The sequence below is a fragment of the Nerophis lumbriciformis genome, linkage group LG39 (assembly GCF_033978685.3).
Source record: "Nerophis lumbriciformis linkage group LG39, RoL_Nlum_v2.1, whole genome shotgun sequence".
NCBI classification, from domain to species: Eukaryota; Metazoa; Chordata; class Actinopteri; order Syngnathiformes; family Syngnathidae; genus Nerophis; species Nerophis lumbriciformis.
The window spans coordinates 8,317,386-8,389,474 of record NC_084586.2 but is presented as its reverse complement, the minus strand read 5'-3'; the positions used below and the strand labels follow the sequence as shown (position 1 = coordinate 8,389,474).

The 72,089-nt window shown below is 40.8% G+C and overlaps 2 protein-coding genes across 9 annotated transcripts in view; both read left to right on the top strand.

Annotated features, from left to right (window-relative positions):
• slc2a11l (solute carrier family 2 member 11, like) overlaps positions 1–3,682 on the top strand; it is a 28,733-nt gene extending 25,051 nt beyond the window's left edge. Inside the window, exons 8-13 of one of the 5 annotated variants that reach the window (XM_061931773.2) lie at positions 1,037–1,147; positions 1,246–1,347; positions 1,414–1,489; positions 1,812–1,939; positions 2,917–3,007; positions 3,460–3,682. In XM_061931773.2, coding sequence (XP_061787757.1) covers positions 1,037–1,147; positions 1,246–1,347; positions 1,414–1,489; positions 1,812–1,939; positions 2,917–3,007; positions 3,460–3,620 — 669 coding nt within the window. In that variant the 3' untranslated portion in view covers positions 3,621–3,682. Of the gene's footprint in view, positions 1–1,036; positions 1,148–1,245; positions 1,348–1,413; positions 1,490–1,811; positions 1,940–2,916; positions 3,008–3,459 lie in introns of those variants that run through there. The other 4 variants (XR_009811761.2, XR_009811762.2, XM_061931774.2 and 1 more) reach the window with 4 other exon arrangements.
• Positions 3,683–18,706: 15,024 nt separating this feature from the next.
• nt5c2l1 (5'-nucleotidase, cytosolic II, like 1) lies at positions 18,707–55,789 on the top strand. Of its 4 annotated transcripts, none has more exons than XR_012049427.1 (18): positions 18,707–18,813; positions 22,538–22,611; positions 26,038–26,155; positions 27,505–27,600; positions 29,600–29,691; positions 29,838–29,895; positions 30,094–30,187; positions 30,245–30,298; positions 32,918–33,001; positions 33,077–33,112; positions 33,195–33,302; positions 33,363–33,429; positions 33,489–33,659; positions 48,101–48,152; positions 50,065–50,125; positions 53,275–53,332; positions 53,404–53,480; positions 55,620–55,789. XR_012049427.1 is itself a non-coding variant. In XM_061931647.1 (18 exons), exons 1-17 carry the CDS (start codon positions 18,767–18,769, stop codon positions 53,464–53,466), a joined length of 1,452 nt encoding a protein of 483 aa, XP_061787631.1. In that variant the 5' UTR covers positions 18,707–18,766; the 3' UTR covers positions 53,467–53,480; positions 55,620–55,789. The 4 variants fall into 4 exon arrangements, 3 of the variants coding, with proteins under 3 accessions (XP_061787631.1, XP_072768830.1, XP_061787632.1); XM_061931647.1 differs by having other exon boundaries at positions 53,156–53,332; XM_061931648.1 differs by lacking the exon at positions 18,707–18,813 and adding an exon at positions 19,634–19,669 and having other exon boundaries at positions 53,156–53,332.
• Positions 55,790–72,089: the final 16,300 nt, after the last annotated feature.

Sequence of the window (72,089 nt, the reverse complement as noted above, 5' to 3'; positions counted from 1 at the left end):
GCTGGCTTAATCCGGCCAGGATCTTCAGCTCTCACTGGATCGGTGAAGCAACTGGGATGAGAATCAGCACCTTCAAGTCCGAGTCCATGGTTCTCACCCGGAAAAGGGTGGAGTGCCATCCCCGTTGGAGAGGAGATCTTGCCTCAAGTGGAGGAGTTCAAGTACCTCGGAGTCTTGTTCACGAGTGAGGGAAGAGTGGATCGTAAGATCGACAGGCGGATCGGTGCGGTGTCTTCAGTAATTCGGACGCTGTATCGATCCGTTGTGGTGAAGAAGGAGCTGAGCCGGAAGGCAAAGCTCTCAATTTACTGGTCGATCTACGTTCCATCTTCACCTCCTAACTCAAAGCTCATGACCGAAAGGACAAGATCAGGGGTACAAGTGGCCGAAATGAGGTTCCTCCGTCGGGTGACGGGGCACTCCCTTAGAGATAGGGTGAGAAGATCTGTCATCCGGGAAGAGCTCAGAGTAAAGCCGCTGCTCCTTCACATGGAGAGGAGCCAGATGAGGTCGTTCGCATCTGGTCAGGATGCCACCTTGATGCCTCCCTGGTGGGGTGTTTAGTGAAGTCAAGTCAAGTCAAGTCAACTTTATGTATATAACACGTTTACGACAACTTTTATATTGAACCAAAGTGCTTTACAGGTTAAAAAAGCAAAAAGCAAAAAATAAAAACAAAAAAAAAAAAAAACAACAAAGAACGTAAACAATGAATTTAGGGCACGTCCGATCAGTAGGAGGACACGAGGAAGACCCAGGACATGTTGGGGAGACTATGTCTCCCAGCTGGTCTGGGAACGCCTCACAATCCCCAGTTAGGAGCTGGACGAAGTGGCTGGGTAGAGGGAAGTCTGGGCTTCTCTCCTTAGGCTGCTGCCCCCGTGACCTGACCTCGGATAAGTGGAAGAAGATGGATGGATGGATGATAATAATATTAATAATAATAGTAATACTATTAATAACATTAATAATAATGATGATAATAAAATAATAATAATGATTAATATTGATGAATTTTCATAAACTTTGATTGCAGGTGTACTTCTACTCCTATGAGGTGTTTGCAGCAGCAGGAATCCAACAACAACAGTTAGCCTACGCTGCTTTGGGAACCGGGCTGTGTGAGATGATGGCCTCCTTGGCGTGCGTAGGTGTCCCCTCGAAATATTATTTTTCATATATTTGATGTGTTACATCACTATAGCGCCACATTGTGGTGCCTTCATCCTCTGCTTGATGCTGCAGTTTGTGATTATCGAGAGTGCCGGGAAGAAAGTCCTCCTCTCCAGAGGATGTCTGGCCATGGCTGCTGCACTCGCCCTCCTCACCGTCACTCTTCATCTCCAGGTGATGATGCCTGGGACGTATGACGCAATCACAGAATCCAACTCACACTTTGTTCTTGTTGCCTAGCAACACATCTACTGGATGTCCTACTGCAGCATGGTCCTCATTTTTACCTTCATTGCCCTTTTTTCCACTGGACCAGGTAGGTGGGCATCCATACAACCAAAACATCTCATGATCACCTCAACTTCTATGTCGGCCATGTTGGTGGCATACGTTGTTGCTTATAGCAAAGCATTTTTGTATACCAATTTGGCCATGTTGGTGGCTTCTGCTTGAGCGCATTTTTTACAGCGTCATGTCAGTGGCATACGTTGTTGCAGCAGGATTGGCCATGTTTGTAGAGTGTGCAGCAACAGGACCAGCAGGATCGGCCATGTTTGTTTTTTTGTGTCTGGCTTGGATGAATTATACCTGCAAGATATTAATATGGTCTGTCTAGTTTTATGTTTTTTTACCTTCAGGAGGAACAACCGCTCCTCTTCCGGGTGTAATTTTCACTCAGGCGTATAAATCGTCCGCATACTTGGTGGCCTGCACCATCAACTGGACGGGCATGTTCACTGTGGGGATGGTTTTTCCAATTTTAGTGGTTAGTATGCAAACATTAATGTTTTTACATCTTAGTGGTTAATATGCAAACATTAATGTTTTTACATCTTAGTGGTTAGTTTGCAAAAATTAATGTTTTTACATCATAGTGGTTAGTATGCAAACATTTATGTTTTTACATCTTAGTGGTTTGTATGCAAATAATAATGTGTGGTTAGTGTGTAAACATTTATGTTTTCCATCTAAGTGGTTAGTATGCAAACATTTATGTTTTACATCTTAGTGGTTAAAAACATAAATGTTTGCATACTAACCACTAAGACTTAGTGGTTAGTATGCAAACATTTATGTTTTACATCTTAGTGGTTAATATGCAAACATTTATGTTTTACATCTTAGTGGTTAGTATGCAAACATTTATGTTTTCCATCTTAGTGGTTAGTATGTAATCATTCATGTTTTCCATCTAAGTGGTTAGTATGCAAACATTAATGTTTTCCATCTTAGTGGTTAGTATGTAAACATGAATGTTTTGCATCTTAGTGGTTAGTATGCAAACATTTATTTTTTACATCTTAGTGGTTAGTGTGTAAACATTTATGTTTTACATCTAGTGATTAGTATGCAAACATTTATGTTTTACATCTTAGTGGTTAGTTGGCCCTGTGATGAGGTGGCGACTTGTCCAGTTTGTACCCCGCCTTCCGCCCGAATGCAGCTGAGATAGGCTCCAGCACCCCCCGCGACCCCAAAAGGGACAAGCGGTAGAAAATGGATGGATGGATGGATCTTAGTGGTTAGTATGTAAACATTAATGTTTTCCATCTTAGTGGTTACAATGCAAACATTTATATTTTCCATCTTAGTGGTTAGTATGCAAACATTTATGTTTTACATCTTACTGGTTAGTATGTAAACATTCATGTTTTCCATCTTAGGGGTTAGTGTGCAAACATTCATGTTTTCCATCTAAGTGGTTAGTCCATCCAGCCATTTTCTACCGCTTGTCCCATTCAGGGTCGCAGGGGTGCTGGAGCCTATCTCAGCTGCATTCGGGCGGAAGGCGAGGTACACCCTGGACAAGTCGCAACCTCATCGCAGCTTAGTGGTTAGTGTGCAAACATTTATGTTTTCCATCTTAGTGGTTAGTATGCAAACATTTATGTTTTACTTCTTAGTGGTTAGTCTGCAAACATTTATGTTTTCTATCTTAGTGGTGAGTAAGCAAACATTTATATTTTCCATCTTAGTGGTTAGTATGCAAACATTTAGGTTTTACATCTTAGTGGTTTGTATGCAAACATAAATATTTTACATCTTAGTGGTTAGTATGCAGACATTAATGTTTTCCATCTTAGTGGTTAGTATGCAAACATTTATGTTTTCCATCTTTGTGGTTAGTATGCGAACATGTTTTCCATCTTAGTGGTTAGTATGCAAACATTTATGATTTCCATCTTAGCGGTTGGTATGCAAACATTTATATTTTCCATCTTAGCGGTTAGTATGCAAACAATAATGATGAACATCATGAAACATGACAAGCTGCTTCTCTTCCAGGAGAATCTGGGCTCCCTATGCTTTATCCTGTTCCTGTTGATGTGTTTGTGTTGCGGTCTGTACGTGCTCTTCCATGTCCCCGAGATGAACAACAAGACACCTCTGGAGATCGCCACAGACTTTCAGCGGCTGCACAACAAGTCCCTTTTAAAGTCCCCTGATGTCGCCAAAACACAGCAGACCAAATTTTAGATTTATTAAAAATAAAAATAAGATAAACTTTTTTTTTTCTTTTTCTTAAAGCGAAAGACTACTAATTTTTGGAACCACCCTAAACAGATTGTGCCTGCGCATACGCACACACTTTGGGCCTGATCGACTCAAGGCTTGTGTGAATTAATTATAATGATAATAATAATAAATCTGAACCCGAGTGGTGTTTTGTTATTGGACTTTTGTGCTCGTCACAGATTGTCCATAACGAACACCATGTTCAAACATAAGGGTGTCCATATGTGCACTTGGCACCAGGACACCCTAGGACGCAGTTCCAGGATCGACTTTGTAGTTGTGTCATCGGATTTGCGGTCTCATGTTTTGGACACTCGGGTGAAGAGAGGCGCGTAGCTTTCTACCGATCACCACCTGGTGGTGAGTTGGCTGCGATGGTGGGGGAGGATGCCGGACAGACCTGGCAGGCCCAAACGCATTGTGAGGGTCTGCTGGGAACGCCTAGCAGAGTCTCATGTCAGAGAGCGTTTCAATTCCGGCCTCTGGAAGAACTTTGAACATGTCACGAGGGAGGTGCTGGACATTGAGTCCGAGTGGACGATGTTCCGTACCTCTATTGTCGAGGCGGCCGATTGGAGCTGTGGCCGCAAGGTCGTTGGTGCCTGTCGTGGCGGTAATCCTAGAGCAGTGGTTCTTAACCTTGTTGGAGGTACCGAACCCCACCAGTTTCATATGCGCATTCACCAAACCCTTCTTTAGGGAAAAATTAAATGTTTTTTTTTTCAAATTCAAGACAAAGTTATATGTTTTTGGTAAGACTTTAGTATGGGGAACATATTCTAAGTAACAAAGACTTAATTTAGAGTTATTTGGACACTAGGGGAACATATTCTAAGTAATAAAGACTTAATTTAGAGTTATTTGGTTAGGGTTAGGGTCAGGGTTAGAGGGTTAGGGTTATAATAAGGCCATGCCGAATAAGGCATTAATAAGTACTTAATAATGACTAGTTAAGAGCCATTATGTTACTAATTTGCATGTTAATAAGCAACTAATTAATGGTGAATATGTTCCCCATACTAAAGTGTTACCATGTTTTTTTTACTGGTGCATAAAATGAACCGTGCATGAACATCACCTCGTTCAAAGAACAAAACCAACACGGTGCATAAACTCACAACAAATTACACACCTGCAAACCAGTCAGCTGTTGCCGTATCCGTAATACGCCTGTAGGGAGAAGTTTGTATTTACACGATGAGTCGGGTGTGTTTTGACCTCCGCCGAACCCCTGAGGCCGACTCACCAAACCTCTAGGGTTTGATCGAACCCAGGTTAAGAACCACTGTCCTAGAGGGATGCCGTCAAACTGAAGAAAGAGTCCTATCGGGTTCTTTTGGCTCATAGGACTCCGGAGGCAGCAGACAGGTACCGACAGGCCAAGCGGTCTGCGGCTTCAGCGGTAGCAGAGGCAAAAACTCGGACATGGGAGGAGTTTAAGGAAGCCATGGAAAGCAACTTCCAGATGGCTTCGAAGCTATTCTGGATCACCATCCGCCGCCTCAGGAAAGGTAAGCAGTGCAATGTCAACACCGTGTATGGTGGGGATGGTGTTCTGCTGACCTCGACTGCGGATGTTGTGGATCGGTGGAGGGATTACTTCGAAGACCTCCTTAATCCTATCAACACGTCTTCCTATGAGGAAGCAGTGCCTGGGGAATCTGTGGTGGGCTCTCCTATTTCGGGGGCTGAGTTTGCCGATGTAGTTAAAAAGCTCCTCGGTGGCAAGGCCCCGGGGGTGGATGAGAGCCGCCCGGAGTTCCTTAAGGCTCTGGATGCTGTGGGGCTGTCTTGGTTGACAAGACTCTGCAACATTGTGTGGACATCGGGGGCGGTACCTCTGGATTGGCAGACTGGGGCGGTGGTTCCTCTCTTTAAGAAGGAGAACCGGAAGGTGTGTTCCAATTATCGTGGGATAACACTCCTCAGCCTTCCCGGTAAGGTCTATTCAGGTGTACTGGAGAGGAGACTACGTCGGATAGTCAAACCTCGGATTCAGGAGGAACAGTGTGGTTTTCGTCCTGGTCGTGGAACTGTGGACCAGCTATACTCTCGGCAGGGTCCTTGAGGGTGCATGGGAATTTTCCCAACCAGTCTACATGTGCTTTGTGGACTTGGAGAAGGCATTCAACCGTGTACCCCGGGAAGTCCTGTGGGGAGTGCTCAGAGAGTATGGGGTAACGGACTGTCTGGTTGTGGCGGTACGCTCCCTGTATGATCAGTGTCAGAGCTTGGTCCGCATTGCCGGCAGTAAATCGGACCCGTTTCCAGTGAGGGTTGGACTCCGCCAAGGCTGCCCTTTGTCACCGATTCTGTTCATAACTTTTATGGATAGAATTTCTAGGCACAGTCAGGGTGTTGAGGGTATCTGGTTTGGTGGCTGCAGGATTAGGTCTCTAATTTTTGCAGATGATGTGGTCCTGATGGCTTCATCTGGCCAAGATCTTCAGCTCTCACTGGATCGGTTCGAAGCCGAGTGTGAAGCGACTGGGATGAGAATCAGCACCTCCAAGTCCGAGTCCATGGTTCTCACCCGGAAAAGGGTGGAGTGCCATCTCCGGGTTGGGGAGGAGATCTTGCTCCAAGTGGAGGAGTTCAAGTACCTCAGAGTCTTGTTCACGAGTGAGGGAAGAGTGGATCGTGAGGTCGACAGGCGGATCGGTGCAGCGTCTTCAGTAATGCGGACGCTGTATCGATCCGTTGTGGTGAAGAATGAGCTGAGCCGGAAGGCAAAGCTCTCAATTTACTGGTCGATCTACGTCCCCATCCTCACCTATGGTCATGAGCTTTGGGTTATGACCGAAAGCACAAGATCACGGGTACAAGCGGCCGAAATGAGCTTCCTCCGCCGGGTAGTGGGAAACTCCTTTAGAGATAGGGTGAGAAGCTCTGTCACCCGGGAGGAGCTCAAACTAAAGCCGCTGCTCCTCCACATCGAGAGGAGCCAGATGAGGTGGTTTGGGCATCTGGTCAGGATGCCACCCGAACGCCTCCCTAGGGAGGTGTTTCAGGCACGTCCGACCGATAGGAGGCCACGGGTAAGACCCAGGACACGTTGGGAAGACTAAGTCTCCCGGCTGGCCTGGGAACGCCTCGGGACGAAGTGGCTGGGGAGAGGGAAGTCTGGGCTTCCCTGCTTAGGCTGCTGCCCCCGCGACCCGACCTCGGATAAGCGGAAGAAGATGGATGGATGGATGGATAATAATAAATTACTACTATAATAACAATTGATTAGAATTTATATATTGCTTTTTTGACACTCAAAGCGCTTTACAGTGAGAACTGTCACACATCATTCATTCACTCCACATTCACATATTGACGGGGGTAAGATACATATAATAATAATAATAATAATAATATAATAATAATTGTATTAATAATTATACTAATGTAAACACATTAATGATAGTAAGATAATGTATTAATAATAATAGGGGTTAACTTAGCTAATAATAGTAATATTACTAATAATAATTATAATTATAAAAATAAACACATTGATGGTGGTAAGATACATTTAATAATAATAATAATAATAATGAAAAATAATATTAATAATAATAAACATGGTAAGATACATTTAATAAAAGTAAAAATAATAATAAAAATAATAATAAACACGTTCTTAGTGGTAATCTAAATGTAATAACAATAATAATAATAATAAACACATTAATTATGGTAAGCTACATTTAGTTAGGGTAGACTGCCAGTTTGTACGTACAGCCTTTTTGACCACCATCAAACATTAATTTATATTCATACACCAAATATTCATTCATTCATACACCAAATATTCATTCATTTTCATACACCAAACATTCATTAATATTCATACTCCAAATATTCATTTATATTCATACAGCAAACATGCATTCATATTTATACACTAAACATTCATTCATATTCATATACTAAACATTCATATTCATATGACAAACATTAATTCATTCATACACAAAATATTATTTATATTTATACACCAAACATTAATATATTTTCATACCAAACATTAATTCATATTCATACACCAAACATTCATTCATTTATACAACAAACATTAATTCATATTCATACACCAAACATTAATTTAGTTCATACACCAAACATTCATTCATATTCATACGTCAAACATTCATTCATTCATACACCAAATATTATTCATATTCATACACCAAACATTCATATTCATACAGCAAACATTATTTATATTCAAACACCAAACATTCATTCATATTCTTACATCAAACATTATTTATATTCATACACCAAACATTCACTCATTCATACACCAAACATTCATTCATATTTATACACCAAACATTCATTCATATTCATACAACAAACATTAATTCATATACCAAACATTCATTCATATTCATACACCAAACGTGCATTAATTCATACACCAAACATTCATTCATATTCATACACCAAACATTCATTATCATACACTAAACATTCATTCATATTCATACACAAAACATTCATTCCTATTCATACATCAAACATTCATTCATATTCATACAGTAAACATTCATTGATTCATACACCAAACATTCATTCATATTTCTACACCAATCATTCATTCATATTCATACACCAAACATTCATTCATTCATACACCAAATATTCTTTAATTCATACACCAAACATATAGGTTTAGCGTCTTGCCGAAAAACACAATGGCAGTGACCAGGATGATGGAAGTTGGATTTGAACCAGGAACCCTCAAGTTTCTGGACGCTCTACCATCTGAGCCATGACGCCCACACGCGCACACACAGTTTATCTCCTAAGGATTGCGTGTCTTTGTGAGCAGAATAATTAGTGCAATCAAATTAGTGTGTCTGCCCTCATGAATATGTAAATTATATGCTAATAATCAGAACACCCACAATACTGGGAGGAGACGATGATGTGAAATAAAATGTCTCAAAAGTGGAAGATTTGGAGAATTGGGGATTTTAAGCTAGATTAATCATGACTAATCACAGGCGATTACTCGCTTGCATAATTAACATTAGCTTCAGAAAAGAAACTGGTATTTCTACACAAATGCAATTTTATTTTGTCATGGAGGGGTTTACGCTTGCTGCGGTTCGTTCTCTCAACGCAACAATGGACGGCTCCAGACGACAGCGTGAAGGTAGGTTTTGGTTTATTAAACATAAATAATCCAAACTACCAACAGGACAGGCAACACAACAAAAATAAAGGCAGGCATGCCTAAAATACGAGAGGCTAATCACTTAAACAGATGCTATAGCATGGAACTACAAAACTTACTTGGTACAGGCGTGATACAAACAATGAAGCTACACCGAGTGACCGGAAAAGGCAGAACTAAATAGAGTCTCTGATGAGCAACAGGTGCGCGAAAAGGCAGGTGAAAATCATAAGTAACCATGGTGACTAAACTCAGGAAGTGCATAACCAGGAACTAAAAGGAGTCCAAAACAAACCGATAACACAAAACATGATCCGACCACGGATCATGACAGAGCCTCCCCTTAAGGACAGATTCTAGATGTCCCAAAAACAAAACACAAGCAGGGTCAAAAGTCACGGGAGGGCGGAGGGAGGACTTGGCGATGGGTCGCCAGGCCAAGTGTCCCTGAATCCACCGAGGACAAGTCCAGTGGCGGCGGCAAATGGAACACAGCCGCTGTATCAGGCGAGGCGGGCGACCGTGGAATGGCCACATCCGTGGCCGACGGGGAGGTGGGCGCACTTGGCGAGGCGGACGACCAGGGAGCGGCCACATCCGTGGTCGACGGGGAGGTGGGTGCGTCGGCGTCGTCGTGGCAGGCTTGGAAGCAGACGATGAGTCAGGTGTGGGTTCGGCAGGCGGCGAAGCTTGGCGTGGTGCAGTTACAGGAGGCGAAGCTTGGCGTGGTGCAGGTACAGGAGGCGAAGCTTGGCGTGGTGCAGGTACAGGCGGCAAAGCTTGGCGTGTCAGCCGAGGTGCAGGAACTGGAGCTTGAGCCAGCCGAGGTGCAGGAACTGGAGCTTGAGTCAGCCGAGGTGCAGGAACTGGAGCTTGAGCCAGCCGAGGAGCAGGAACTGGAGCTTGAGCCAGCCAAGGAGCAGGAACTGGAGCTGATACTAGCCGAGGAGCAGGAACTGGAGCAGATGCTAGCCGAGGAGCAGGAACTGGAGCAGATGCTAGCCGAGGAGCAGGAACAGGAGCTGGTGCTAGCCAAGGAGCAGGAACAGGAGCTGGTGCTAGCCGAGGAGCAGGAACAGGAGCTGGTGCTAGCCGAGGAGCAGGAACAGAAGCTGGTGCTAGCCGAGGAGCAGGAACAGGAACTGGTGCTAGCCGAGGAGCAGGAACAGGAACTGGTGCTAGCCGAGGAGCAGGAACAGGAACTGGTGCTAGCCGAGGAGCAGGAACAGGAACTGGTGCTAGCCGAGGAGCAGGAACAGGAACTGGTGCTGAAGAGGATGGCGTCTGCAGGCCCACCGGAGGTGATGGTGGCGTCTGCAGGCCCACTCGGGCTGAGGTTAGCCATGAACTTGGCGGAAGTGGCCTAGCTCGCGGTTGCGGCTTGGCATGCCAAAAGACTGGTGGTGGTGGATGGGCCGGAGGTTGCTGCCTGGCTGGGCGCAGCTGTGTCACCCCACCAGCACAGATCCCGGCACCAGCCCCCCCACCTCAAAACGCGGATACCAGACGCGCTCATCGCGGTCTGGAACAGTCTTTAGGGGTGGGTGGCGGGAGGTCAGGTGGGGGGTTGGATCCTCCCCTTTAAATTGTCCAAAAAATCTTCTCCCACCCCCCACCAGAGGTTGTTTGGGAAAAGTCACTGACGTGGGCGGGGCTTGAGTCCTTAGGGGCGGAGTCCAAAAATCAGGTGACTGGGATTGACTCGACCTAAATTGCAAAAAAATGTCCTGGTATTTTATTTTAGGAATGAAGTCTTTTGGAGGCAGCTGACAGAAAGAGTTAGAAGAATTTAAAAAAAAATCTTCGTTTCTGACTTCATCCACAGTGGGCGGGGTGACGTCATCCGCGCGGGTCTCCAGCTGACTGACAGCCCAATCGGTGAATTGCTTAGCGAAATGTGTGATGGGATTACCAAACAATGGCGGCGAGGAAGACTGGGTTGCCTGTGGAGTCTTGCTGTCCGGAGGAGGAGTTTGGGGGATTTGACGCAATCTGATGGTGAAACGAAGCCTTTTTGGCTGGCTTCCGCTTTCGCCAGCGCATCTACATCTCCTCGTGACCAGGTGCGAGAGAACCGGATGGTAGCTTCATTATGTCATAGAGGGGTTTACGCTTGCTGCGGTTCGTTCTCTCAACGCAACAATGGACGGCTCCGGACGACAGCGTGAAGGTAGGCTTTGGTTTATTAAACATAAATAATCCAAACTACCAACAGGATAGGCAACACAACAAGAAGAAAGGCAGGCATGCCTAAAACACGAGAGGCTAATCACTTAAACAGATGCTATGGCATGGAACTACAAAACTTACTTGGTACAGGCGTGTTACAAACAATGAAGCTACACCGAGTGACCGGAAAAGGCAGAACTAAATAGAGTCTCTGATGAGCAACAGGTGCGCGAAAAGGCAGGTGAAAATCATAAGTAACCATGGTGACTAAACTCAGGAAGTGCATAACCAGATAACACAAAACATGATCCGACCACGGATCATGACATATTTACTGTCAAAATGTTATCCAGTAACATTTTTATACATTTTACTTGAATGCATGTCCTTAATTTGCACAAACTTGCTAGCACTTTTATCTAAAGTTTTTTCAGGTTGTATTTTAAGTATAATATTTAGTTTGATATAAAGTTATTTCACAATGAATTTTAAGTATAATATTTAGTGTTATCTAAAGTTATTTCAAGATGTATTTTGAATATAACATTTAATTTTATCTAAAGTTCTTTCAGGATGTATTTTAAATATAACATTTACTTTGATCGAAAGTTGTTTTAGGGTGTATTTTGACTATTGACTATTATTTAGTTTTATCAATAGGTCTTTCAAGATCCATCCATCCATCCATCTTCTTCCGCTTATCCGAGGTCGGGTCGCGGGGGCAGCAGCCTAAGCAGGGAAGCCCAGACTTCCCTCTCCCCAGCCACTTCGTCCAGCTCTTCCTGTGGGACCCCGAGGCGTTCCCAGGCCAGCCGGGAGACATAGTCTTCCCAACGTGTCCTGGGTCTTCCCCGCGGCCTCCTACCGGTCGGACGTGCCCTAAACACCTCCCTAGGGAGGCGTTCGGGTGGCATCCTGACCAGATGCCCGAACCACCTCATCTGGCTCCTCTCGATGTGGAGGAGCAGCGGCTTTACTTTGAGCTCCTCCCGGATGGCAGAGCTTCTCACCCTATCTCTAAGGGAGAGCCCCGCCACCCGGCGGAGGAAACTCATTTCGGCCGCTTGTACCCGTGATCTTGTCCTTTCGGTCATAACCCAAAGCTCATGACCATAGGTGAGGATGGGAACGTAGATCGACCGGTAAATTGAGAGCTTTGCCTTCCGGCTCAGCTCCTTCTTCACCACAACGGATCGATACAGCGTCCGCATTACTGAAGACGCCGCACCGATCCGCCTGTTGATCTCACGATCCACTCTTCCCTCACTCGTGAACAAGACTCCGAGGTACTTGAACTCCTCCACTTGGGGCAAGATCTCCTCCCCAATCCGGAGATGGCACTCCACCCTTTTCCGGGCGAGAACCATGGACTCGGACTTGGAGGTGCTGATTCTCATCCCAGTCGCTTCACACTCAGCTGCGAACCGATCCAGTGAGAGCTGAAGATCCTGGCCAGATGAAGCCATCAGGACCACATCATCTGCAAAAAGCAGAGACCTAATCCTGCAGCTACCAAACCAGATCCCCTCAACGCCTTGACTGCGCCTAGAAATTCTGTCCATAAAAGTTATGAACAGAATCGGTGACAAAGGGCAGCCTTAGCGGAGTCCAACCCTCACTGGAAACGTGTCCGACTTACTACCGGCAATGCGGACCAAGCTCTGGCACTGATCATAGAGGGAGCGGACTGCCACAATCAGACAGTCCGATACCCCGTACTCTCTGAGCACTCCCCACAGGACTTCCCGAGGGATACGGTCGAATGCCTTCTCCAAGTCCACAAAACACATGTAGACTGGTTGGGCAAACTCCCATGCACCCTCAAGGACCCTGCCGAGAGTATAGAGCTGGTCCACAGTTCCACGACCAGGACGAAAACCACACTGTTCCTCCTGAATCCGAGATTCGACTATCCGGCGTAGCCTCCTCTCCAGTACACCTGAATAGACCTTACCGGGAAGGCTGAGGAGTGTGATCCCACGATAGTTAGAACACAACCTCCGGTTCCCCTTCTTAAAGAAATAGGAACCACCACCCCGGTCTGCCAATCCAGTGGTACCGCCCCCGATGTCCACGCGATGCTGCAGAGTCTTGTCAACCAAGACAGCCCCACAGCATCCAGAGCCTTAAGGAACTCCGGGCAGATCTCATCTACCCCCGGGGCCTTGCCACCGAGGAGCTTTTTAACTACCTCAGCAACCTCAGCCCCAGAAATAGGAGAGCCCACCACAGACTTCCCAGGCACTGCTTCCTCATAGGAAGACGTGTTGGTGGGATTGAGGAGGTCTTCAAAGTATTCCCTCCACCGATCCACAACATCCGCAGTCGAGGTCAGCAGAACACCATCCCCGCCATACACGGTGTTGATAGTGCACTGCTTCTCCTTCCTGAGGCGGCGGATGGTGGTCCAGAATTGCTTCGAAGCCGTCCGGAAGTCGTTTTCCATGGCCTCACCGAACTCCTCCCATGTCCGAGTTTTTGCCTCTGCGACCGCTGAAGCCGCACACCGCTTGGCCTGTCGGTACTTGTCCGCTGCCTCAGGAGTCCTATGAGCCAAAAGAACCCGATAGGACTCTTTCTTCAGCTTGACAGCATCCCTCACCGCCGGTGTCCACCAACGGGTTCTAGGATTACCGCCACGACAAGCACCAACTACCTTGCGGCCACAGCTCCAATCAGCCGCCTCGACAATAGAGGCGCGGAACATGGTCCATTCGGACTCAATGTCCAGCACCTCCCTCGTGACATGTTCAAAGTTCTTCCGGAGGTGGGAATTGAAACTCTCTCTGACAGGAGACTCTGCCAGACGTTCCCAGCAAACCCTCACAATGCGTTTGGGCCTGCCAGGTCTGTCCGGCATTCTCCCCCACCATCGCAGCCAACTCACCACCAGGTGGTGATCGGTAGAAAGCTCCGCCCCTCTCTTCACCCGAGTGTCCAAAACATGAGGCCGCAAATCCGATGACACAACTACAAAGTCGATCATGGAACTGCGGCCTAGGGTGTCCTTGTGCCAAGTGCACATATGGACACCCTTATGTTTGAACATGGTGTTCGTTATGGACAATCTGTGACGGGCACAAAAGTCCAACAACATAACACCGCTCGGGTTCAGATCCGGGCAGCCATTCTTCCCAATCACGCCTCTCCAGGTTTCACTGTCGCTGCCACCATGAGCATTGAAGTCCCCCAGTAGAACGAGGGAATCACCCGGGGGAGCACTCTCAAGTACTCCCTCGAGTGAATCCAAAAAGGGTGGGTACTCTGAGCTGCGGTTTGGCGCGTAAGCGCAAACCACAGTCAGGACCCGTTCCCCCACCCGAAGGCGGAGGGAAGCTACCCTCTCGTCCACCGGGTTGAACTCCAACGTACAGGCTCTGAGCCGGGGGGAAACAAGAATTGCCACCCCAGCCCGTCGCCTCTCACTGCTGGCAACGCCAGAGTGGAAGAGAGTCCAGCCCCTCTCGGGAGAACTGGTTCCAGAGCCCTTGCTGTGCGTCGAAGTGAGTCCGACTATATCTAGCCGGAACTTCTCCACCTCGCGCACTAGCTCAGGCTCCTTCCCCCCCAGCGAGGTGACGTTCCACGTCCCAAGAGCTAGCTTCTGTAGCCGAGGATCGGACCGCCAAGTGCCCTGCCTTCGGCCGCCGCCCAGCTCACATCGCACCCGACCTCTATGACCCCTGCTATGGGTGGTGAGCCCATTGGAGGGGGGACCCACGTTGCCTCTTCGGGCTGTGTCTTTCAAGATGTATTTTAAATATAATATTTAGTTTTATCCAAAGTTATTTCAGGTTGTATTTTAAATATAATATTTTGTTTTATCTAAAGGTCTTTTAGGATGTATTTTAGATATAATATTTAGTTTTATCTAAAGTTATTTCAGGTTGTATTTTAAATATAATATTTAATTTTATCTAAAGGTCTTTTAGGATGTATTTTAGATATAATATTTAGTTTGATCTAAAGTTATTTCACAATGTATTTGAAGTATAATATTTAGTTTGATCTAAAGTTCTTTCAGGATTTATTTTAAGTATAATATTTAGTGTTATCTAAAGTTCTTTCAGGATGTATTTTGAATATAACATTTAGTTTTATCTAAAGTTCTTTCAGGATGTATTTTAAATATAACATTTATTTTTATCGAAAGTTGTTTTAGGCTGTATTTTGACTAAAATATTTAGTTTTATCTAAAGGTCTTTTAGGATGTATTTTAAATATAATATTTAGTTTTATCTAAAGGTCTTTCAAGATGTATTTTAAATATAATATTTAGTTTTATTTAAAGTTTGTTCAGGATGTTTTTAAATATTATATTTAGGTTTGTCTAAAGGTCTTTCAGGATGTATTTTAAATATAATATTTAGTTTTATGTAAAGTTCTTTTAGGATGTGTTTTAAATATAACATTTAGTTGTATCTAATGTTGTTTTAGGATGTATTTTAAATATAATATTTAGTTTTATCCAAAGTTATTTCACAATGTATTTTAAATATAATATGTAGTTTGATCTAAAGTTGTTTTTAAGTTGTATTTTAAATATAATATTTTGTGCCAGCCACAGGTCTAAGTGTCCTCCCTCATTTATTAATCTAAGTGTGTTCTTGATTAAAGCCATAATTCTTTGTGATTAATCATGAATTAAATAGTTATTGGCTGTATATATATATATATATGTATATATATATATATATATATATATATATATATATATATATATATATATATATATATATATATATATATATATATATATACATACATATGTGTATATATATATATACATACATATATATCAATCAATCAATCAATCAATGTTTATTTATATAGCCCTAAATCACAAGTGTCTCAAAGGGCTGCACAAGCCACAACGACATCCTCGGTATAGCCCACATAAGGGCAAGGAAAAACTCACCCCAGTGGGACGTCGATGTGAATGACTATGAGAAACCTTGGAGAGGACCGCATATGTGGGTAACCCCCCCCCTCTAGGGAGACCGAATGCAATGGATGTCGAGTGGGTCTAACATAATATTGTGAGAGTCCAGTCCATAGTGGATCCAGCATAACAGTAAGAGTCCAGTCCACAGTGGGGTCAGCAGGAAACCATCCCGAGCGGAGACGGGTCAGCAGCGCAGAGATGTTCCCAACCGATATACAGGCGAGTGGTCCACCCCGGGTCCCGACCCCGGACAGCCAGCACCCCATCCATGGCCACCGGATCTGTGTGTCTCCCTTTCCACAAGGGATAGGGGGGAGCAGAGGAGAAAAGAAAAGAAACGGCAGATCAACTGGTCTAAAAAAAAGGGGGGGGCTATTCAAAGGCTAGAGTATACAAATGAGTTTTGAGATGGGACTTAAATGTTTCTACTGAGGTAGCATCTCTAACTGTTACCGGGAGGGCATTCCATAGTGCTGGAGCCCGAATAGAAAACGCTCTACAGCCCGCAGACTTTTTTTGGGCTCTGGGAATCACTAATAAGCCGGAGTTCTTTGAACGCAGATTTCTTGCCGGGACATATGGTACAATACAATCGGCAAGATAGGCTGGAGCTAGACCGTGTAGTATTTTATACGTAAGTAGTAAAACCTTAAAGTCGCATCTTAAGTGCACAGGAAGCCAGTGCAGGTGAGCCACTATAGGCGTAATATGATCAAACTTTCTTGTTCTTGTCAAAAGTCTAGCAGCCGCATTTTGTACCAACTGTAATCTTTTAATGCTAGACATAGGGAGACCCGAAAATAATACGTTACAGTAATCGAGACGAGACGTAACGAACGCATGAATAATGATCTCAGCGTCGCTAGTGGACAAAATGGAACGAATTTTAGCGATATTACGGAGATGAAAGAAGGCCGTTTTAGTAACACTCTTAATGTGTGACTCAAAGGAGAGAGTTGGGTCGAAGATAATACCCAGATTCTTTACTGAGTCGCTTTGTGTAATTGTTTGGTTGTCAAATGTTAAGGTGGTATTATCAAATAAATGTCGGTGTTTAGCAGGACCGATAATCAGCATTTCCGTTTTCTTAGTGTTGAGTTGCAAGAAGTTAGCGGACATCCATTGTTTAATTTCATTAAGACACGCCTCCATCTGACTACAATCCGTGTACAATATGTGTATGATTATGAAATATTCTTTATCAATATTGTTTTATTAATGTTAGTTTTTCATAATTAACATTGATTAATTATTTTTAGTTATTTCTAAATAGTATTGGATCAACAGATCTGCTTTTTTTTCCTGAATATTTTACCTTTTTGCGACGTTTTTAGCATTTTCACAGGGTTTTTATTTACGCTGCAGCATGAATGCCTCTCTGGAGGTACCTAATGAAGTGTCCTGTTTGTGTGTGTTTTGCTGAGTCAGCAGCTGACAAGACAAACTCCTTCAAAGGGGGGAATCCCCCCCTCAGTGCACAGTTGTGCAGGCTGCTGATAACACAATCTGGGTCATCACCCGCATGCTTCTCCCCACCCCCGATTAATAATACTTCAAACAACAAGTAACTCAGGAGGAGTTCCAAACTCTTCTTCAGCAAACTGAAACACGGGCCTTAAGTTTTTCCCCCCACACCCCCCTCATCTTGAAGGGTGACCCCCACACACCCCACAACCCCCCAGCCCCCACCCCCACCCCTCATCTTGAAGAGTGACCCCCACACACACCCCTAATCTTGAAGGGTGACCCCCACACATCTCACACACCCTCATCTTGTAGGGTGAACTCAACCCCCCTCATCTTGAAGGGTGCCCCCTCCCACCCCCTCCCCCACCCCCTCATCTTGAATGATGACCTCCACACACACCCCTGATCTTGAAGGGTGACCCAACACACAATCCTCATCTTGAAGGGTGACCCCCACACACACCGCTCATCTTGAAGGTTCACCCAACACACACTCCTCATCTTGAAGGGTGACCCAACACACACTCCTCATCTTGAAAGGTGACATCCACGCACACCCCTCATCTTGAAGGGTGACCCAACACACACTCCTCATCTTGAAGGGTGACCTCCACACACACCCCTCATCTTGAAGGGTGACCCACACACACTCCTCATCTTGAAGGATTACCTCCACATACACTCCCTCATCTTGAAGGGTGACCCAACACACACTCCTCATCTTGAAGGGTGACCTCCACACACACCCCTCATCTTGAAGGTTGACTCAACACACACTCCTCATCTTGAAGGGTGACCTCCACACATACACCCCTCATGTGATCTTGAAGGGTGACCCCCACACACACACCCCTCATGTGATCTCGAAGGGTGACCCCCACACACACACCCCTCATGTGATCTTGAAGGGTGACCTCCACACACACCCCTCATCTTGAAGGGTGACCCAACACACACTCCTCATCTTGAAGGGTGACCTGCACACACATCCCTCATCTTGAGGGGTGACCCAACACACACACCCCTCATCTTGAAGGGTGACTCAACACACACACCTCTCATCTTGAAGGGTGACCCCCACACATACACCCCTCATGTGATCTTGAAGGGTGACCCCCCCACACACACCCCTCATCTGATCTCGAAGGGTGACCCCCACACACACACCCTTCATGTGATCTTGAAGGGTGACCCTCGCACCCCCCCCCCCCCTTATCGCCCCCCCCCCCCCCCCCCCCCCCCCCAATCCCCACCCCCATTAACTCGACTGTTTGCCACAACAACTACAAGCTGACTTGTGCCCGTGAGCTAGTTTGGACGTGATGGACACCCCAGAGGACTGCAAGATGACCACAGGCTTCCACCAAAAGTGAGTTAGTTGTTGTGTGTTTATTGTTGTAATACTACACAAGTGAGTTGGTTGTTGTTGTGTGTTTATTGTTATAATACTACACAAGTGAGTTAGTGGTTGTAGTGTGTTTAATGTTGTAATACTACACAAGTGAGTTGGTTGTTGTTGTGTGTTGATTTTTTAAATACTGCACAAGTGAGTTAGTTGTTGTTGTTGTGTGTTTATTGTTGTAATACTACAAAAGTGAGTTAGTTATTGTTGTGTGTTGATTTTTGTAATACTACACAAGTAAGTTGGTTGTTTTGTGTGTTGATTTTAGTAGTACTACACGAGTGAGTTAGTTGTTGTTGTGTTTATTTTTATAATATTACAAAACTGAGTTCGTTGTTGTGTTGATTTTTGTAATACTACACAAGTGAGTTAGTTGTTGTTGTGTGTTTATTGTTGTAATACTACACAAGTGAGTGAGTTGTTGTGTGTTGATTTTTGTAATACTACACAAGTGAGTTAGTTGTTGTGTATTTATTGACGTAATACTACACAAGTGAGTTAATTGTTGTGTGTTGATTTTTGTAATATTACGCTAGTGACTTAGTTGTCGTTGTGTCTTTATTGTTGTAATACTACACAATGGTTTACCACTTGTATCATTCTGATCCTTGTTCCTTTTGTTTTACTTTACTACCAACTGTGCATCAAGCTATAATGAGACTTTGTGTGTGTGTGTGTGTGTGTGTGCGTGTGTGTGTGTGTGTGTGTGTGTGTGTGTGTGTGTGTGTGTGTGTGTGTGTGTGTGTGTGTGTGTGTGTGTGTGTGTGTGTGGCCCACACTATATATTAAAGTCAAATGCAAAAAAAGGACAAAAATAATTTTGGTAAATTTACATGCACCTGGGAATAGGTTGATTGGCAACACTGAATTGGCCCTAGTGTGTGAATGTGAGTGTGAATGTTGTCTGTCTATCTGTGTTGGCCCTGTGATGAGGTGGCGACTTGTCCAGGGTGCACCCCGCCTTCCGCCCGATTGTAGCTGAGATAGGCTCCAGCGCCCCCCGCGACTCCGAACGGAATAAGCGGTAGAAAATGGATGGATGGATGGATACCTTTTTCTTTTGGCAAAAATGTGAAATTCAGGCTGTGGCAAGGTCACATGACTTAAAGATGACAGGTCACATAACTTAAAGATGACAGGTCACATGACTTAATGATGACAGGTCACATGACTTAAGTGACTTAATGATGACAGGTCACATGACTTAATGATGATATGTCACTTGACTAAATGATGACAGGTCACATGACTAAATGATGACAGGTCACATGACACAAAGATGACAGGTCACATGACTTAAAGATGACAGGTCACATGACTTAAAGATGACAGGTCACTTGACTTAAGTGACTTAATGATGACAGGTCACATGACTTAATGATGACATGTCACATGACTAAATGATGACGGGTCACATGACTAAATGATGACAAGTCACATGACTTAATGAGGACAGGTCACATGACTTCAGTGGCGGGCTGTGCGTTTCTCACCTAGGCCTCAGTGATGTCCGACTTTAATGATTACTTCTCAAAATACCATGATTGATGTCACCACATGACCATTGGTGGAGAAATACTATACAGGAACACATTTACGTAAACTACTGGGCATTGACATTTTTCACATCAACAGTGTACAAAATGGGTTATTTTCTGGCACATTTAAAAATCAATTAAAACGCAACAGCAATTAAAACATATCTTACGTGGTACTGTCAAAATTTAAATTGCAAAAAACATTAAAAGTCAAAAAATTAAATATTTGAACTCACAAATAGTAGCACCTATTCAACGCCATATAAGCCAGTGGAACCCCTCGTTGTCGGCTTATTCGAGTGGGAATGGCGAGCATTTCCCCATTTCATCGCCAGAACAGCTGAGCTAGCTTCCAGGGTTGGCCGACATCGTCTCACAAGATGTAGTTTCTCTTTAAATATCCTTCTTGAAATGGCCTTGCAACGTTTTGTTCTCCATGCTATCCCGGTATGGCTACGGCGCAACACTTCCTGCTTCCTGCTAAAATGAAACTTGTGAATGGATACTCACTTTGGAATGACAAGTAAGTATCCAATCACAGTCTTGTTAACATCAGGCTACTTAGATAGGCTACTGTCAACAACTTGTGATCTGATTGGCTATTGCAACTGTCTATGTCAACAACTCTATGTGTTCTCAAATTCATCCGCTAGCGGTCCCGATGAGTATCACACGTGTAAATGTCACGTTCAACGTGAGGCCATCGAGAAGGCCTGACTGACAACAACTCGTGATCTGACTGGCTATCGCTATTGTCTATCAACTCTATGTCCCCGTTCACTTACAGTGCACAGACGCCCACATTGCTGATTCTGAAGGCCTCTGGCAGATTCCGTCCAGCATGGCAACATAAGCTAGCTGAATTCTGTTTGGATACAAACTAAAACTAAAAACAACAGCACTGGAACAAGCATAATATGACATGACAGGAATATGAATACTTTTAGATATTTAGGGAAAGTAAATTTAAAAATGTTTTATCTTTAATTATGATCATGATTTCTGGTTATGTTAGGCCAGCAGAGAAGGCCTTGCTGGCTCTGACGGCCCACCACTGCGTGGAATTAAAGATGACAGGTCGCATGACTTAATGATGACAGGTCACATGACTTAAAGATGACAGGTCACATGACTTAATGATGACAGGTCACATGACTTAAAGATGACAGGTCACATGACTTTATGATAACAGGTCACCTGATTTAATGATGCCAGGTCACATGACTCAAAGATGCCAGGTCACATGACCTAAAGATGACAGGTCACATGAATTCATGATGACAGGTCACATGACTTAATATTGACAAGTCACATGACTCAAAGATGACAGGTCACATGACTTAATGATGCCAGGTAACATGACTTAATGATGCCAGGTCACATGACTTAATTATGACAAGTCACTTGAGACTTAATGGTGACAGGACAAATGACCTAAAGATGACAGGTCACATGACTTAATGATGCCAAGTTACATGACTTAATGATGACAGGTCAAATGACTTGATGATGACAGGTCACATGACTTGATGATGACAGGTCACATGACTTAAGGATGATAGGTCACATGACTTAATGATGCCAGGTCACATGACTTAATGATGACAGGTCACATGACTTGATGATGACAGGTCACATGACTTAATGATGACAATTCACATGACTCTAGGATGCCTGGTCACATGACTTAATTATGCCAGGTCACATGACTCAAATATGCCAGGTCACATGACCTAAAGATGACAAGTCACATGGCTTAATGATGACAGGTCACATGACTTAATAATGACAGGTCACATGACTCAAAGATGACAGGTCACATGACTTAATGGTGCCAGGTAACATGACTTCATGATGCCAGGTCACATGACTTAATTATGACAAGTCACATGAGACTTAATGATGACAGGTCAAATGACCTAAAGATGCCAGGTCACATGACTTAATGATGACAGGTCAAATGACTTAATAATGACAGGTCACATGACTTAATGATGACAGGTCACATTACTTAATGATGATAGGTCACATGACTTAATGATGCCAGGTCACATGACTTAATGATGACAGGTCACATGACTTAATGATGACAGATCACATGACCCTAAAGATGCCGGGTAACATGACTGCAGTGTTTTTGTGGTCCATCACAGGGTTTTTGTCAACAGGAATCTGACATTGGAAAATATCACTTGCTATGGCTTTGACATGGACTACACGCTCGCTAGTAAGTACTTGACCTCAAGACCCGGGCATGGATGAAAACCGAGTCTTCAATTCCCATTCTCCTGAAACCATTTGATTCCTATTTTCCATGCTCAGAATCAGCAGCCACAGCTGACTGTTTATTTCTATACATGATGTGCAGATGCTCCCCTTGCAGCACAAAAACTACAGTTCTACAAACACTATTATCACTGGAGGGCCAGACTAAATATGAAGGACACGCTACAGCAAACAAGAAAGCAAGCTAGTCACTAAGCCAGTTGTAAACAAGAGAATAAAGAAGTTGTTAGTAAAGTTTAAGAAGTGTAGATGGAAGTTCCTTACAACAGGAAGTAATCAGTCAATAACAGGAAGTGAAGAAACATTTAAGAAATGTAGATGGAAGTGCATTACAACAGGAAGTAATCAGTCTTTAACTGTAAGTGAAGAAATGTTTAAGAAGTGTAGATGGAAGTTTGTTACAACAGGAAGTAATCAGTCATTAACAGGAAGTGAAGGAAAGTTTAAGAAGTGTAGATGGATGGATGGATGGATGGACCATTTTTTTTGGTTGTGTTATTGTGTAAAATTCAGGAAACAACTCCTTGGACAAATAAGAATGTTAAGGGTAAAATTTAAATGAGTAGTACATAGTGTATTTTTATCTTACTTTTGTGTAGTCATTGTGTACTATCGATCAAACAGTTGTACACGCCGTGGAAAATGAAGAATCAGCAGACTTGGAGAATGTTAATTCACTTGTTTCATTTTGCAGAAACAAAGCAGATAACAGACATGACAACTAAAATAATTTCAACATTCTGGTTTTAAAACACACTAAATCCAGAAAATAGGTTGTGCTCGTCAGTAACAGTTTTTAGATCTAGCAAAGTGAAAACACGATGGAATCAGCCTGAAAATGTTTATTTCCTAAACTAACACCTGCATCAGATGACTTGTGTTCACTAGTTCTGCAGTTCAAAAGGAGGGGTCACACCTTGGAGAGCTGTTGCAGCAGGTGGATTGACATGAATCATGACTCCAACACGACAGATGTCAAGTGAATTAACTTCAAAGTTGTTGAAGAAGGTGAATCGCTGACAAATATGTTGCAGCAGGTGGATTGACATGAATCATGACTCCAACACCACAGATGTCAAGTGAAACAAAGTCAAAGTTGATGAAGAAGGTGAATCGTTGACAAAGCTGTTGCAGCAGGTGGATTAACATGAATCATGACTCCAACACCACAGATGTCAAGTGAAACAAAGTCAAAGTTGATGAAGAAGGTGAATCGTTGACAAAGATGTTGCAGCAGGTGGATTGACATGAGTCATGGTTCCAACACGACAGATGTCAAGTGAAACAAAGTCAAAGTTGTTGAAGAAGGTGAATTGTTGACAAAGCTGTTGCAGCAGGTGGATTGACATGAATCATGACTCCAACACCACAGATGTCAAATGAAACAAAGTTAAAGTTGATGAAGAAGAGTACTTGTTGTCACTCCTTAAGTCCACACCTCACACACGTTGTAATACTACACAAGTATTAGAGGCAGAGGTGGGTAGAGTAGCCAGAAATTGTACTCAAGTAAGAGTACTGTTACTTTAGAGATTTATTACTCAAGTAAAAGTAAGGAGTAGTCACCCAAATATTTACTTGAGTAAAAGTAAAAAGTATGTTGTGAAAAAACTACTCAAGTACTGAGTAACTGATGAGTAACATACACACACATATCATATATATATATATATATATATATATATATATATATATATATATATATATATACACACACACACACACACATACATATATATATATATACATATGTATATATATATATATATATATATACACACACACACACACACACACACACATATATATATATATATATACACATATATACTGTATATATATACATACATTGATATATACAGTATATAGTTTATATTTATTTATTTTGCCGTTTTTGTTTACATGTTAAAGGTGTTTTAATGAATATACATGCATGTTTAACACATATAGAGTCCTTTCTTTCATGAAGACAAGAATATAAGTTGGTGTATTACCTGATTCTGATGACTTGCATTGATTGTAATCAGACAGTAGTGCTGATTACGTCCTCGTTTTCAAATGGAGGAGAAAAAAAGTTCCTCCTTTCTGTCTAATACCACATGAAAGTGGTTGCTTTTTGGCATCTTATTTGTCCAGCTTCCAAATTCGTTTTTATACACTTTACAAGAAATACATTGGCGGCAAACTCCGTAGCTTGCTAGCTTGTTTGCGCTGGCTTTCGGAGACTCTTATTTTGAAAGCGCAGGCGCCATGGAGCGGCACATTTATTGTGAAGACAGGAACTGTGCAGTCAGTCTTTAGGCTTTTGACGGGATGTACAGTTGAAATTAAAAAATAGTCTTTTTTCCTTCACACTTTTGATTGATTGATTGATTCAACTTGTTTAAGTAAGGTCATGTGACCACTGGCTCTGTTTGATTGGTCCAACGTCACCAGTGACTGCATCTGATTGGTGGAACGGAGTGAACGTCACCAGTGACTGTATTTGTTGAAACGCAGGCACCATGGAGGTCTGTCTGACAGACCAAAACAAACAAAGCGTGCATTAACAGATCGATAAAAATTAGTAGCGAGTAGCGAGCTGAATGTAGATAAAAGTAGCGGAGTAAAAGTAGCGTTTCTTCTGTATAAATATACTCAAGTAAAAGTAAAAGTATGTTGCATTAAAACTACTCTTAGAAGTACAATTTATCCCAAAAGTTACTCAAGTAGATGTAACGGAGTAAATGTAGCGCGTTACTACCCACCTCTGATTAGAGGTGGTGCAACAAAGTACTTCTGCTGTGTTTTCTTTGTTTCTTACAATTCCATAATTTTTCTTTGGTGTAAACAATATTTTCTTCTTTTCTTTTAGTGTTTTTAAAACCCGAAATGTGCCATTTGATGTGAAAATAGTTTTGTGTCATCTGCTTTGTGTTGACAAAATGAAACAAGTGACTGACAGAAAAGTCGTGTTATCACTCATGTTACGTTTTATTCGAAGTTAACGTTTTTTTAATGACAAAAAGCTGATAGTATTTCAAAGTATTTTCTTTCATGAGCGTAAATGTGGACAAGCTGTTAAAGGAGCCATATGTAATAATGTGGCCAGAAATGGTACTGCAATCACAGTCAACATTCTGTAGTCCCCTCACCCTCTACCTGACTGAGGTTGCCAGATACGCAGCCGAATCCAGCTGGATGGACTGGGCTACTCCAAGCTTTTGAGCTTTAGAGAAAAAATTCTGTGAAAAGAAACTTCATAACTTTCATATTCGAGTTTAAAGGATGAATGCATGGAAATAGAAAAAAAATTGGAGCGGAGAATGGTCCCAAAGAAGACTTCTTGTGGTCTGTGGTCCATGGACTATAATCCTTCACTGTTCAGTGTACATCTCTCCGGACTACGAGAGCCTGGGCTTTGAGCTTCTGAGGGACAGAATGGTGTCGGTGGGCTACCCTCATGAGGTCCTGCGCTACACCTATGATCCCAGTTTCTCTACCAGGTTGGTCAACTCCCACCTTCTCTTTGAGCACCATGCACATTTTGTCATCTTCTCACAGTCCTTCATGAAGAATGATCTCTAACTCATGCGTGTCCTCGTTCATGAGAAACATCTGTCCAGTCTTTGCTCCTCTTTTCTAGAGAAGAGACGATCAAACGCTCACTTTTGAACTTATTTCTACAACAGAAGTTCTCTGACGGCACTTCACACATTGAGAAGGTCCTCAAACGCTAGAGAGAACCAATTTAAACCACATGTGTAGCTTAGTGACGGAGGCAAGGAAACCCTCTCTCTGAAAGAAAACCCTCCTTCTTCATGTTAAAAAAGCAGGCCTGGCTACGCGTCTTAAAATTGAGTTCTGCCAACCATCTTTCAGTCAGTTACAGACGGGGGAGCTGTACGTTTGATCATTTGGATGTTCTTCACCAACAATAAGTTAGCATCTAGCATGATGTTAGCATATAATGTTAGCATGTAGCTCAAGTAGCTATGCTAACATTGCTAAGATTTAATTTGACATTGTTGAATGCAATATATCAAACTTGATTCATGCTCAGGAAAGTGGCAAACTCCAATAGGTTAGCATCTAGCATGATGTTAGAATATAATGTCAGCATATAGCTCAAGTAGCTATGCTAACATTACTAACGCTTCATTTTCTTCACCAACAATAGCTTAGCATCTAGTAGGTTAGGATATAATGTTAGCATGTAGCTCAAGTAGCTATGTTAACGATGCTAACACTTCATTTTCTTCACCAACATTAGGTTAGCATCTAGCATGATGTTAGTATGAAGCTCAAGTAGCTATGCTAACATTGCTAACACTTAATTTTCTTCACCAACAATAGCTTAGCATCTAGCATGATGTCAGAATATAATATTAGCATAAAGCTCAAGTAGCTATGCTAACATTGCTAACACTTCATTTTATTCATCAACAATAGGATGGATGGAACAATAGGTTAGCATCTAGCATGGGGTTAGAATATAATGTTACCATGTAGCTCAAGTAGCTATGCTAACATTGCTAACACTTCATTTTCTTCACCACCATTAGGTTAGCATCTAGCAGGATGTTAGAATATAATCTTAGCATGTAGCTACATTAACATTGCTAACACTACATTTAACATTGTTGTATGCAAAATATCAAACTTGATTCATTCAGCACTTTTCATTCTCAGGCAAGTGGCAAACACAAAGTGCTGTATAAAACAAACACAAATAATAATACCGGTACAAGAAGAGAAGAAAACACACACACACACACACACACACACACACACACACACACGAGTTTGAGGTGAGGAGCAGGACAGAGGTGACTGTTTGTCGCCATGGTTACAGGGGTCTGGTGATGGACACCACCTACGGGAACCTTCTGAAGGTGGACTCCAACGGGAACATTCTGGTGTGCAGTCACGGCTTCACTTTCCTCAAAGGGTGAATCACAAGAAAATAATGACACAAAAAAATTGTAACATAACAATAAAACAATGACACAATACAATTGCAACATAACAATAAAATAATGGCACAATATAATTGTAGCATATAAAAAAAAGATAATGACACAATACAATTGCAACATATAACAAAAAAATAATGACATACAATTGCAACGTATAACAAAAAAATAATGACACTACAATTGTAACATAACAATAAAATAATGACATAATACAATTGTAGCGTAGCAATAAAATAATGACACACTACAATTGTAAAATATAACAATAAAATAATGATACACTACAATTGAAACATATAACAATACAATTGTTACGATTGGAACGCATGGTGGCGATGGTCGTGTTCCCTCCAATGCAGGAGCAGCGTGCAGGTAGCGTTGACTCTTTAATTACTACTGGCAAGACAAAAAATACAAACGCTCGGACGCAAAACAAGCCAAAAAAACTAAATGTCACCAAGGGTGAACAGCGAGGAATACTAGTGTGCGGAAAAAACACTAGAGCGATGTGAAAAACCAGAAGAAACGTAAATGTTGCGTATAGCAAGCATTGACCCAGCAACTAGTACTGGGTGACTGAAAACTATAAAGGGGAGTGATTAACCAAAACACCTGGTGGGAACACTTAATGCAAAACAAGGGCAGGTGTGGAGAATTAGTGCCCATGGAAACCAACAGTAAACGAAAGGATAAATCATGCCATGACCCGAGTAACGGATCATGACAAACATAATGACACAATACAATTGTAACATATAACAATAAAATAATGACACAATACAATTGTAACATATAACAATAAAATAATGACACAAAAACATTGCAACTTATAACAATAAAACAATGACACAACACAATTGTAACATACAACAATAAAATAATGACACACTACAATTGCAACATATAACAATAAAATAATGCCACGATACAATTGTAACATAAAATAATGTCACAATAAAATTGTAAAATTTACCAATAAAATAATGACACAAAACAATTGTAACATATAACAATAAAATATAGACACAATAAAATTGTAACATATAACAATAAAATAATGACACAATAAAATTGTAACACATAACAAAATAATGACACAATACGATTGTAACATCCATCCATCCATCCATTTTCTACCGCTTAATCCCTTCGGGGTCGCGGCGGGCGCTGGAGCCTATCTCAGCTACAATCAGGCGGAAGGCGGTGTACACCCTGGACAAGTCGCCACCTTATCACAGGGCCAACACAGATAGACAGACAACATTAACACTCACATTAACACAGTAGGGCCAATTTAGTGTTGCCAATCAACCTATCCCCAGGTGCATGTTTTTAGAGGTGGGAGGAAGCCGGAGTACCCGGAGGGAACCCACGCAGTCACGGGGTGAACATGCAAACTCCACACAGAAAGATCCCGAGCCCGAGATTGAACCCAGGACTGCTCAGGACCTTCGTATTGTGAGCCAGACGCACTAACCCCTCTGTAATGACACAATAAAATTGTAACATATAAAAATAAAATAATGACACAATAACATTGTAACATATAACAATAAAATAATTACACAATACAATTGTAACATATAACAATAAAATAAAGATACAATAAAATAGTAAAATATAACAATAAAATAATGACACAATAAAATTGTAACATATAATAAAATGACACAATACAATTGTAACGTATAAAAATAAAATAATGACACAATAACATTGTAACATATAATAAAAAACAATGACACAATACAATTGTAACATACAACAATGAAATAATGACAAATACAATTTTAACATATAACAATAAAATAATGACACAATACAATTGTAACATATAACAATAAAACAATGTCACACTAAAATTGTAACATTTAACAATAAAATAATGATACAAAACAATTGTAACATATAACAATAAATTAATGACAATTGCTGCACACACATTTGGAATATTGATTTGTGTGTTTTCAGAGAGGAGATCAATCGATATTATCCCAACAACTTCATTCGGAGGGACGACACAGACCGTTTCTACGTACTCAACACATTGTTCAACCTTTCAGGTGACACGTTTTCACACGCACACACACACACACCACACACACACACACACACACACACACACACACACACACACACACACACACACACACACACACACACACACACACACAATACAATAATTAATTGTGTGTTGCTTTCTTCACAGAGACATATCTTTATTCTTGCCTTGTGGACTTCTTCACCAACTGTAACAGATACAAAAAGTGAGCTCACACATGTTCCACACACACACATGTTAACACACAAGTTCCACGCACACACACGCACACAGGTTACACACTCACACAAGTTCCACACGCACACAAGTCACACACACAAGTTCCGCACTCACACACACACACACACACACAGGTCGTTAGGTAACACCCTCACCTTGCTGACAAATGGCGGCCATGTTGCAGCGTGCTGAAAGGTCATCACCATGGCGACCTGTTCATGTCGTACAGAAGTATGTTCCAGGATGTGAGAGACGCCATGGATTTCATTCACGACACGGTGAGTCCACGTCCTCTTGTACCTCCTGGTTTCACCTCATGTGGACTCATCATCCAGGGAGTCCTAAAGGAGCAGACCCTCAAGAACCTGGACAAGTACGTCAACAAAGACGTGAGTAGCACAAGAAAACATCAACAAGTATGTCAACAAAGGCGTGAGTAGCACAAGAATACATCAAGTTCGTCAACAAAGACGTGAGTAGCACAAGAAAACATCAACAAGTACGTCAACAAAGACGTGAGTAGCACAAGAAAACATCAACAAGTATGTCAACAAAGACGTGAGTAGCACAAGAAAACATCAACAAGTACTGTATGTCAACAAAGACGTGAGTAGCACAAGAATACATCAAGTTCGTCAACAAAGACGTGAGTAGCACAAGAAAATATCAACAAGTATGTCAACAAAGACGTGAGTAGCACAAGAAAACATCAACAAGTACGTCAACAAAGACGTGAGTAGCACAAGAAAACATGAACAACAACCTCACATTCTGACCAGCAAACATCCAAATTAAGACACTTTTTGTAAAAGACAACAGAAAATACTAAGTGAAATGTTGACATATTCAAATGATTAATAAGTGAAATGTTGACATGTTCAAATAATAATTAAGTGAAATGTTGACATATTCAAAATGATAAATACGTGAAATGTAGACATATACAAATGATGAATAAGTGAAATGTTGACATATAATAAATAAGTGAAATGCTGACATGTTCAAATTATAAATAAGTGAACGGTTGACACATACAAATGATAAATAAGTGAAATGTTGACATGTTCAAATGATTACATGAAATGTTGACATATTCAAATGATAAATGAGTGAAATGTTGACATGTCCAAATGATAGATAAGTGAAATGTTGACGTATTCAAATGATAAATAAGTGAACAGTTGACATATACAAATGATAAATAAGTGAAATGTTGACATGTTCAAATGATAAATAAGTGAAATGTTGACATATTGAAATGATAAATAAGTGAAATGTTGACATATTCAAATGATAAATAAGTGAAATGCTGACATGTTCAAATTATAAATAAGTGAACGGTTGACATATTCAAATGATAAATAAGTGAAATGTTGACATGTTCAAATGTTTACGTGAAATGTTGACATATTCAAATGATAAATAAGTGAAATGTTGACATATTCAAATGATAAATAAGTGAAATGTTGACATGTTCAAATGATTAAGTGAAATGTTGACATATTCAAATGATAAATAAGTGAAATGTTGACATGTTCAAATGTTTACGTGAAATGTTGACATATTCAAATGATAAATAAGTGAAATGTTGACATATTCAAATGATAAATAAGTGAAATGTTGACATGTTCAAATGATTAAGTGAAATGTTGACATATTCAAATGATTAAGTGAAATGTTGACATATTCAAATGATAAATAAGTGAAATGTTGACGTATTCAAATGATAAAAAGTGAAATGTTGACATATTCAAATGATAAATAAGTGAAATGCTGACATATTCAAATGGTAAACAAGTGAAATGCTGACATACTCAAATGTTAAATGAGTGAAATGTTGACATATACAAATGATAAATAAAATAAATGTTGACATATGTAAATGATAAATAAGAGAAATGTTGACATATTCAAATGATAAATAAGTGAAATGTTGACATATTCAAATGATAAATAAGTGAAATGTTGACATATTCAAAAGACAAATAAGTGAAATGTTGACATATTCAAATGATAAATAAGTGAAATGCTGACATATTCAAATGATAAATAAGTGAAATGTTGACATACAGTATAAAAATGATAAATACTGTAAGTGAAATGTTGACTTATTCAAAATATAAATAAGTGAAATGTTGACATTCAAATCATAAATAAGTGAAATGTTGACATATAGAAATTATAAATAAGTGGAATGTTGACATGTTTAAATGAAAAATAAGAGAAATGTTGACATATTCAAATGATAAATAAGTGAAATGTTCACATATACAAATGATAAATAAGTGAAATGTTGACATATTCAAATGATAAATAAGTGAAATGTTGGCATATTCAAATGATAAATAAGTGAAATGCTGACATATTCAAATGATAAATAAGTGAAATGTTGACATATAAAAATTATAAATAAATAAGTGAGATGTTGACATATTCAAAATATAAATAAGTGAAATGTTGACATATTCAAATGGTAAATAAGTGAAATGTTGACATGTTCAAATGATAAATAAGTGAAATGTTGACATATTCAAATCATAAATAAGTGAAATGTTGACATATAGAAATTATAAATAAGTGGAATGTTGACATGTTCAAATGAAAAATAAGTGAAATGACATGTTCAAATGATAAATAAGTGAAATGTTGACATATTTTAATGATAAATAAGTGAAATGTTGACATGTTCAAATGATTAAGTGAAATGTTGACATATTCAAATGATAAATAAATGAAATGGTGACATATTCAAATGATAAATAAGTGAAATGTTGACATATTCAAATGATAAATAAGTGAAATGTTGACATGTTCAAATGATAAATAAGTGAAATGTTGACATATTCAAATCATAAATAAGTGAAATGCTGACATATTCAAATCATAAGTAAGTGAAATGTTGACATATGCAAATGATGAATCAAATGATGATTAAACAGAATGTGGGTGACAGGAAGGTGTGAGTATTTCAAGGTAGGACAAAAGTGAAATTACATCTTTCCTTGCAGCCAAACATTGTTGTGTTGCTGAGTCGAATCAAAGACGTGGCCATGGTCTTCCTGGCCACCAACAGCGACTACATGTACACCGAGGTAAGTAACGCCGACAAGATAACAGTCCTAACACCCTAATAATCTGATTTTAAAAATCATTGCTGCTGCGTGGAGGCCATCATGAAATACCTGCTAGAAAGTCCCACCAAGGTAAGACAGTTTGGCATGAAGGTGAACAAATGCCGTGTCCTGGCTGGTGCACCAAAAAGAATGGACATGTGTGTGTGTGCAGTGTGGAGGTCCCAAAAAGCCCTGGCGCTCCTTCTTCGACCTGGTGGTGGTGGACACCAGGAAGCCTCTGTTCTTCGCAGAGGGGACGGTGCTGAGACAAGTGGACACGGTAGGACACTGGCGCTCCTTTCAGAGGGGACTGTTTCACACCTCCATGTTTGGGACGCAGGACACGGGCAAACTGCGTATTGGCACCTACACCGGCGCCCTGCAGCACGGAACCGTGTACTCTGGAGGTGAGCATGTCCAAGAACCAAGGTCGTCCGTTTCAGCCTGAAACATGAAACGCCCGCAGGATCGTCGGACCTCGTGTGCGACCTGCTGGGCGTGAGAGGGAAAGACATCCTCTACGTCGGAGATCACATCTTCGGAGACATCCTCAAGTCGAAGAAACGGCAGGGCTGGAAAACCTTCTTGGTGATCCCAGAACTCACCAAGGAACTCAGCGTGTGGGAAGAGAAGAAGAGTATGTATGCAAATACGCACATGGACACACATATACACACATAAATGCGGTATATATACAGTATATATATATATATATATATATATATATATATATATATATATATATATATATATATATATATATATATATATATATCCATCCATCCATCCATTTTCTACCGCTTGTCCCTTTCAGGGTCGCGGTATATATATATATATATATATATATATATATCAATCCATCCATCCATCCATCCATTTTCTACCGCTTGTCCCTTTCAGGGTCGCGGTATATATATATATATATATATATATATATATATATATATTGGTATCGGGACAACACTAATATACATACCGTATTTTTCGGACTATAAGTCGCAGTTTTTTCATAGTTTGGCCGGGGTCTAGTGCGACTTATATATGTTTTTTCCTTTTTTACTATGCATTTTCGGCTCCTCTCAGAGCTGCCACCTTAACGTGGTAGAGGAGTTTGCGTGTCCCAATGATCCTAGGAGCTATGTTGTCCGGGGGCTTGATGCCCCCTGGTAGGGTCTCCCAAGACAAACTGGTCCTAGGTGAGGGATCAGACAAAGAGCAGCTCGAAGACCTCTATGAAGAAAACGACTAAGGAACCCAGATTTCCCTTGCCCGGACGCGGGTCACCGGGGCCCCCCTCTGGAGCCAGGCCCGGAGGTGGGGCACGATGGCGAGCGCCTGGTGGCCGGGCCTGTCCCCATGGGGCCCGGCCGGGCACAGCCCGAAGAGGCAACGTGGGTCCCCCCTCCAATGGGCTCACCACCCATAGCAGGGGTCATAGAGGTCGGGTGCGATGTGAGCTGGGCGGCAGCCGAGGGCAGGGCACTTGGCGGTCCGATCCTCGGCTACAGAAGCTAGCTCTTGGGACGTGGAACGTCACCTCGCTGGGGGGGAAGGAGCCTGAGCTAGTGCGCGAGGTGGAGAAGTTCCGACTAGATATAGTCGGACTCACTTCGACGCACAGCAAGGGCTCTGGAACCAGTTCTCTCGAGAGGGGCTGGACTCTCTTCCACTCTGGCGTTGCCGGCAGTGAGAGGCGACGGGCTGGGGTGGCAATTCTTGTTTCCCCCCGGCTCAGAGCCTGTACATTGGAGTTCAACCCGGTGGACGAGAGGGTAGCTTCCCTTCGCCTTCGGGTGGGGGAACGGGTCCTGACTGTGGTTTGCGCTTACGCGCCAAACCGCAGCTCAGAGTACCCACCCTTTTTGGATTCACTCGAGGGAGTACTTGAGAGTGCTCCCCCGGGTGATTCCCTCGTGCTACTGGGGGACTTCAATGCTCATGTTGGCAACGACAGTGAAACCTGGAGAGGCGTGATTGGGAAGAATGGCTGCCCTGATCTGAACCCGAGCGGTGTTTTGTTATTGGACTTTTGTGCCCGTCACAGATTGTCCATAACGAACACCATGTTCAAACATAAGGGTGTCCATATGTGCACTTGGCACCAGGACACCCTAGGCCGCAGTTCCATGATCGACTTTGTAGTTGTGTCATCGGATTTGCGGCCTCATGTTTTGGACACTCGGGTGAAGAGAGGGGCGGAGCTTTCTACCGATCACCACCTGGTGGTGAGTTGGCTACGATGGTGGGGGAGGATGCCGGACAGACCTGGCAGGCCCAAACGCATTGTGAGGGTTTGCTGGGAACGTCTGGCAGAGTCTCCTGTCAGAGAGAGTTTCAATTCCCACCTCCGGAAGAACTTTGAACATGTCACGAGGGAGGTGCTGGACATTGAGTCCGAATGGACCATGTTCCGCGCCTCTATTGTCGAGGCGGCTGATTGGAGCTGTGGCCGCAAGGTAGTTGGTGCTTGTCGTGGCGGTAATCCTAGAACCCGTTGGTGGACACCGGCGGTGAGGGATGCCGTCAAGCTGAAGAAGGAGTCCTATCGGGTTCTTTTGGCTCATAGGACTCCCGAGGCAGCGGACAGGTACCGACAGGCCAAGCGGCGTGCGGCTTCAGCGGTCGCAGAGGCAAAAACTCGGACATGGGAAGAGTTCGGTGAGGCCATGGAAAACAACTTCCGGACGGCTTCGAAGCAATTCTGGACCACCATCCGCCGCCTCAGGAAGGGGAAGCAGTGCACTATCAACACCGTGTATGGCGAGGATGGTGTTCTGCTGACCTCGACTGTGGATGTTGTGGATCGGTGGAGGGAATACTTCGAAGACCTCCTCAATCCCACCAACACGTCTTCCTATGAGGAAGCAGTGCCTGGGGAGTCTGTGGTGGGCTCTCCTATTTCTGGGGATGAGGTTGCTGAGGTAGTTAAAAAGCTCCTCGGTGGCAAGGCTCCGGGGATAGATGAGATCCGCCCGGAGTTCCTTAAGGCTCTGGATGCTGTGGGGCTGTCTTGGTTGACAAGACTCTGCAGCATCGCGTGGACATCGGGGGTGGTACCACTGGATTGGCAGACCGGGGTGGTGGTTCCTCTCTTTAAGAAGGGGAACCGGAGGGTGTGTTCTAACTATCGTGGGATCACACTCCTCAGCCTTCCCGGTAAGGTCTATTCAGGTGTACTGGAGAGGAGGCTACGCCGGATAGTCGAACCTCGGATTCAGGAGGAACAGTGTGGTTTTCGTCCTAGTCGTGGAACTGTGGACCAGCTCTATACTCTCGGCAGGGTCCTTGAGGGTGCATGGGAGTTTGCCCAACCAGTGTACATGTGTTTTGTAGACTTGGAGAAGGCATTCGACCGTGTCCCTCGGGAAGTCCTGTGGGGAGTGCTCAGAGAGTATGGGGTATCGGACTGTCTGATTGTGGCAGTCCGCTCCCTGTATGATCAGTGCCAGAGCTTGGTCCGCATTGCCGGTAGTAAGTCGGACACGTTTCCAGTGAGTGTTGGACTCCGCCAAGGCTGCCCTTTGTCACCGATTCTGTTCATAACTTTTATGGACAGAATTTCTAGGCGCAGTCAAGGCGTTGAGGGGATCTGGTTTGGTGGCTGCAGGATTAGGTCTCTGCTTTTTGCAGATGATGTGGTCCTGATGGCTTCATCTGGCCAGGATCTTCAGCTCTCACTGGATCGGTTCGCAGCTGAGTGTGAAGCGACTGGGATGAGAATCAGCACCTCCAAGTCCGAGTCCATGGTTCTCGCCCGGAAAAGGGTGGAGTGCCATCTCCGGGTTGGGGAGGAGATCTTGCCCCAAGTGGAGGAGTTCAAGTACCTCGGAGTCTTGTTCACGAGTGAGGGAAGAGTGGATCGTGAGATCGACAGGCGGATCGGTGCGGCGTCTTCAGTAATGCGGACGCTGTATCGGTCCGTTGTGGTGAAGAAGGAGCTGAGCCAAAAGGCAAAGCTCTCAATTTACCGGTCGATCTACGTTCCCATCCTCACCTATGGTCATGAGCTTTGGGTTATGATCGAAAGGACAAGATCACGGGTACAAGCGGCCGAAATGAGTTTCCTCCGCCGGGTAGCGGGGCTCTCCCTTAGAGATAGGGTGAGAAGCTCTGCCATCCGGGAGGAGCTTAAAGTAAAGCCGCTGCTCCTCCACATCGAGAGGAGCCAGATGAGGTGGTTCGGGCATCTGGTCAGGATGCCACCCAAACGCCTCCCTAGGGAGGTGTTTAGGGCACGTCCGACCGGTAGGAGGCCGCGGGGAAGACCCAGGACACGTTGGGAAGACTATGTCTCCCGGCTGGCCTGGGAACGCCTCGGGGTCCCCCGGGAGGAGCTGGATGAAGTGGCTGGGGAGAGGGAAGTCTGGGCTTCCCTGCTTAGGCTGCTGCCCCCGCGACCCGACCTCGGATAAGCGGAAGAAGATGGATGGATGGATGGATGGATTTTCGGCAGGTGCGACTTATACTCCGGTGCGGCTTATACTCCGAAAAATACGGTATATGTATATATATATATATTGGTATCGGGACAACACTAATATACATACCGTATTTTTCGGACTATAAGTCGCAGTTTTTTTTCATATATAAGTGCAACTTATATATGTTTTTTCCTTTTTTACTATGCATTTTCGGCAGGTGCGACTTATACTCCGGTGCGACTTATACTCCGAAAAATACGGTGTATATATATATATATATATATATATATATATATATATATATATATATATATATATATATATTTATATACATATATATATATATATATATATATATATATATATATATATATTTTTTTTTTTTTTTTTTTTTTTTTTGGTACCGGTATATATATATATGTATATATATATATATATACATATATATATATATATATATATATATATATATATATATATATATATATACATATATATATATATATATATATATATATATATATATACATATATATATATATATATATATATATATATATATATAATGTATGTATATATATATATATATATATATATATATATATTTTTTTTTTTTTTTTTTTTTTTTTTTTTTTTTTTTTGGTTCCGGTACGGGTACCAAAATGTGTTTCGGTACTTTTCTAAATAAAGGGCACCAAAAAAAATTGTCATTATTGGCTTTATTTTAACAAAAAATCTTAGGGTACATTAAACATATGTTTATTATTGCAAGTTTGCCCCTAAATAAAATAGTGAACAAACAAGACAACTTGTCTTTTAAAAGTAAGTAAACAAACAAGGCTCCTAATTTAGCTGATGACATATGCAGTAACATATTGTGTCATTTATCATTCTATTAATTTGTCAACATTATTAAGGACAAGTGGTAGAAAATGAATTATTCATCTACTTGTTCATTTACTGTTAATATCTGGTTATGTTCTCTTTCAACATGTTCTATCTACACTTCTGTTTAAAAATTTAATAATCATTTATTCTTCTGTTGTTTGATACTTTACATTAGTTTTGGATGATACCACAAATTTGGGTATCAATCCGATACCAAGTAATTACAGAATCATACGTTGGTCATATTCAAAGTCCTCACGTGTGCAGAGACATATTTCCTGAGTTTATAAACATAATATAAATTTTTAAAAAACGAAATAAGTTTTTGTGATGCTAAAAAATATCGATGTAATCATAGTAGTATCGACTAGATACGCTCCTGTACTTGGTATCATTACAGTGGATGTTAGGTGTAGATCCACCAATGGCGTTTGTTTATATTGTAGCGTAACCCTAACCCTACTTCTATCTTGATGGTTCATGATTGGACATAGTGAAATCTTATACTGACTTTGCCAATTATAGATAATTTTTAACACATTGGATATTATGATTTTGGTGTGCTGCGAAGTGTAGTTATAACCAGAACAATGCTTGGAACAATTGTACTATATTTATCGCCGTGGAGACATGAATTAGAGGTTTAGAAGTAGTTACAACACTGGATATAGACATTAGCCACTAGCCAAGTCTTAAAGCACCTCTTCCTGAGGGCGGAAGCCAAAATTTGTCCGTTCTCCCTTTTCTGTCTACACACATTGTCTGCTTGTAAGTACTCCGTGATTGTGCACTGCCGAACATGCGGGTGGGGGACCGGTACATTTTAGAGGCGGTATAGTACCGAATATGATTCACTGGTATCGCGGTACTGTACTAATACTGTATAACCCATTGTACTTACATAAATGCAGTACACATATATATATATATATATATATATATATATATATATATATATATATATATATGTATGTTATAGATGATTGTATGCATATTACAAATGTTTGTTGTTATGAACTGGTCAAGGGGGTGACCCCGGGATGCAGAGACGAGAGGCAAGTTTGAATAACAAAAAGGGAAAACATTTAATGAGTCCAAAAAGTGTAACAAAAGGCGATGGGGGCAGAAGTGCACACCATGAATACTTAAATGAAAACAGGTTCCTCAGTGGTCGGCAGGGGGAGAAGCCAGGGCACACTAAGACACAGGATAAAGTCCTTGTTGCCTCAAGGAGGCTAGGAAACAAACACAACACGTTAGGAATTACAGGATTAAGGAAAAACAACATACCGGGACTGACGAGGCGAAGTAGGCACATGCATGTGGAAGGTGCAGGAAAAATAACCAGCAAGGCCCAGCTGTGGGTGACGAGCTTAAATACTCTGAAGAAATGGTTTGCAGGTGTGCCTAGTGTCCGCCCCTCGCTGGAGACTAATGAGCTGAGGAAACATCACAATAAAAGAGAAAGCAGGGAAATAAAAACACAACAGCACCCCCCCCTTAAAGGACGCCACCTGGCGGCTTACCTGGTTTCTCTGGAAAACGAACATAAAATGTATTTAAAAGTGTAGGGTCTAGGATAAGGGAACGCGAGACCCAGGATCGGTCCTCGGGGCCGTAGCCCTCCCAGTCCACCAGATACTGGAAACCCCTGCCCCTTCTCCTCACATCAAGAATGGCCTTGACAGAGAACGCAGGATGGCCATCAATAAGCCTGGGAGGTGGAGGAGGCACCTCTGGAGGACTCAAGAGACTGGTGGAAACGGGCTTGATGAGTGAGACGTGGAACGAAGGATGTATCCTTAGGGAGTCAGGAAGGTGTAGTTGAACGGCGGAGGGATTGATGATACGTTCAATGGAAAAAGGCCCAATAAATCTTGGCTGAAGCTTCTTAGAGTCCACTTGGAGAGGAAGATCACGAGACGACAACCACACCTTCTGACCGGGCTTGTAGTCTGGTGCTGTACTGCGGTGGCGGTTAGCAAGGCGCTGGTTGCGCTCTGAGGTGCGTAGCAATGCAGACCGGGTATTGCGCCAGGCTTGATGTGCGCGGTGCAGGTGGGCAGCCACAGATGGGACGGCGACCTCCTTTTCCAGAGAATTAAAAACGGGGGGTTGGTAATCGTAGGCAGAGTGAAAAGGTGACATACCTGTAGCCGAGCTGATGAGTGTATTATGTGCGTACTCTATCCACGGTAGACTGAAGGCCCAGGAGGCCGGCTGCTGGTGGCAGACGCAGCGGATTGCGGCCTCTAGGTCTTGATTGGTGCGTTCAGTCTGACCGTTAGTCTGTGGGTGGTATCCTGAGGAAAGACTGGGTGATGCTCCTAATGCCTTGCAGAACGCCTTCCAAACAGCAGACGAGAATTGTGGACCTCTATCCGAAACTACATCCACTGGGATACCATGCAGCCGGAAGACATGGCGTACGAGCAGTTCAGCAGTCTCGAGTGCAGAGGGTAACTTGGCCAGAGCGACAAAATGGGCCATCTTAGAAAAGCGGTCAACCAAAGTCAATATCACTGTGTTGCCCTTGGATGGTGGAAGTCCTGTGACAAAGTCCAATGCCACATGGGACCACGGGCGGGAGGGAATGGGAAGCGGGCGCAGAAGACCGGCTGGTGCCCGGTGTGATGCTTTATTACGGGCACAAGCCGATACAAAGTCCTTTGTGTCAGCCCTGAAGGTTGGCCACCAGAAGCGCTGGGACAGGAGGAAAAAAGTACGGGTTATGCCCGGGTGGCAAGCGACCTTGGAGCTGTGGGCCCAGTTTAGTACTTCAGGACGGAGCTCTGGGATAACAAACAAACGCCCTTGAGGGCAGTTCTTAGGAGAGGGAACGTTCTTGAGTCCCTCCTTAACGCGGCCTTCAATGTCCCACTGCAACGCTCCCAGTACTCGTGATGGAGGGATGATTGTCTCGGTCTTGACCTCTTCCTCGGGGCAGGAGTACATCCTCGACAGAGCATCTGGTTTACCATTCTGGGAACCGGGGCGGAAGGTCATGGTAAAATTAAATCTGGCTAGGAACAACGCCCACCTCGCTTGTCTAGGATTGAGCCGTTGAGCAGTACGGATATAGGCCAGATTCTTGTGGTCTGTGAACACCAAAAACGGGGTCTCCGAGCCCTCCAGCCAGTGCCTCCATTCTTGTAGTGCCAACACCACAGCGAGTAGTTCTCTATTGCCAATGTCATAATTACGTTCAGCAGGAGTCAGGCGGCGTGAGAAAAAGGCACAGGGGTGCAGCCTCTGGTCGGTGGTGGAGCGCTGGGAGAGCACAGCCCCCACGCCGGAGTCAGATGCGTCAACCTCGACAACAAATTGAGAGGATATGTTAGGATGGATAAGAACAGGTGCAGAGGTGAACAAAGACTTGAGTTTCTCAAAAGCAGATTGAGTCTCTGAGGTCCACAAAAAGGGAAGCTTAATGAAGTAAGTCTTGTTAATGGTTCCGCTACTCGACTAAAATTACGAATAAAACGACGATAAAAATTAGCGAAACCTAGAAACCTTTGAAGGAGCTTCCTAGAAGTGGGTGTGGGCCAATCAACCACTGCCTGTATTTTCGCCGGATCTGCTCGGAGTTGACCCCTCTCAACAATAAAACCCAAAAAAGGAACCGACTCAGAATGAAAAACACATTTCTCAGCTTTGACATACAGACGATTTTCAAGAAGGCGTTGGAGCACTAAGCGAACATGCTGGACGTGTAGTTCAGGGGTAGGTGAGAAAATTAGTATATCGTCTAAATAAACTACCACGAAACGGTCGAGCATGTCGCGCAGGACGTCATTTATGAGGCCCTGAAAAACGGCAGGAGCATTGGTGAGGCCGAAAGGCATGACCAGGTATTCAAAATGTCCTAGGGATGTGTTGAAAGCAGTTTTCCATTCATCTCCTTGCTTAATTCTAACTAAATGGTAAGCATTGCGGAGGTCCAATTTGGTGAAATGTCTAGCAGTGTGTAGTGGGTTGAAAGCTGAGTCGAGAAGCGGAAGCGGATATTTATTCTTAACAGTAATATTACTGAGGGCACGGTAATCGATGCAGGGGCGAAGTGTCTTGTCCTTCTTCTCCACAAAAAAGAACCCGGCAGCTAGTGGAGAGTTGGATGGGCGGATAAGACCAGATGCAAGTGAAGTAGTGATATAGTCCTCTAGAGCATGTCTTTCGTGTCGAGAAATGTTGTATAGTCGCGAAGAAGGGAGTGTAGCACCAGGTAGGAGATCAATACCACAATCGTAGGGACGGTGTGGAGGTAACGACAACGCTCGATCTTTGCTAAAAACTTCTTTAAGGTCATGATAAGCAGTGGGCACAACCGACAAATCAATGACTTCCTGTGTGACGACGCGCGAGGACCTTGTGCGAGGGCATGCAGACCGCAGACAATGTAAATGACAAAAAATTCCCCAATTAATTATTGTAGCTTTGGCCCAGTCAATATGGGGATTGTGTTTAGCTAGCCAGGTAAGCCCAAGCACAACCGGAGCAGAACGAGAGGGTATGACTAGAAAAATGATTGATTCAAAATGGTTCCCAGATAATTGAAGAGATAACGGAAGGGTCTGATGTATAACGCTCGCCAGGTGGCCTCCGTCGAGGGATCGGACAACTCTAGGTTTATGTAACTTAGTAACGGGTATAGAATAACGCTTAATTACAGACTCATCGATGAAATTATCGTCGGAACCAGAATCAACAAGTGCCCTAATGTCCAATTTCTGGGATAGGCTAGCGTACACGATAGTTGAAGTCTGGACAGTGTCTGACCTGTAGCGGACAGTAGAGGGGCATGGTCGATCGCTGGAGGATGTGAAGCTGGAACAGGGCGAGGAGGCGACGCCTGAGTGCGTAGAGGTGGCGGCGCTTGAGTGCGTAGAGGTGGCGGCGCTTGAGTGCGTAGAGGTGGCGGCGCTTGAGTGCGTAGAGGTGGCGGCGCTTGAGTGCGGCGGCGAACAGGACGATGAGGACAGTGGGAGAGGCGATGCTCCACTTCTCCACAATATAAACACAGCTGGAGGCGGAGGCGACGATCCCTCTCAGCTGGAGATAGACGATTACCTCCGAGCAGCATGGGTTCCTCTTCCTGTGGTATCGGCAGGGCATCGACACTGGGTATCGGTGCAAATGTTTGACGCGCTCCATGGCCACTCCCACTGCGCGACGAAGTGCAGAGTCCCTGACGTCGAAAACTCTCTCTCTCCCAGTCAACGAGGCGATTTTCAACCCTCCCCGCCAGAGCGACAAGCTCGTCGAGGTTGTCGGGAGTCTTGAGCGGGATCATGTGTTTCCGGACTCGCTCAGCCAGACCGAGGGAGAAGACGTCCACCAATGCGGAAGTGGGCCATCCGCTCTCAGCAGCGAGCCTTCGGAATTCGATGGCGAAGTCCGTGACGCTGCGCTGACCTTGCTGTAGACGAAGTAATGACCGTGCTGCCTCACGTCCTGGTCTTTCGCGCTGGAAAATGTTCTTCATGGCTTTGGCAAAAGCGGCATACCAGGACACACACGGGAGATTGACGCCCCCATTCCGCGGTGGCCCAGGCGGAAGCCCGGCCACTCATATGGGACATGACAAAAGCCACACGAGCTCTTTCAGTGTAAAAAGAGGTTGGCAATAGTTAAAAAAAAATCTCACACTGGGTGAGGAAAGACCGCACGTCACCTGACTCGCCGGAGAAACGCTCGGGCTTGGAGAGTGGTGGACACGTAGCAGGAGGGGTGTCGTCAGGCAACGGAATATCTGCGGGTCGAGGATGGCTCAGCGGGACTGCTGCGTCGGCGGTGGGGGAAGTCATCGACTGCAGAGCGGTGAGAACGCTTCCCAGCTTTGTCTCCAAGATATTTATGCGAGCATCTTGGCGTTCCGCCATGGCTTTGACGCCAGTCCTAAGCACGCCAAATTGTTCTTCCTGTTGGTCTAGAGTTCTTCTGACCGGGTCGATCTCTGCGAGGTCCATGATGTGGCTGGTTATTATGTTATGAACTGGTCAAGGGGGTGACCCCGGGATGCAGAGACGAGAGGCAAGTTTGAATAACAAAAAGGGAAAACATTTAATGAGTCCAAAAAGTGTAACAAAAAGCGATGGGGGCAGAAGTGCACACCATGAATACTTAAATGAAAACAGGTTCCTCAGTGGTCGGCAGGGGGAGAAGCCAGGGCACACTAAGACACAGGATAAAGTCCTTGTTGCCTCAAGGAGGCTAGGAAACAAACACAACACGTTAGGAATTACAGGATTAAGGAAAAACAACATACCGGGACTGACGAGGCGAAGTAGGCACATGCACGTGGAAGGTGCAGGAAAAATAACCAGCAAGGCCCAGCTGTGGGTGACGAGCTTAAATACTCTGAAGAAATGGTTTGCAGGTGTGCCTAGTGTCCGCCCCTCGCTGGAGAATAATGAGCTGAGGAAACATCACAATAAAAGAGAAAGCAGGGAAATAAAAACACAACAGTTTGTATCCATATTATAGATGTATGTGTGTATGTATGCAAATATGCACATGGACACACATATACATACATAAATGTAGTACATATATATGTATAGTAAATATATATATATATATATATATATATATATATATATATATATATATATAGATATATATAGATATATATATATATATATATATATATATATATATATTACAAATGCAGTACATACATATATATACAGTATATACTGTATATATATATATGTGTGTATGTTATAGATGTTTGTATGCATATTATAGATGTATGTATGTATGTATGCATGTTGTAGCTATGTGTCTGCATATTACAGATGTATGTATGTATGCATGTTATAGTTGTTTGTATGCATATTATAGATGTATGTATGTATGTAGGTATGTATCTATGTATGTATGTATCTATGTATGTATGTATGTATGTATGTACAGTATGTATGTATGTATGTATGTATGCATGTTATAGATGTTTGTATTTATATTATAGATATTTTTATGCATATTATAGATGTTTGTATGTATGTATGCATGCTATAGATGTTTGTATGCATATTATAGATATTTGTATGCATCTTATAGATGTTTGTATGCATATTATAGACATACTTGCCAACCCTCCCGGATTTTCCGGGAGACTCCCGAAATTCAGCGCCTCTCCCGAAAACCTCCCGGGACAAATTTTCTCCCGAAAATCTCCCGAAATTCAGGCTGAGCTGGAGGCTACGCCCCCTCCAGGTCCATGCGGACCTGAGTGAGGACAGCCTTTTTTCACGTCCGCTTTCCCACAATACAAACAGCGTGCCTGCCCAATCACGTTATAACTGTAGAATGATCGAGGGCGAGTTCTTGGTTTCTTATGTGGGTTTATTGTTAGGCAGTTTCATTAACGTCCTCACAGCGTGGTAACAACACACAACAACAGCAGTCACGTTTTCGTCTACCGTAAAGCAGTTTGTCTGCCGTAAACAGCAATGTTGTGACACTCTTAAACAGGACAATACTGCCATGTACTGTACATGCATATGTGACAATAACATCTCGGCTTTTAGAGAGTGCAGTGCACAACTGCGCACACAACAAGGAGACGAAGCAGAAGAACGAGGAAGATACAGCCGTGGCGACGACGACGACGAGTAAGATGAAGAAATACGCTTGTAAGTTCCAAGCCGCAGCTGCGATTGGACCTGGATAGCCTCCAGGAAGAAGTAGTGGACTACTAAGTGCTTGGCAGTGAAGGAAGCAAAGATTGACCGGTTTTGGGCCATGCTAGGGAGAGATGGAAGATTCCAGACTCTAGTGCATTTGATGAAAGCACTTTTGTGCGTGCCACACAGCAATGCATCATCAGAGAGGGTGTTCAGCATGGTTAGAAAAATAGTGACAGAGAATAGAACAAGGATGGACAATTTAACCCTTAACTCAACATTGAGTAGATGAGTGTTATGTGTGTGTATATGTGTAAATAAATGAACACTGAAATTCAAGTATTTCTTTTATATATATATATATATATATATATATATATATATATATATATATATATATATATATATATATATATGAAATACTTGACTTGGTGAATTCTAGCTGTAAATATACTCCTCCCCTCTTAACCACGCCCCCAACCACACCCCCGCCCCCAACCACGCCCCCCACACCCCACCTCCCGAAATCGGAGGTCTCAAGGTTGGCAAGCATGATTATAGATGTATGTATGTATTTATGTATACATGTTATCATACAGCCATCAGACTGTATAATACATATGTTCTTTGACTGCACTTAAATGTAGAATATATGTAGAATATATTTATATTATTCATATATTATATAATATATATACGTTTGTATAATATATTATATATATTATATTATTTATTATTATTATTGTCTATTGTGAGCGAACTGTGGTGCTTAATTTCCCCCAGGGATCAATAAAGTACTTTCTATTCTATTCTATCTATGTTATAGATGTTTGTATGCATATTATAGATATTTGTATGCATATTATAGATGTATGTCTGTATTTATGTATGTATGTATGTATGTATGCATTTTAAAGATGTTTTGATGCATATTATAGATATTTGTTTGCATATTATAGATCAGTGGTTCTTAACCTGGGTTCGATCAAACCCTAGGGGTTCGGTGAGTCGGGCTCAGGGGTTCAGCGGAGGTCAAGACACACCCGACTCATCGTGTAAATAAAAACTTCTCCCTATCGGCGTATTACGGATGCGGCAACAGCAGAAGTCAGACTGATTTGCAGGTGTGTAATTTGTTGTGAGTTTATGCACTGTGTTGGTTTTGTTCTTTGAACAAGGGGATGTTCATGCACGGTTCATTTTGTGCACCAGTAAAAAATCATGGTAACACTTTTGTATGGGGAACATATTCACCATTAATTAGTTGCTTATTAACATGCAAATTAGTAACATATTGGCTCTTAACTAGTCATTATTAAGTACTTATTAATGCCTTATTTGGCATGGCCTTATTATAACCCTAACCCTCTAACCCTGGTCCTAACCCTCTATCCCTAACCCTAACCAAATAACTCTAAATTAAGTCTTTGTTACTTAGAATATGTTCCCCATACTAAAGTGTTATCAAAAACATATAACTTTGTCTTGAATTTGAAAAAATACAACATTTTATTTTTCACTAAAGAAGGGTTCGGTGAATGCGCATATGAAACTGGTGGGGTTCGGTACCTCCAACAAGGTTAAGAACCACTGTTATAGATGTATGTATGTATGTATGCCTTTATGTAGGCATGTTATAGATGTATGCATAATATAGATGTTTGTATGCATAGTATAGATATATGTATGCATAATATAGATGTGCAGTATGTATTTATGCATGTTATAGATGTTTGGTTGCATATTATAGATGTATGTATGCATGTTAGAGATGTTTCTATGCATCTTATAGATGTTTTTATGTAATTTTAACTTTTCATCACAGCTATGACGGGACTGTGTGTGAGTGTGTGTGTGTGTGTGTGTGTGTGTGTGTGTGTGTGTGTGTGTGTGTGTGTGTGTGTGTGTGTGTGTGTGTGTGTGTGTGCGCGCGCGTGTGTGAATGCGTGTGTGCGTGCGTGCGTGCATGCGCGTGTGTGTGTGTGTGTGTGTGTGTGAATGCGTTTGTGCGTGCGTGCATGCATGCGTGTGTGTGCGTGAGCGTGTGTGTGTGTGTGTGTGTGAGTGTGTGTGTGTGTGTGTGTGTGTGTGTGTGTTATAGATGTTTTCAAATATTTCACATTTCATTCCATTTTTTCCAGATTTCTTTGAAGAGCTGAAGGGTCTCGACGTCTTCCTAGCTGACCTGTACAAGTGAGTCCTCATTCTAGCATAGACATCATGACAAACATCTCTGTGCAATGATAACTTTTTTTCACTGTTTATGAATCGTTGGGATACACTCCGCCCCTGAAGGAATTGCGTGTGAATGCTCCAATGCTGAAGTTGAACTGAAATGCTGACAGAGTGTAGTAGGAATGTAAGAATAGTTTGAACGCTGGAATGGTTTGAATGTTGAAGAGCTGACGCTGAACTGAAAAGCTAATGGAATGTAGGGTGAATGTAGAAATTGTTTGGATGTTGAAATTGTTTAAACGCTGAAATATTTTGAATGTTGGACTGGTTTGACTGTTGAAGAATTTAAATTTCCAGGAAAACCGGAATTTGGTTTGGTGCTTGGGAAAGTCTTAGTTTGAACGTCCAGGATGAGTGGAATGTGTTGATGTTGGAATGGTTTTAATAGGTTGAAAAATATGGGAATTGTGCAACATGGAAAAATGTCCCATTCATTTCAATAGGAACTTCCTGGAAATTTGGGAATGTTGGGAAAAGTGGGATTTTTAAAAAATGATTAGGAGCATGAATGTCCTGAGTGTGTTGGAATCGTTAAAATCGGTCAAGAAATGTTGAAGTAGTAACAGTTTTTAATTGATAAATTGTATTGAGGAATTCCTAGAATTCTGGGAAAACTGGGAATGTTTCTAGTTCCTAAACTAACTTGGTTTTTTTGGTCCTGACTAAGAAAATTGTTTTGACAGTGGAACGGTTGAAATGGGATGAAAAAAAGGAAAAGGAGTAATCAAAAGAAAAAGGTTGGAAAAAAACAAACAGGAATTCCTGGAAATATGATGAACGTGGAAAAATGGTTGTTTGAATGTCTAGGATGATTTGAATGGTTTGAATCGGTTGACAAATGTGGGAATTGTGGAAGTTTGAAAAATTGACAAATCATTTAGAATGGGGAAAATGAAAAAAAACTAGGAATAATGGAAACCCGGGATTTTTTTAGAATTGTTGAAGTAGAGCACACAATTATCAAACAGGCTAAATATTTTGAAGTTGGAACATTTTGAATCAGATGAAAAAATGTGAGAATGGTGAAACTTTGAAGAATGTCTCATTGATTTTAATTTTGGAATATCCAAAAAAATTGGGAATTTCGGAAAAAGCGAGTTTTTTTTCGAAAATGGTAAAAAACTAGAATGGTCTAAATGGTTGGTGTTGAATTTTTTCAAGTAGTAACATGTTGAATTGAGAAATGGTATTACGGAATTTATGGAATTTCAAGAAAACCGTGAATTTTTCCAGTTCAAAAAACAAGTTCGTTGTTTGTCCTGATTAAGGGGAATGTTTTGACAGTGGAACGGTTGAAGTGGGTTGAAAAAGGTAGGAGGAGGAGTCGCCAGAAAAATGGGTGAAAATAGGGCTTTGGAAAACCAGGAATTCTGGAAAATCCTGGAATTTTTTTTTAACTTAGAAAAAGAGTAGTTTAAATTTCCACGATGGTGGAATATGTTGAAGATGGAATGGTATAAATAGGTTAAATATGTGGAAATGGTGAAAGTTTGAAAAATTGGCAATTCATTTAAATGAGAAAAATGTCCCGGAAAAAATTTGGAAATTTTTGGAATTTGTCAAGGGAAAGCCCGCGATTCCCGAATAGGCTGAACAGTTTGAAGTTGGAAAAGTTTGAATCGGATAAAAAATGTGGAAGGTAGAGCGCGCCAAGATCTGGAGAAGAAGAAGAAGAATTGGAGCATTCACACAATAAATAGATGAATTTGGGTGTAGAAAACCATATGTGTGAATGCTTTGGATAATATATGATATGATATGATAATATATGGCCAGGTCACAAGGGGGCAGTACACACGGTGTTATAAGAGTAATGCTTTATGTTGTATGTAATTATAATAATAATGCTACAGTACATTGTTGCTTGCAGGCACCTGGACAGCAGCGGCAGGACTGCTCATGACATTCCCACCATTCAGTCCAAACTGAAGGTAAAAATTCATACTTCAACTTGTCATTCCTTGGCCCTGCGATGAGGTGGCGACTTGTCCAGGGTGTATGCCGCCTTCCGCCTGATTGTAGCTGAGATAGGCTCCAGCGCCCCCCGCGACCCCGAAGGGAATAAGCGGTAGAAAATGGATGAATGGAACTTGTCATTCCTACAGCGTTTTGGGCCAGTAGTGAATGTTTCTAAATTGGGCTTCATAAATACATGAACCATGACCTTTTATCTGAAATATGCATTTAATTCAGGTGATAAATACCCAAACAGTACTTACTATCCCAACTATCCAAAGACGTATGAAGAATATTTCGTTTTTTTATTCCCACAAAACAAAATAAAACAAAATATAGTTGTATTTCTATTCTGACTAAGACCCTGAAAGTACTGTTTTTTTAGATTAAAATGAAAAAACTCACAAAATATGGAGCTTCACAAACACTGTCCACTGCAAAATATGTCATTGTGTGACTTTTCCCCCTTTTTATTTGAAAAAGCAAACATAGTTTTCATATTGGAAAGGTAGATGTTGATACTTCCAGTGCAAAGCAGGTATCAAAGAAAAATTACTCGTCAGATATGACCCTCACAAGTATGAAGACATCCGCTGTCGATGCTGTCCAATGGAAAACATTTCTAAAGCTGGGGAAGACCGTAGAGATGGAAGGCGTTCTAGACCTATTGTTTAAGGTCTTGGAGAGACTTATCTATGATGGAGTCCAACCTAATATTGTGTTTACTATTAGTATAACTATTATTATTATTATTATTATTTGGTTTTATTATCATAGACCTGCTGTTTAGTCCGAAACAAGCTGGTGTTATCAATTGCAGATCGTTCCCGTCCTTACTCAAGACTTGGAGGCTAGTTTCTCTGCTAAAAAGAATGTGATTGTTGGTCTCACAGCAGCATGGAGGCATCACCTGCGAGCTTGTGGGTCTAGACCCAAGCTCTCTATGATCATGGCACTTGTTCGCAATGGCAGTATTGCCCTCTTGTAATGGTCCGCAGAGCTGGTTGCAACGTTTGAGGACTGGTGTCCCACAGGGATCAGTCCTTTTACAACATCTACACACATGACCTGCAGCCAAGATTTCCAGCAAATTTGCATATGCAGATGACCTCTCGATAATGCAGTTTGTAAGAGACTAGCAGACGCTAGCAAGGTCCGATGTGGCAACACTATCCTTGTATCTCCAGAAATGGAAGTGGAAAATCAGTACAACCAAGACCATTTTAACAACATGGAGGCCTGATGTGAACTTAACATCTCTGGGAAGGAAGGACTCTGCCTTTTCAAGCCATACCTAATTATCCCGACATTGAACTGGATATATGACTCATGTTCCGCCGACACCTGGAGTCACAAATTTGACTAAACGTGTTGGGCTCTTGAGACGGCGAGCAGGGTCTGGATTGGGTGCTGGTGCCACAATATTGTATAAAGTCACCTGCTGCCAAATACGGCGCCTGTGCTCGGTGTCTCAGTATTCACGTTCGCCTCATTGACAGACCTATTAATGCTGCTTTGTGCTTTGGATGACTGCATCCCGCTCATGTTAGTTTTGGCAGGTATCCAACCATCAAAAGAGTTACACTGTCCTTGGCTTGCCGCCCACAAGACCCTGGATATTTGATCCATGACATGCTCTTGTCTCCACCTTCCTTGCAGCAGCGACAACTTACAAAACCCAAAACCAGTGAACATTTGTAAATAAAAACAGAATACAATGATTTGAAAATCCTTTTCTATTTATATTCAATTGAATGTACTGCAAAGACAAGATATTTAATGTTCGAACTGAGAAACATTTTTTTTTTTTGCAAATAATCATTAACTTTTTAATGGCAGCCTTGCAAAAAAGTTGGCACAGGGGCATTTTTACCACTTTGTTACATGGCCTCTCCTTTTAACAACACTCAGAAGATATTTGGAAACTGAGGAGACCCATTTTTGAAGCTTTTCAGGTAAAATTTCCCAGCTTAAGTTGTTCAACAGTCCGTTGTCGTATTTTATGCTTCATAATGTGCCACACATTTTCAATGGGAGACAGGTCTGGACTACAGGCAGGCCAGTCTAGTACCCACACTCTTTTACTGTGAAGCCACACTGTTGTAACACGTGCAGAATGTGGCTTGGCATTGTCTTGCTGAAATAAGCAGGGGCGTCCATGAAAAAGACGTTGCTTGGATGGCAACATATGTTGCTCCAAAACATGTATGTACCTTTCAGCATTAATGGTGCCTTCACAGATGTGTAAGTGAATATATATGTTAAAGAGCAATATGACAGTGAAGATATATGTTAAAGTTAAAAGTTAAAGTTAAAGTACCAATGATTGTCACACACACACTAGGTGTGGCGAGATTATTCTCTGCATTTGACCCATCACCCTTGATCACCCCCTGGGAGGTGAGGGGAGCAGTGGGCAGCAGCGGTGGCCGCGCCCGGGAATCATTTTGGTGATTTAACCCCCAATTCCAACCCTTGATGCTGAGTGCCAAGCAGGGAGGTAATGGGTCCCATTTTTATAGTCTTTGGTATGACTCGGCCGGGGTTTGAACTCACAACCTACCGATCTCAGGGCGGACACTCTAACCACTAGGCCACTGAGTAATATGACAATGATGATATATGTTAATGAGTAATATAACATTGATGATGTGTGTTAATGAACATTATGACAGTGATGATATAGGTTAATTAGTAATAAGACAATGATGATGTATGTTAATGAGTAATATGACATTGCTGATATATGTTAATGAGTAATATGACAGTGATGATATATGATAATGATTAATATGACAGTGATGATATGTGTTAATGAGTAATATGACTGTGATGATATAAGGTAATGAGTAATATGATGATGATATATGTTAATGAGAATTATGACAGTGATGAAATATGTTAATGAGTAATATGACAGTGATTATTTATGTTAATGAGTAATATGACAATGATATTTGATATTTTGACAGTTGTATGACAATGTAGTTGTTGTGGTTGTCCAGATGCTAACGCTAAGGATGGACATGTCCTACTGCCAGATGGGAAGTGTTCTTCGTAGCGGCTCCAGACAGACATTGTTTGCAAGTCAGCTGATGCGTTATGCTGACCTTTACTCTTCTAGCTGCCTCAACCTGCTGCATTACTCCTTGGATTTCTTCTTCATGGCTCCTCCAGTGCTGGTCTGTCAAATCATTGAACGTCTCTGCTGTTGTCCTTAGACTGTGTCCAATAATCTCTGTTTCTCCTTCAGATGCCTCATGAGGCCTCAGCGCTCAACTCTGTGGACTTTCCTCCCAAGAAGATCAGCAACTGAGAACAGGCGCACAGGTAGTAACTTTGACTTGACATAAAAGATGACTTTTCAACAAGTTTGTCCATTAAATATGACTTTTTAACAAGTTTGTTCATAAAAGTTGACTTTGTTGTCATAAAGGATGACTTTTTAACAAGTTGGTCCAAAAAATATGACTTTTAGACAAGTTTGTTCATAAAAGATGACTTTTAGACAAGTTTGTTCATTAAAGATTACTATTTTTCCAAAAAGTATACTTTTCAACAAGTTTGTCCATAAAATAGGACTTTTAGATAAGTTTGTCCATAAAAGATGACTTTTTTTTTCATAAATGACTTTTCAAAAAGTTTGTCCATAAAATATGACTTTGTTTTCATAAAGGATGACTTTTAGACAAGTTTGTCCATATTTTTTTTTTTTTATAGCTGACTTTTCAAAAAGTTTGTTGTTGTTTTCATAAAGGATTACTTTTCAACAAGTTTGTTCATAAAAGATGACTTTTTAACAAGTTTGTTCATAAAAGTTGACTTTTTAACAAGTTTGTCCATAAAATATGACTTTCAGACAAGTTTGTTCATTAAAGATGACTTTTTAACAAGTGTGTCCATAAAATATGAGTTTTCAACAAGTTAGTTCATAAAAGATAACTTTTTAACAAGTTTGTCCATAAATGATGACTTTTTAACAAATGTGTCCATAAAAGATTACTTTTAGACAAGTTTGTTCATAAAAGATGACTTTTAGACAAATTTGTTCATTAAAGATGACTTTTTTTCATAAAAGATGACTTTTCAACAAGTTTGTTCATAAAAGATAACTTTTAGATAAGTTTGTCTATAAAAGGTGACTTTTTTTCATAGATGACTTTTCAAAAAGTTTGTCAATAAAATATGACTTTGTTTTCATAAAGGATGACTTTTCAACAAGTTAGTTCATAAAAGATGACTTTTTAACAAGGTTGTCCATAAAATAGGACTTTTAGACAAGTTTGTTCATTAAAGATGAATTTTAGACAAGTTTTTTCATTAAAGATGACTATTTTTCCAAAACATTTTACTTTTCAACAAGTATGTCCATAAAAGATTACTTTTTTTCATAGATGACTTTTCAAAAAGTTTGTCCATAAAATATGACTTTGTTTTCATAAAGGATGACTTTTCAACAAGTTTGTCCATAAAATATGACTTTCAGACAAGTTTGTCCATAAAAGATGACTTTTAGACAAGTTTGTTCATAAAATATTACTTTTAGACAAGTTTGTTTATAAAATATGACTTTTCAACAAGTTTGTCCATAAAAGTTTTTCAACAAGTTTGCTGAAAGTTTGTAAAATATGACATTTTAACAAGTGTGTTTGTAAAAGATGACATTTTAACAAGTGTGTTTATAAAGGATGACATTTTAACAAGTGTGTTTATGAAAGATGACATTTTAACAAGTGTGTTTATAAAAGATGACATTTAGACAAGTTTGTTCATTAAAGATGACTTTTTTACGAATAAGATGACATTTTAACAAGTGTGTTTATAAAAGATGACATTTTATCAAGTGTGTTTATAAAAGATGACATTTAGACGAGTTTGTTCATTAAAGATGACTTTTTTTCAAAAAAGATGACAATTTAACAAGAGTGTTTATAAAAGATGACTTTTTAACAAGTGTGTTTATAAAATATAATATTTTAACAAGTGTGTTTATAAAAAAATGACATTTTAACAAGTGTGTTTATAAAAGATGACAAAAGATGACATTTTAACAAGTGTGTTTATAAAAGATGACATTTTAACAAGTGTGTTTATAAAAGATTACATTTTAACAAGTGTGTTTATAAAATATGACAAAAGATGACATTTTAACAAGTGTGTTTATAAAAGATGATATTTTAACAAGTGTGTTTATAAAAGATTACATTTTAACAAGTGTGTTTATAAAAGATTACATTTTAACAAGTGTGTTTATAAAATATGACAAAAGATTACATTTTAACAAGTGTGTTTATAAAAGATTACATTTTAACAAGTGTGTTTATAAAATATGACAAAAGATGACATTTTAACAAGTGTGTTTATAAAAGATTACATTTTAACAAGTGTGTTTATAAATTATGACAAAAGATGACATTTTAACAAGTGTGTTTATAATAGATGACATTTTAACAAGTGTGTTTCTTGCAGCGATGAAGACAAGCGTGCCGCATGAGAAAGACATAAAGATGGGTCTAAAGTGGTTTTACCTGCTGAATGTTGAAGAATTGTTTAATGGCAGCCATGATAGACACAACTCAACCTTTTGCTCTCCCTGCTGGATTAAAGCTGCTATGCACCCTTGAACCAATAAATATGTTGTCCAGTGAAAAGCACGCATCTCTCAAATTTGTGTTTATCAGATATATATATTTATTATATATATATATACATATATATATATATATATATACATATATATATATATATATATATATATATATATATATATATATATATATATATATATATATATATATATATATATATATATATATATATATATATATATATACATATACATATATATATATATATATATATATATATACATATACATATATATATATATATATATATATATATATATATATATATATATATATATATATATATATATATATATATATATATATATATATATATATATATATATGTATAAAATGAGTTATTATTTTCCAAAGGGAGTCATTCTTTACCAAAAAATACTAATTCTTTAGCAAAAAATACTAATTCTTTACCAAAATTAGTCATAGTTTAGCAAAAAATACTCATTCAATAGCAAAAGGAGTCATTCTTTACCAAAAGGAGTAATTTTTTACCAAAAGGAGTCATTGTTTTACCAAAAGGAGTCATTTTGTAGCAAACTGAGTCATTCTTTACCAAAAGGAGTGATTGTTTAGCAAAATAAGTCGTTATTTAGCAAAAGGAGTCATTCTTCAGCAAAATGAACCTTTCTTTACCAAAAGGAGTTATTCTTTACCAAAATAAGTCATTCTTTAGCAAAAGGAGTCATTATTTACCAAAAGGAGTCCTTCTCTACCAAAATGAGTCATTATTTTCCAAAAGGAGTCATTCTTTAGCAAAATGAGTCATTCTTTAGCTAAATTAGTCATTCTTTACCAAAATCAGTAACTATTTAGCAAAATTAGTCATTGTTTAGCATAAGGAGTCATTCTTTACCTCCTGTGGCAGGATGGACAACCATATCCACTTCCCACCTCCATACAAACCTACTTTACCGCCAAAGAACAGAAAACTGTTGACAATATTTTTTTTATTATTATATTTGCGTGCATTTCACGATTTTCTTTCACCACGCTGCTTGCTCCAGCAACTGCAGCTCAACATGGTCAAGTTCTGGAGGACACCTTCATGGCCCTCCTGGAGACCTGCCTGGACTGGGCCCATTGGATGAGTGGAGCAGAACTTGTCGGCCACGCGAAGATTCTACATTTGGGACAAAAAGACAAATATTTTTACAGGCAAAACTGACTTTTTGCAGAATAAGACATTTGATTTTTGGGAAATAATGAAAGCAGTTTTCTGAGCAAATTAAAGCAAATTAATTTCATTTGAGGTGACCATTGTCCGAAATGATGTGTCAGGAGCCATGAAGCAGCCGCGCCTGAGACTTGGCAGTCCATCAGATTGTTTGTGAGCCGAAAGTACAAGAGCACTTTTGTACAGCTGCCAATAAAGAGAAGAAAGTTTGTGTGACAGATGTTGTCAATGTTTCATCCAGTTGGTAAACAAAAAGGTTCAGAGAGACATTCTGCCACACAACAAATCATGCCCGTGTGCACCGTGACAACAACCAGGCAGCTGACTCATCCTTTTGTCCTACTCAGCAAGTAGAGGGCCAAGTGGGGATGTTGTACAGGGGCCACAAGCACAGGGGGGCGAGGGAGCTGGGCGTTTGAATACGTTACATCTTAATGTTTAAATGAAAAATTACATATTTAAACATCATTGTTAGTTACATAATAACTGTGGTGTAATCTCGCAAATATCTGAAAGTTAGGGACAATTAATTATTTTCATTGTCAAATATGGCCAGAATATAATCAGGAGTAATTTATAAGCCATGTATGGAGTAATTAAAAATACATATTTTATTTTAAAAGGGTTGCAATTTATAAGTATATAAATGAAATACATGTATAAATAAAATACAATTTAACACTTTATAATCATATAAATAAAATACAATATAACACGTTATACTCATATAAATAAAATACAATAACACTTTATAATTATATGAATAAAATACAATATAACAATTTATAATTGTATGAATAAAATACAATTTAATACCTTATAATTATACAAATAAAACACAATATAACACTTTATAATTATATAAATAGAAGACAATATAACACTTTATAATTATATAAATAAAATAGAATATAACACTTTATAATTATATAAATAAAATACCATTTAATAATTGTATTTATATAAATAAAATACAATTTAATACTTTATAATTATATAAATAAAAGACAATATAACACTTTATAATCATATAAATAAAATACAATAAAACACTTTCTATTTATATAAATAAAATACAATTTAATACTTTATAATTATATAAATAAAAGACGATATAACACATTATGGGCAGCAACAAGCTACATGGAGCTAAGTTATGTATCTTAACTACATTTTCCAGTAGCTTATACTTGTAGAGCCATGTAACTAGGTAGCTTACATCAAAGCTACAAAGAGAGATAATGGACTGTGAATCCATCCATCCATCCATTTCCTACCGCTTGTCCCTCTCGAGGTCGCGGGGCCAAATAAAATATGTAGAAAATGGAATGACCTGGATGAATGAGAACATCCATACATGTAGGGACCCCTAGAGGTAGTTGTAGGGTGTCCTCAGCTAAATGACAGATAGTTAATAGTAATATTTGTACAGTTACATTACATTTATTATACATGTGGGCCCATAGATAGTAATATTGTTAAATGTAGATTTGATGTAGCTAGCTAATTTTAAAGTGTAGCTTGCTACAATTCTGCGGGGATAGCTTCCCCTGTAGCTTAGGTAAATTTAATCAAGAGTACCTTGTAGCTTAGTTACATTTAATGGAGAGTAACTTGTAGCTTAGTTACATTTAATGGAGAGTAACTTGTAGCTTAGCTACATCTAATCAGGAGTAACTTGTAGCCTAGTTACATTTTAAGGAGAGTAACTTGTAGCTTAGTTACATTTAATGGAGAGTAACTTGTAGCTTAGTTATATTCAATCAAGAGTAACTTGCAGCTTAGTTACATTTAATGGAGAGTAACTTGTAGCTTAGTTACATTTAATGAGAGTAACTTGTAGTTCAGTAACATTTAATGGAAAGTAACTTGTCGCTTAGCTACATTTAATGGAGAGTAACTTGTATCTTAGTTACATTAAATGGAGAGTAACTTGTAGCTTAGTTACATTTAATGAAAGTAACTCGTATTTTAGTTACATTTAATGGAGAGTAACTTGTAGTTTAGTTACATTTAATGAAGAATAACTTGTAGCTTAGCTACATTTAATGGAGAGTCACTTGTAGCTTAGCTACATTTAATGGAGAGTCACTTGTACCTTAGTTACATTTAATGGAGAGTAACTTGTAGCTTAATACGGTAATACGATAAATATAGTCCTTGTTGGGGTGTCACCACCTACAAAGTTGTGATACTCCCTTACACCAAAGTAATGTCCGATCATTACCCTATAAAATGTGAAGTTCTGACTCATTGTCAACAAACTACTAATAACCACTGCTCTAGCAGCAGCAACATTAATGCTTCCACAACTATGACTCTTGCTGGCCTACTGCCTTCGGTAATGGCACCATTCCCAAATTATGTGGGCTCTATTGATAACCTCACTAACAACTTTAACGATGCCCTGCGCGACACCATTGATAGTATAGCACCGCTAAAGCTAAAAAAAAAAAAAAGGCCTCAAAAAGGCGTATCCCCTGGTTTACAGAACAAACTAGAGCTCTTAAACTATCATGTAGAAAGCTGGAACGCAAATGGCATGTGACTAAATTTGATGTTTTCAATCAAGCATGGAGTGATAGTTTAATAACTAATAAATGCATGCTTACCTTAGCTAAAGCTAATTACTACTCCAATCTCATCAACCTCAATAAAAACCATCCTAAATATTTGTTCAGTACAGTAGCATAGCTAACCCAACAAGGGACTCCTCCCAGTAGCTCCACCAACTCGGCAGATGACTTTATGAATTTCTTTAATAAGAAATTGAGCACATTAGAAAAAAGATTAAAGATAACGAGTCCCAGCTACAACTGGGTTCTATTAACACAGATACGAATGTATGTAGGACGGATAATGCCCTACAAAATGTTCTCTCTCTTTTTGATGAAATAACATTAGAGAAACTCCTGCGACATGTAAATGGGACAAAACAAACAACATGTTTACTTGACCCACTTCCTGGGAAACTTATCAAGGAGCTGTTTGTAATATTAGGACCATCAGTGCTAAATATTATAAACTTATCACTTTCCACCGGCACTGTTCCCCTAGCATTCAAAAAAGCGGTTATTCATCCTAACCTCGATCCTGATCTCATGGCAAACTACCGGCTACCATCTCACCTTCCCTTTATCTCGAAAATCCTAAAAAAAATTGTTGCACAGCAGCTAAATGAACACTTAGCATCTCTGTGAACCCTTTCAGTCCGGTTTCAGGGCAAATCACTCTACGGAGACAGCCCTCGCAAAAGTGATCTATTGCTAACAATGGATGCTAATGCGTCATCCATGTTGCTGCTACTTGATCATAGCGCTGCTTTCGATACCGTTGATCATAACATTCTATTAGCACATATCATACATGTATTAGTAAGTCAGACTTAGCCTTTTCTTGGTTCAACCCCTATCTTACTGACAGAATGCTGTGTGTCCCCCATATAAATGTGACCTTGGAGTATGTTAAGGCAACGTGCAGAGTTCCACATGGTTCGGTTCTTGGTCCTGCACTCTTCAGGATGACATCATACACAAATACAGTGTTAGCTTTCACTGTTATGCTGAGGTTTGATGGGCCAAAGGTGAACTGTATGGCGAGATCACATATCAAAGCCAATAAATGTCGCAGGACAAGTCAACAACTTCTGCCCACTACCTCCATTGATGGCTCAATTTGATAACATAATTTCATAGTGCTTTTTAGTGCTGAAAAATAAATAACAGTTTAAATATTTAATAAAAAAGTATATAAATTACAATTCACATTGTATTTAGTATTTTTGGCACACGAAAAAATATGGGAGCCTGTTTCCGCCACAGAAAAAATATCCCCAAGGTAAGTATTAATTATCAGATTAAAAAAAGTTGAAATCTTGAGATAAAAATAAATAATCACAATTATCAGATTAAAAGCATGGAAGCCCGCTTTCGCCACTTAAAAAGAAATACTCCAACGATAAAAAGTCATAACTATGAGATAAAGAGTCAAAATTAAGAGATGAGATTAAAAGTCATAATTAGGAGAGAAAATGTCGTAATTATAAGATAAAAAGTCAAAATTATTATATAAAGGTCGAAATTATGAGACAAAAAGTCAAAATTATGAGATAATTAAATCTAAATTATGCTGTAGTCACAATTATGAGATAAAAAGTCAAAGTTATGAGATAAATCATCATGGAATAAAGAAAAGGATATTTTTAGATATAAAGTCATAATTACGGGATAAATCGAAATTATGAAATAAGTCATAAATATGATATAAATGGTCGAAATTGTAAGATATAGGAGTCAAAATTATGAGATAAAAAAGTAAAAACTAGGAGATAAAAAAGTCGAAATTATAAGACACTCGTAAATACGAGACCCATCCATCCATCCATTTTCTACCGCTTATTCCCTTTGGGGTCGCGGGGGGCGCTGGAGCCTATCTCAGCTACAAGACCATACGTCGAAATTATGGGATACTTACGAGACAAAAAGTTAATAGACAAAAAGGCAAAATTATGAAAAAAAGCCATAACTAACAGATAAAAGTGTCATAATTATGAGATTAGAAATCGAAATTATGGGTTAAGAAAAATCGAAATTATGACTCATAAAATGGGGGGGGGGTGGTGGTAGGGGGCGTGGCTAAGAGGGGAGGAGTATATTTACAGCTAGAATTCACCAAGTCAAGTATTTCATATATATATATATATATATATATATATATATATATATATATATATATATATATATATATATATATATACATATATACATATATATATAAGAAATACTTGACTTTCAGTGAATTCTAGCTATAAATATATATTTCTTTTTTTGTATATATATATATATATATATATATATATATATATATATATATATATATAAGAAATACTTGAATTTCAGTGTTCATTTATTTACACATATACTTGTTGAGTTAAGGGTTGAATTGTCCATCCTTGTTCTATTCTCTGTCACTATTTTTCTAACCATGCTGAACATGATGATGCATTGCTGTGTGGCACGCACAAAAGTGCTTTCATCAAATGCACTAGATGGCAGTATTGTCCTGTTTAAGAGTGTCACAACATTGCTGTTTACGGCAGACGAACTGCTCTAGGGTAGACCAAAACGTGACTGCTGAGTGCGCCTGAATTTCGGGAGATTTTCGGGAGATAATTTGTCCCGGGAGGTTTTCGGGAGAGGCGCTGAATCTCGGGAGTCTCCCGGAAAATCCGGGAGGGTTGGCAAGTATGGTGTTAAATTAAATTATAAGTGGGTCTGCAACAGACGCCACCATGCAGTCCGGTGGGCCAGCAGACGCCACCATCATCTCCGGTGGGTCTGCAACCTATGGCGACATCATCTCCGGTGGGTCTGCAACCTACGGCGCCATCATCTCCGGTGGGCCGGCAGACGCCACCATCTTCTCCGGTGGGTCTGCAACAGACGCCGCCATCATCTCCGGTGGGTCTGCAACAGACGGCGCCATCATAGCCAAGTTTGTTCTCCGCCTTGTGCGCGCCTTTTTATACCCTTTTGTTTGTTGTTGTTTTAGTGTTAAATTAAATTATGTTTTCCTGCACCAAGCCTGCCGTCTCTGCATCTTGGGGTTCGTCACCAACACAGTGTGACAGACAGAGTCGAAATTAAAAAGTCGGAATTATTGAGTATAAAATCATAATTAGGAGATAAAAAATACAATTAAGAGATTAAAACATGTGAAATTATGCGATTAATCGAAATGATAAAATAACAAATCTTAATTATGAAATAAAAAGTCAAATTTATAAGATGAAAAGTAATAATCATGGGAAAAACTGTCAAAATTAAAAGATACAAAACATAACCAAGATATTAAAAGTCGTAATCGTGAGATCAAAAGTAGTAATTATGAAACAGGCTTCCAAAACTGTTCCATAGTGTATATATCTGCAGATTGAGAAAATATGGCTTCACGGTGGCAGAGGGGTTAGTGCATCTGCCTCACAATACGAAGGTCCTGAGTAGTCTTGGGTTCAATCCCGGGCTCGGGATCTTTCTGTGTGGAGTTTGCATGTCCTCCCCGTGACTGCGTGGGTTCCCTCCGGGTACTCCGGCTTCCTCCCACCTCCAAAGACATGCACCTGGGGATAAGTTGATTGGCAACACTAAATTGGCCCTAGTGTGTGGATGTGAGTGTGAATGTTGTCTGTCTATCTGTGTTGGCCCTGCGATGAGATGGCGACTTGTCCAGGGTGTACCCCGCCTTCCGCCCGATTGTAGCTGAGATAGGCTCCAGCGCCCCCCGCGACCCCAAAGGGAATAAGCGGTAGAAAATGGATGGATGGATGGGCTTATGCCAACCCTCCCGGATTTTCCGGGAGACTCCCGAAATTCAGCGCATGTATATTCATTAAAACACCTTTAACATGTAAACAAAAACGGCAAAATAAATAAATATAAATGATATACTGTATATATCAATGTATGTGTATATATGTGTATATATATATATATATATATATATATATATATATATATATATATATATATATATATATATATATATATATATATATATATATATATATATATATATGATATGTGTGTGTATGTAACTCAGTACTTGAGTAGTTTTTTCACAACATACTCTTTAGTTTTACTCAAGTAAATATTTGGGTGACTACTCATTACTTTTACTTGAGTAATAAATCTCTAAAGTAACAGTACTCTTACTTGAGTACAATTTCTGGCTACTCTACCCACCTCTGCTCACTGAACCCTCGACGTCGGCGAACGACGCAGCCAGCTACTCATCATGGGGCCGGGGGGAGGGACTGAGCGAACGATTCGTTCACTGCGGATTAACGACATGAATCACTCAGTGAACGACAGAATCAGGACTCGTGAACCTACTGACACAGAGAACTGACTGTGTCGCGGGGGAGGACGTCACATTGAGGCTCTCGTTCAGTCACTGTGCGCGTCGTTCATTGGGTGCTGAGGGCTTGTGTCGTTCGCAAACTGACACACACCGAGATCTGCCGCTGGGGTAGCTGTTACTGACTGACTCATGATTCGCCAACCTGCACACAGAACTGCTGCTGCAGAAGTGATTCAGGTTCATGTACTGAACTGTGCTGACTGTGGCGCTGTCAGTCACTCACTGACTGGTGTACTGCCTGCACAGCTGTGTAGGGACTCGCGTTCACCCTATTTGCTGCTTCTCCCGCGAATGTCTGCACTGTACTGTACTACGCACCCCCCCCCCCCCCCCCCTCCTATTTTTCTTTGTTCTTTTGGGGGGGGGGATTTGGTGAACAAATTTTTGGAACGACTCAATTTAAGGAACTGATTCTAGTGATTCAGTACAGTCAAAAGAACTGCCGATCCCATCACTACTTGATACATATTGACGATGACCCGCCCTGCTATACTTCTGATTGACCCTGAGCATTTTTCGCCTGACCAATCAGAAAGGAGGGGCCGTCTAAGCATACCCGCCCCCAAAGTGCCAAAACGAAACATGACAGCGCACAGACCGAGACGGCGCACGCGCAAAAGGGTGTCGTGCGCGCACGAAGTGGAGAATCAGCGTGCGATAACAGTTTTTATGCGCTTGGATTTTTGGCACTAATGTGACGCCATAGGTGCGCGCCTGTGCAATTGCGCACTGCTCAAGCGTCCTCTGCGCACAGCAAATATATGCCACGCACAAAATCAAATTAAAAAATAAGCGCATAACAATTTTCGACACACGGACACGACAAAGAACACAGTTTTCGTCATCAATGTTCAAATATTATAGCGTCTGTCGAGACGCTTTGAGGACACAAATTCCATCCATCACTTTACTGAGCAAAACTCTTTATTGTCGGCCATAAACACATCACCAAAACATTGGTAAAAAAAAAGTATATCTAGCAAAAGTGGTCATTTTCTGCAGTACAAACCAGACCAAAAGCAACTTTGTTATATCAACAGCAGCCGCTCGCTCTTTCTCACTTGCGCCAACACATGCACATATGGCACTTAGCCAGTGATGCGTTTACAGCCACACAAAAAGTCGGACAACTCCAACACCACACATAAAGTGTCATTCCAGGTCGTTACACTATGATTTACCAATCAAATGTGTGCTTATTCTACTGTCATTTATTAGGAATCTTAATTTATAAATATTAATCATGAAATGCTGTTAGTATATTAAATAAATACTAATAAAAATATATTTTTTACAAACAGGAAGTTGCAGGAATGTACACATGATCCCCTGCTTACATCTCATTGTGCAACATGTGAATGTTTTAATGGGAACTAAATGCAATGTCTGAAGGGGGTACAAGTTATTTCCAAAGCAGGACCTCGTATACCCAGACAAACAATACAAGTACACAGTTCATGAAAAACAATATTTTTTGTTATTGTCATTGTAAGTGGGCCTAAACACTTATATTAGAAAATAACCTCATGGAAATGACTGCTGTCATTTGATTATAATAATAAGAGAATGTTGTCTGTCTATCTGTGTTGACCCTGCAATGAGGTGGGGACTTGTCCAGGGTGTACCCCGCCTTCCGCCCGAATGCAGCTGAGATAGGCTCCAGCACCCCCCACGACCCCGAAAGGGACAAGCGGTAGAAAATGGATGGATGGATGAAAATTGAACTTGTTATTTAGTCAGGTTTGGGACAGGTGTGCTGCTGGTGTAGCCACAGTGTGCACGTCTGATGCTGTTCACATGGGCTCCACTGAATGCTCAGGGAGTTTTTGCGTTTGCTCACACACATGAAAAATTAGAAGGAACATTGCGTGCGAGTGGTAATACGAATGAAGGAAGAATTAATTAATTCCCCCAAAAAACAGCGGGGGGTCCATCGTCTCGCGGTGGTTTGGCTTCAAGTGGGAATATGTCGAACAGACAACCATCATTTGTCAAGTGTGGAGCAAAAGCGTTGCTATAAAAAGTAGCATTACTGCTAATATGTAGCATCATTTGAAAAGTCACCTGCTAGAGAATGAAGAGTGTTTGAAACTCCGCACGTCAACATCTCCATTCGGTGCCACACGCCCACACCATCAAAATGCCGTGGCAAACATTTCCAGTTCAACACCGTATGAAAAAAATAGGGATTTTTTTTTGTTGTGATTTCCTTCTCTGCATGAAAGTTTAAAAGTAGCATATATTAATGCAGTATGAAGAAGAATGTTTTAATGTAGACACATAGAATCATCATACTGCTGTAATTATATGCATCAAGTGTTCATTCAAGGCTAAGGCAAAATATCGAGATATATATTGTGTATCGCGATATGGCCTTAAAATATTGCGATATTAAAAAAAGGCCATATCGCCCAGCCCTAGTTCAATGATGCCATTTTTGTTTGTCATGTATAATTTTGTCTATTTTGTGTTCATCCTTGAATAAACAGGTCAGTTTCTTGTTACCAACCATTGTGTATTATTCAAACTCCCCTAATTCAGCTGGCTAGTTGTTATCAAGAGTACTAAAACCCTTTTCACATGATTCTGACAACTAAGTAGGCTAAATAACTTTAAACTTTAATACATGCTCGGATAGGCCAGTATTGGCCAGTATCGGTATTAGATCAGAAGTGCAAAAACAACATCGGTATCGGATCGGAAGTGCAAAAACCTGGATCGGGACATCCCTAATATATATATATATATAAATATATATATAAATATATATATATATATATATATATATATATATATAAAACAGGGCAGCACGGTGGAACAGGGGTTAGTGCATGTGCCTCACAAAACGAAGGTCCTGAGTAGTCCTGAGTTCAATCCCGGGCTCGGGATCTTTCTGTGTGGAGTTTGCATGTTCTCCCCGTGACTGCGTGGGTTCCCTCCGGGTACTCTGGCTTCCTACCACCTCCAAAAACATGCACCTGGGGATAGGTTGATTGGCAACACTAAATTGGTCCTAGTGTGTGAATGTGAGTGTGAATGTTGTCTGTCTATCTGTGTTGGCCCTGCGATGAGATGGCGACTTGTCCAGGGTGTACCCCGCCTTCCGTCCGAATGCAGCTGAGATAGGCTCCAACACCCCCGCGACCCCAAAAGGGACAAGCGGTAGAAAATGGATGGATATATATATATATATATATATATATAGAAATACTTCAATTTCAGTGTTCATTTATTTACACATATACACACACATAACACTCATCTACTCATTGTTGAGTTAAGGGTTAAATTGTCCATCCTTGTTCTATTCTCGGTCACTATTTTTCTAACCATGCTGAACACCCTCTCTGATGATGCATTGCTGTGTGGCACGCACAAAAGTGCTTTCATCAAATGCACTAGAGTCTGGAATCTTCCATCTCTCCCTAGCATGGCCCAAAACCGGTCAATCTTTGCTTCCTGAGGAAATCTTCACTGCCAAGCACTTGGTAGTCCACTACTTCTTCCCGGAGGGTATCCAGGTCCAATCGCAGCTGCGGCTTGGAACTTACAAGCGTATTTCTTCATCTTACTCGTCATCGCCACGGCTGTATCTTCCTCGTTCTTCTGCTTCGTCTCCTTGTTGTGTGCGCAGTTGTGCACTGCACTCTCTAAAAGCCGTAGATGTTATTGTCACATATGCATGTACAGTAGATGGCAGTATTGTCCTGTTTAAGAGCATCACAACATTGCTGTTTATGGCAGACAAACTGCTTTACGGTAGACGAAAACGTGACTGCTGTTGTTGTGTGTTGTTACCGCACTGGGAGGACGTTAATGAAACTGCCTAACAATAAACCCACATAAGAAACCAAGAACTCGCCCTCGATCATTCTACAGTCATAACGTGATTGGGCAGGCACGCTGTTTGTATTGTGGGAAAGCTGTCCTCACTCAGGTCCGCATGGAGCTGGAGGGGGCGTGGCCTCCAGCTCCGCCTGAATTTCGGGAGAAAATTTGTCCCGGGAGGTTTTCGGGAGAGGCATGTTTAACACATATAGATTCCTTTCTTTCATGTTGACAAGAATATAAGTTGGTGTATTACCTGATTCTGATGACTTGCATTGATTGTAATCAGACAGCAGTGCTTAACGTCCACGTTTTCAAATGCAGGAGAAAAAAAGTTCCTCCTTTCTGTCTAATACCACATGAAAGTGGTTGGTTTCTGGTATCTTATATGTCCAGCTTCCATATTCGTTTTAACACACTTTACAAGAAATACATTGGCGGCAAATTCCGTAGCTTGCTAGCTTGTTTGCGCTGGCTTTCTGAGACTCTTATTTTGAAAGCGCAGGCGCGATGGAGCGGCACTTTTATTGTGAAGACAGGAACTGTACAGTCAGTCTTTAGGCTTGTGACGGGATGTACGTTTGAAATAAAAAAGGGTCTTTTTTCCTTCACACTTTTGATTGATTGATTGAAACTTGTATTAGTAGATTGCACAGTACAGTACATATTCCGTACAATTGACCACTAAATGGTAACACCCCAATAAGTTTTCAACTTGTTTAAGTCAGGTCATGTGACCGCCTGGCTCTGTTTGATTGGTCCAACGTCACCAGTGACTGCATCTGATTGGTGGAACGGAGTCAAACGTCACTAGTGACTGCATTTTATTGGTGGAACGGAGTGAAACGTCACCAGTAAGGCAGGCACTTTGAAGGTCTGTCTGACGGACCAAAACAAACAAAGCGTGCATTAACAGATCGATAAAAATTAGTAGCGAGCTGAATGTAGATAAAAGTAGCGGAGTAAAAGTAGCGTTTCTTCTCTATAAATATACTCAAGTAAAAGTAAAAGTAAGTTGCATTAAAACTACTCTTAGAAGTACAATTTATCCCAAAAGTTACTCAAGTAGATGTAACGGAGTAAATGTAGCGCGTTACTACCCACCTCTGTCAGTGAGTCACAGAATGCGCCAGTTCTACTCATACCGGCATGGTCGCGGCGGAGCTCAACTGAACTGAGAAAGGAATGAATCAGTTCATGAAGTGATTCGGTTCAGTACGTTCACTCAAAAGATTGATTAATGTTGTGTCGTTCGCGAACGATTCGTTTGAACGAACGACACAACATTAGTATCAAGATTTACGGAGGAAGAAGTGGATAAAAAAATGTCGGCTGAAAAAGAGGTAAGTTGAGGGACACAGTTATTTACATTATTGAACTGGTTTGGAGTGATTGTAAGGGTTTACTGACTTGTTAGAAGAATGGAGGCTCCACTGCTATCTTAGTTGAAAACATTAAATGCACTGCACATGAGTTAATAAAAAAAGCACCTGGACTTGCTAGTTCACACAGCATCCCTGCTGTTAGCCATTCATGTGTGTTGTTTCGCTTGTTGCTTGTTTTATTACTTTTCTTCTCATCATAGTCCTAATACTTGTCAAGTATACCGTATTGGCCGGAAACATCCTGTATTTTACACCTCTTTCCTAGCCTGACTAGCCAGCCCATCTCTTTTGCATTCTGTTTGATTGCATTACGAAATTTGAATGTAAATGAAAAATCGTGTGGGCTGGCATTCCAGGCTACCTCTTTCCCGCCATATTAGCTTTTTCTCTTAAATGTCATGTATTTTAATGTAGTAATAATTTAAATACAAGTTAAGAATAAAAAACATTTCTCTGCCTCTCTTTTTCATTAACATGTGAAAAAGAGAAAAGTGTCATATTGGTATTTTGCATTAGCAAATTTAACAGTAATTGTCTTTATGATAGGACTTAATTTGAAATAATATTATCAAGATTGAAGTAGTATATATAACCATTTGGATAAAATATGGTGGGATGACTCAATACAGTTTCCCATTTTTTTAAATCCAAAACTTCACAGGTAAGCCTTATTATAGGGGTGTTGAAAATAAATTGATTCTGGGAGATATGGCAATATTACGTTGCGCGATTCTCGTATCTATTCAAAATGCATCCATATCGAATTTTTTATTTATTTTTTTATTATTATTATTTTGTTATTAGGCCTAAGGAAATTGCTTAAGGTCCCACAGTGAAGGCCCAGAGTGGATTTGAAACTGCAACCCTCTGGTTGCAAGCCCACTTTTATAATCGTTTATATATATATTGCCTTATACTTTAATATCGGGATATATCGTATTATATATGTATTGTATCGTGACCTTTGTATATGAATCGTATTGCCAGATGCCAGGCAATACACACTGCTACCTTACTATATATTAATGTTACGTTGTGTGGCTTGCTATGCTAGATAGAGTTGAAAGAGACTGCACAGCGGCTGGCTTCCTTGCTGCAAGCAGTCCTGCCTGGGGCATCACCTACAAACAGTGAGGATTGTTATGTTCACACTCACATTGTCTATTACCATTTCACCATTCCGTATTGACACAATATTCCTTTACAATTTTTATTATTAAAAACAATTCTAAAGATTCGGAAAACCAAGATCAAAATGACGGACAAGGATTCCGGCAGCAGTCCTTCTCAACAGAGCAGAACATGGCCAGGTTTGTCATAGGCAGACAAAGTTTACCATTATTTTTACAGTTCATTAATGACAAAAAATTTAATTTTGTTTGTAGTTTGAAGTGTTTAACTTTGTTTACCTTGTGCTTCTCTCATGGTGTATTTTTGTCGTATTATATTCTTTTACAGATCCTTCCTAGCACTCTTTAAAAAAAAAGTTATGCAGAACGTAAACACTTTAAAATAGTCATGGAATTTGACCATGACTGTGAGGTTCATTATGGTGCAAATCATACCATCTGCTATCCTGTGGTTATTGCATGTTCCTGCTCAGTTTCATTCCCAGTTGCACACCTGAGAACATATGCAGAGTTCAAAACGGTACTCTCTCAGGTCATTGTCAATGGCTTTGAATTTAGCCGGTATTGAGGGGTTTAAGTTTAAGGAGGAGACCCACTGTGCAATGAGTGGTCCAGAACATGTCTATAAGGCGTCATCAATAAAACCTACAGGAGATGTCCTCAGGGAGGCCACAGTGAAAGCTTTACTATGTCTTTCCATGGAGGTCTTGTCTTGATGTGAAATGAACAGGGGGGAGGGGAATAAAAAATTGTGACTTCACATTGAATCAAATCTAAACCTCCTGCATGACAGGTGAGATGTCTACCGTCTGGACCATCAGTGCATCCGAGGTAACATTGAGTCTTGTAAGCATCACATCACAGATATGAGATGGTTACTAAGGTATTGTAAAACTCAATGTTACTAAGGATGCACTGGTGGGTGAGTGGTAGGAGTCCCACTTGTCATGCAGGAGATTTAGGTTCGATTCAATGTAAGTAGAGAGATGATGCCTTGGAGATGTGTTTTGGATCAGTCTTTGCTCAGTGGGAATGAATGAACTCCAAACTCATTGTATGCGCAGTCGTTTCACATGTTCATGGCAGACAATGTATAGTTGTTCATTAGTCAAGTTTGGGTCAGTCGGATCAATGAGAGTTTAGAGTTCATTCAGCTCCTCCTCAGTTAGAGGGCAATCATATTCAGGCACCACAATGTCAGTTTCAGGTTCCGAGTCGTTGCCATTGTAATCAGCCGCAGTCTCCCAATCAATGTCCGGCTCTTGAAGATCCTATGTGCCAAAAGAGAGTATTTTAGTTTACACAGATCATTACAGTGTATGGTTGTTATTTATTTTCAAGGTGTTCCATTCTTCCTGGATCTTTGTTAAGTAAACGCTAATTCAATCCTCGTGTTTTGATTGTTTTCTTTTTTTTTAGCCACAAAAATACTGTCGACAAAACACTTACTGCAATGTTCTCAGAATGAGCATCACTGTTGTTCAACATCTGTTTAATTCCCACATCCGCATAGGACTTCGGTTTCCCTCAGTGCGCATTGGATGGTGGTTCCAGCCTTCAGTGAAGATCTCCAAGTCTTTTTTGAGTCTTGGAAGAAATGCGTAGTGGACACAGAATATGTCGTCTATGGACGAGATGTCCAGTATGTCATTTTTTTCAAGAGAGTACAGAAGGTTGGAATACTTGAACGATACAGAGATCCACAAATCTCGCTATAACCGCTCTATCCTATTGAGGGTCACAAAAACATAAAAATTGAATTTCCATGAAGGCAAACATGATATTGTGTTAATAAGTGAAAGCTAGAGGAATTGTACCTTTGATTGTGGACACTCTTTCCCGAGATGAAACTTCCA

Excerpts from the sequence above, each read along its gene's own strand:
- nt5c2l1 (XM_061931647.1), top strand. The coding sequence starts at position 18,767 with ATGGACACCCCAGAGGACTGCAAGATGACCACAGGCTTCCACCAAAA. Across the intron at positions 30,188-30,244 it reads TGGATTTCATTCACGACACG|GGAGTCCTAAAGGAGCAGAC; the intron begins GTGAGTCCACGT and ends CTCATCATCCAG. Across the intron at positions 33,303-33,362 it reads TGCTGAGACAAGTGGACACG|GACACGGGCAAACTGCGTAT; the intron begins GTAGGACACTGG and ends TTTGGGACGCAG.